Source organism: Acinonyx jubatus, chromosome B2, assembly GCF_027475565.1.
Source record: "Acinonyx jubatus isolate Ajub_Pintada_27869175 chromosome B2, VMU_Ajub_asm_v1.0, whole genome shotgun sequence".
NCBI classification, from domain to species: Eukaryota; Metazoa; Chordata; class Mammalia; order Carnivora; family Felidae; genus Acinonyx; species Acinonyx jubatus.
This window is the reverse complement of record NC_069385.1, coordinates 30,617,513-30,689,601: the sequence shown is the minus strand read 5'-3', so window position 1 is coordinate 30,689,601 and position 72,089 is coordinate 30,617,513. Positions and strand designations below refer to the sequence as shown.

At 42.5% G+C, this 72,089-nt stretch overlaps 1 protein-coding gene and 1 long non-coding RNA gene across 4 annotated transcripts; one reads left to right on the top strand and one right to left on the bottom strand.

Annotated features, from left to right (window-relative positions):
* Positions 1-38,711: 38,711 nt before the first annotated feature.
* SGK1 (serum/glucocorticoid regulated kinase 1) lies at positions 38,712-47,121 on the bottom strand. 3 transcript variants are annotated; one of them, XM_015074327.3, is made up of 12 exons: positions 46,933-47,121; positions 44,020-44,095; positions 43,503-43,578; positions 43,039-43,143; positions 42,849-42,932; positions 42,603-42,734; positions 42,225-42,337; positions 41,753-41,876; positions 41,201-41,296; positions 40,580-40,735; positions 40,385-40,474; positions 38,712-39,966 (listed from the first exon to the last, which is right to left on the bottom strand). In XM_015074327.3, exons 1-12 carry the CDS (start codon positions 46,964-46,966, stop codon positions 39,799-39,801), a joined length of 1,254 nt encoding a protein of 417 aa, XP_014929813.1. In that variant the 5' UTR covers positions 46,967-47,121; the 3' UTR covers positions 38,712-39,798. The 3 variants fall into 3 exon arrangements, with proteins under 3 accessions (XP_014929813.1, XP_026912631.1, XP_014929812.1); XM_027056830.2 differs by lacking the exon at positions 46,933-47,121 and adding an exon at positions 45,119-45,378; XM_015074326.3 differs by lacking the exon at positions 46,933-47,121 and adding an exon at positions 44,233-44,423.
* A 14-nt stretch (positions 47,122-47,135) lies between these two features.
* On the top strand, positions 47,136-54,307 carry LOC128315518 (uncharacterized). Its single transcript, XR_008298329.1, has 3 exons — positions 47,136-47,669; positions 48,764-48,818; positions 52,463-54,307. It is a non-coding gene; the product is annotated as an uncharacterized LOC128315518 (long non-coding RNA).
* The last annotated feature ends 17,782 nt before the right edge of the window (positions 54,308-72,089 follow it).

Below are 72,089 nucleotides of genomic sequence, written 5' to 3'. Positions count from 1 at the left end.
TTGGATGGACATTCATGGGATGTTGTAGACATGATGTCATTTTTGATAAATTTTCATTTTGAGGAGCCACATTCTCCACTGGTGACAGATTTTGGCAAAGTTACATATATTCTGTAATAGTAAAAGAAAGTTTTCAGAAATGCATCCAGGAAATTATCTCTCAAAGTTTTGCTGTATTAGGCAATATAAATGTATCAAATCAATATGTTGTATGCCTTAAACTTATATAATGTTTTATGCCAAAGATAACTCAATTAAATCATTTTTGCTGAATTACAGTAGGACTTAAAATGCATTTTGGGAAAAGACTTGTATACTAGACTAATTAAAGATAACCTACTCAGATTGAGATTTTTGAAGATATTGCTGGATTATGGTGATATAATGAGGTGGGAACCAAGCGTGAGAACTCCTTGTTCCATCTATAAATGAGAAACAACAAACATTACATTTAACATTGATGGCTTTACTTTTAGAAGTCAAGAGGTAATTGTGATGCGCCCTGGGTGTTATATGTAAGTGATGAATCCCTAAATTCGACTCCCGAAACCAGTATTACACTGTAAATTAATGAACTAGAATGTAAATAAAATTTTGAAAAAAAATCAAGAGGCAAACTCAAATCTGAATTATGCTCTCTAGATTATTACAATGCCCTTGGCCCATCGCCTATTTGGAGTCGGGACCATGAAACACACGGCCTATTTTACAGCTTGCTGGGGAAACAGGGTCCCACCTCTTAAGCACCACCCACGCAGAAACCTCACCTATGCTATTCTAGACTACATTCTCAGAACCTAGAACAGTGTTTCGTTCATATTAATACTCAAAAAGTAGTTTTATGACAAGCCAAAAAAAAATACAGAAGTAAATAACCACAGAAAACAGATTGGTGGCTGTAAAGTGGGGGGGGGGAGGCAGGTAGGAGATGGGTGAAATATGCGAGGGGGGTTAAAAGCTACAGACTTCAGTTCTAAAGTAAATAAGTCACAGAGATGAAAAGCACAGCACAGGGAATACGGTCAAGACATTGTACGAAGGTTTTTGTGACAGGTGGTGACTATCCTTATTGTCATGAGCAGTGAGTAATGTGCAGAATTGTTCGATCATTACACTGTCCACCTGAAACGAATACAACACCGTATGTTAATTTTACTTCAATAAATAAATAAACATAAACAAATAAATACATAAATAGGTAAGTAAATAAATAAGTAAAACATTTTGATGAGTAAGGAAACGCGACTTTCCAGTTAATGTAATTCTATATAATCGCCACACCTCATTACCTCCTACTTGGTTGTAAAAGAAGTCACCTGTATTTCAAACACCAGATGTACCACCCACAGACACACCGTAGATTCTCTTACTGTCACGTGATGCACCACATGATCCCACATAGACCAGAGGAATTTCGTCCCCTGACCCGATGATGGCCACTGGTTCTACATCTCAGTCTTTCACAGGTCACAGAGGTGCCCTCAACTTTGGCCTCAGCATTAGTTGGCTAGAACTGCCATAAGAAAGGACCACAACCTGGGTGGCTTAGAACAACAGAAAGTTACTGTGTCCCGTTCTGGAGGTCAGAAGTCTAACTTCGAGGTGTTGGCAGGGCCGTGCTCCCTCTGAAGGTCCTAAGACTCTGTTCCAGGCCTGATAGTTGTTTGGCCTGTGACTGCATTACTCTAATCTTCACACGCAAGTCTCCCTATGTGTATGCACTTCTAGATTTCTTCATTCTGTATGACACCAGTCACGTTGGATTAGAGGCCCACCCTATTCCAGGGTGACCTCATCTTAACTAATCGCCTCTGCAATGGCCTATTTCCAAATAAGGTTGCATTCTGAGATACTGGGGGTTGGGACCGCAACATATAAAATGTTGCCGGGGGACACAATTCAATTTATCACAGACCCTGAGGACAACTATTGGTTCATAACCACTGGTTCAGCCATTATTCCCAAAGCATTCTTAAGTTCAGAGGGCCTTCCAAAGCTTAGCCACTAACCTCCAGATTCTACTGTTGAGCCCGGGTCAAGATTTGTTCCCACTGGGGCCCATGGTGACCTTTCTGTGCACAGGCCATCTGCCTACCCTGAGAGAAAACCTGAACTTCGTATTCCGAGAGGGGAGTACCGTATTCTTCCCCTCCTTTCAGAAATTCTCTGGTTTCCTTTTTCATACTGTTCCACCTTTTAGAAAAATATTATGTATTTGTTTTGAGAGGACAGGATCCCACAAACGAGCAGGGGAGGGGCAGAGAGAAAGTGGGAGGGGGGAGAGGGAGAGAGAGAGAGAGAGAGAGAGAGAGAGAGAATCCCAAACAGGTTCAGACCTGAGCCCTACTCGGGGCTCGAACTCACAAACGCAGGGTTGGAACTCAGGAATTGTGAGATCATGACGTGAGCTGAAATCAAGAGCCAGAGGCTTAAGCGACTGAGCCACCCAGGCGCCCCTTACATTGCTCCCCTTTTAAACACACTGCAAACCATGTCGAGAGGCAGAGTGGTGCCAGTTTAAGCCTGTCAAAATATCCCAGCCCTCTGACAATTTGTTCATTGATACGCAGGTGATACCAACCAGTCAGGACTTGAATTTTGGAGACGTTCTCTCCCTTCTTTGAACCTGGAGCTCAGAGCATTTAAACCTAGATCCCCATCACACATGGAGATACTTTGTGAAAGAGTAACGCCCTCACAGCCAGGAGCAGAGCCCCAGTGTTAGAGAGAGTTCTTAGGACATTCTTTAAGTTTCTCATTCAAGCTCTATCTGATGACCTTTTTAGTTACACGAGTCATGAAACTCTCTGTTCTTTTTTCCTCAAGTCAGTTTGAGTTAGGTTTCTAAAGACATTCGAAAGACTGAGAACACAATGAATACCTGTCAACTGGGAGAGCCCCCTTTTTACCTTAAACCTTCCCTATATCCTACCTCAGCAACTCTCGAAAGGATGATAAAATGTGGTGTCAGGGTGACCTTTCTGTGGCCAAACTAGCCTCTTATTACCTCTCAACCAGGCCTGGTCACGTAGTAATCACAGCCAGAACTACAGGGACTTGAAAGATATCCAGAAGTTCCGAAGATTCTTCCGGTCCTGCAGATACTAAGAGGAGAGGGAAAGCCTTAGGAGAATTTGGAGCCAGAAAGGATTCTGTACGTGCCACCTGCAAGATTCAAACAGAATTGTTCCCTGGAAGCATTCACCCAGCTGTACCTATAGGCTTAAGAGGAAGTAGGCAAAGACTGAGTTAGACGAAGAGAGAAAATGGATAGTGAATGAATATTTTTGCACAGAAACTGAATTGAAAAATAAAAGCAAAACACCAAAAAATATATACTATTATTTCACTGAGTCAGGGTCTCAGAAGCTTTCTAGATAATTATAGCATTGCATATGTTCTGATACGATACTCCAAAATGGGGGAAGAAAACAGATCTCAGGAAAAGATAGAGATAAAAGGAAAGGTAAGTAAGTGAGGCCAGACTAAGACATTTAGAAGCCACCATGGGTAAAGAAGAAATTGCATGCGCTTTGGAATCAGAATTGAGTTGAAATCCTAGTAAATAACTGTAAACAAGTCATTAACTCTCTTTAAGACTCACTTCCTTCACCTGCAAAACGAAGTTAATTGTATCTACCTTGTATTTAGGTTGTAACCATTAAATGAGAGATGAATACACATAAAATGTGTGCTATCATAGGAACCGAACTATGATTGTCTCTGTTCTTGTTTTTATGAAGAGTGTTCATTCTCAGAGATGACACATTCGAACATATTAGGTGCTATGAATTGTGTGGCGAGTATGAAATTGCTCAGACCTAATACTATCAAATCCCTACAAGGGATTTAATTACTTTAAATGAGATCAAGCAATGCAACTAACGTCTTAAAGGAAAATGAATGTATACAGTGCAAAATGACACGGTTTAGGGATCTGCCCAACGGGACCACCCTTAGGGCAAAGGGCTGACAGTCGCTTCACACACAAGTAGGATCTCTTGTCAGTGTCAGCATCTGACCTAAACAGCTATCTGTCATCAGAAAATGGTTGGCACCAGAGCTGTGCCCAGGAGGGGGTGTTCCCACCATAGATGGTGACACTCTCCGCCAAGCAGAGCCCCTCCTTCGAGGCCCTCAATGGGCGACATTCAGTCATGGACACAGTAAGTGACACACAAGAGAAGCGCACAAAGAAACCGGGCCGGAGTGGAACGCATGAATAAACAAGACGTGCCTGTGGCTGAGAACTAAGCATAGGCGTCTAACCACGGGAGCAGGACAAGCGACCAGAGGAGGAGCTGCTGAAGCTGAACACTGCGGCTGGAAGCAGCTGACACCTGCTTCTGAGGGGCATTACCCGGGGCAGCAACCGGGTTCCGGGGTGCGGGTGCGGGGGAGGGGGGTGCGGGGGGGTTGGGGGGGCAGGGGGCTGGCGCAGCACTGGAGTCCTGGGTGTGGTCGCGGGCCTCCTCTCTCAGACTGAGCTGTGCAGCCTCTCACCGGGGTTCCTGTCTCCCCCAGAGCGCCCTTGAGGTAGCCCCCCACGCCCCACAAACTGAGATACCCAGAATGTGCTTCTGTCTCTTGCAAGTTGTGAGTGTAATTAACACCGTCCCTGGCTTGCACCTCGGACAACTTTGGCTTGAGTGATGCAGGGAAGCTCCCTCCTATCCCCCCGCAGACAGGCTGAACCTGCCTCACCTGAACAGCCACCCAAGAACCCAAATCGGCTGCCTTTGTGAACTTTGTGTTGCCTCTGCTCTCCCTCTGCACCATCGCTGCGTTCGCCTAACCCTTTGTAGTTTTCAAATACTCTGACACTCATTATCTCACTTAGTTCTTGTGATTTTTTTTTTTTTTTTTTTTTGGGCAGCAGCACATTAACAGACTGGCCTTCTTCAGTTGACCTGGAGATGGGCACAAGGTCAAGTGGCTAGCTTCAGATTTTCCAAGCTCAGAAGGCTGTTACAGCAAACCTTCAAAGACAGAGGAAAGCAGTGAGAACTCCAGACCAGACTGTTTGGAAGGAGAGACAAAACAAGGGAGGATAGGATGTGCACAAGGCACCTTACGGTGGATGTATCCGGAGGAGTCCCAGGGGGATCCACTCATGATAATGGCCTACTCACAATTATGATGAGCACACATCCCAACTGTCCACAGGTCTGAGGACACCCATTGTCCGTCCAATCCAGCATTTGTCCCATCTCCTTTCACTCTCAAATGTGTCCCAATGTAAACAATAGGTTATATGGTCCACTCTATTATGAACCTGAGATATGGCTAGTTAATAAATTGAGGAAAGATAAAAGTATAATCTTCTTTATAACCAGGACAGAAAAGCATATTGAGAAAGAGTATCCCTTGGAAAATTATCAATGACCTAAGTTTCAAAATTATGAACTTTAATCGTTTCTTAAGCAGACTATTGCATCAATGAGAACAATTACACTCTTTGAGCATTTCCATCCATGTTTCTGCAGACCGAGTAGATGTCTTGATTGCATTTTTTTGTCTGGGGGTCAAGACTCTGTTCCGACCCTGTCTTCCACATGAGACTGGAACCACACACAGCTGTTTCTTGTTGCGTGTAAAATATTTAATTGCCACATCTTGAACTCATTCCCAATTCAGAGTGACAATTTTCCAATAGGTGCAGATAAAAGCGCTTAAATGTGAGGTTTCGTAACAGTCTAAGTTATACATAAAGGAGTGATGGAGATTGCCTGATTGTGGGCGCACATACTCGTTATGGGTACACATCTTCACCCGTCCATTTTTATGGAAACATATTTTCTTTGTCTGTCATGAAATAGAAGTCTGGTAGAATCCCTTTTGCCAGGTTGACTGTTGAGTACCTACTTGGACTGACTACAAGTCAGTCCGGTACTTTATCATCCTAGCTGTTAATTCTCATAGCATCCAATTATCCCCTGTCCATCCTCCGACCAATCCATCGTATACCGCGCCAGAGGGCTATGTTTCCTGGAATACTACTTTATCATCACTTCTTTGCTCCAGACATCCAGAGCTCCCCCTGCCTTGTGATGTGTGCCTTTTAATTTCATTAAAAGAATTTCTGGACTCACCCCTTTGAATGACGTTCCAAGTGCTCATTACGTGGTCTCATCCTCTGTCTCCCACCACGGCTCTGTTATTGGTCTTCATTTTAGCATTTGATAACATACCAACCACGTATTTAATTTAATTTAGTTTTTCTTGGCAATAGATGTCATTTTCTGAACAGAATTTAAAGGTCCTTGGGGACAACATCCTTTTTTTTTTTTTTTTTTTTGCCTTCTCAGGCACAGGAGGTTTACAGATGAGCTGCTAGGCTCTAAGATTTTTGAGCATTCCCATGCTCAAAATCACCTTGCACAGAATCTAGCAAAGCATATGATGCCAAATTTAGGCTCAGTAAATTACTGAATTGAAAGCAGTAGGATAGGCGCTTGGTATATGACTTGAAGAATTCCCCTTTCTTCCAGCAGATGGCGCTAAATGTAAGGCGTTTAAGCCTTAGTTCCGCTTATTAAACTGATATTCCACTGTAAATTTCTGGAATTTCTTTTTCACTGCTTTTAGGAGTAATTCTTTGGTTAATCCCATATTGTGCATTCTTTTCTCATTTTTTTGAGACAGGTTTATTTTACTGCATTTATAGACAATAACAATGGCTGGCATTTCTTGGCTTCATTCCATGCACAGGGCTGGGCACTACAAGGGCAGTACCTTATTTAAGAGTCATGACACCTTTACGACGTAGGAGCTGTTGGTGTTCCCACTTCCCTAATGAGGAAACCGAGGGAGGTTAAGCACCTTAGTCAAATATCACATCACTGTAAAGCGACAGAAGCAGAATCCAAACCCACGTAGGCAGACGGTTTTAGTATGATGTCATCCAACCTTTTTTCTGTGTCACTAATATGGTTTTTGTAAACATAATTTTACTAAATTTTCAACCTGAATGCCAATTTGTTGTTTACCAAAAATAATATATGTTTTGCAGACGGGCTGGGTTCACACCCTTCTCTGACTTTGCTGACAAGCATCTCCTATGCCTGGTAGATGGCTACCTTTTTTTTTTTTTAACTAGAAAAAAGGGTGACTCAGCTTTACAGCTTTACACGCCAAGCTTCTCTCTCAGTTCCAAACTGTCTCAAAATCCTTGATGAAATTTTTTTCCATCAAAGAGATATCTTTAAAAGGAGCTCCTGGGAAGCACTTAGCACTGCCCTGCACAGAAAAGTGCTCTGTATTAGTTATGATAACTAATGCCACTGTGTATAGAGAAGTAAACCGAAGGATCAGAAAGAAATGTACCAAAAGGATAAGAGATTGTTAGGGCTATGGGGGGGATCTATTATTTTATCTGCCCAGCTTTTCTGCCTCTCCTTCTCTGGGACCAGCATCCTCTTTTCTTTTGAGACCTTTTCCCAAATACTCATTCCATGTGACTCAGGGCAGTTGTTAGTCAAGGTACATGCAGGCACATGGCCCCAGCCAGGCGGGCCGAGTGCTTCCCTGGAATTTATTGATCCCGTGGTGGAAGAGGAAAGTTCCTCCTTCTTCTGAGGAAAATGAAGCAAAATGAAATTAAATACATTGTCTAAAATCTCATTTGCCCATTCATTTGAATAAAAATTCAGTTAGATGTCTAACTTACACTATGCACAAAAATAAATTCCACATAAATCGAAAACTTAAAACCTACAAAAGTATTAAAAGAAAAAAGGGAAAATATAATTCAGTCAAGGGAAGGCCTTCTTAAACATTATAAAAGATGCAAAATCCATAAAGAAAGTGTATGGATATATTTAATCTTACCAAAATTTCACAAAGAACTCATAATCCGTAAGAAAAAGACAAACGGGCTCTTGGGTGGCTCAGTTGGTTAAGCGTCTGACTTCGACTCAGGTCATGATCTCAGGCTCATGCGTTTGAGCCCCGAATTGGGCTCTGTACTGACAGCTCGGAGACTGGAGCCTGCTTTGGATTCTGTATCCCCCTCTCTCTCCTCCCCTCCTCCACTCATGCTCTCTCTCTCTCTCTCTCAAATATAAATAAAGAAACATTAAAAAAATTTTAAGAAAAAGGCAAACAATATGAACAGGCAATTCACAGAGGAGGTAAATACAAATTAGCAGTAAACATAGAAAGAGGCTCAGTTGTACCATGTACAATTGTTTACTATGCTAAAACACAAACTTTCATGAAATACCTTTCTTCACCCATCACATTGCAAAAGATATTAAAATTTGATTTTTAATTTAATTGTTAGCAAGTGTATGGGTAAAGGGACTTTCTCATGTGCTGTAGGTGGGAGTAAAAAATTCCATAATATTATAGAGGACAATTTTAATACTTAGCATAATTTAGTGTAATTTTAAAATTAAAGTAAAACATTTTATGATCCAGAAATTTAAATTTTTGGTGTTCATTCTGGATAAACACGTGCATGTGTGCACAAGGAAGCGTATTTAAGGCTGTTTATTAAAGCATTGTTTGTAACAGGAAAAACTTGTAAGCAGCTTAAATGCCTAACAGAGTTTAAAAAAAAAAGCGTATCTACCTATTATAACTATGAAGCAGTTTAAGGAAGGTTATGGGGTTTTTGTCATTATTGTTGTTTTTGTTTTGTTTTAGAGAGAGAGCGTGCAAGTGGGAGAAAGGCAGAGGGAGAGAGAGGGAGAGAGAAAGAGACAGAGAATCTCAAGCAGGCTGCACACTCAGCACAGAGACCAATGTAAGCTCTAACCCGTGACCTTGGGATCATGACCTGAGCTGAAATCAACAGTTGGCCGCTCAACTGGCTGAACCACCCTGGCTCGCTTTGAAAGAGAATCTCGTATTTCACTCATGTGACCAACCTTATCCAAATCTGGATACAGCACAGCTCCTTCCTGTTTCCCCTTACTTGCTGTCTTTCTCAAGGAACCCTCCTGTTGACATCTGGTCACCCCAGGTTCTTCGCTCTGCCTCTAATTGTCCAGTCTTCTGTGCTTCATTGATGCTTACCCATCCTTTGACCCATTCTTTCCAGTGGTTACCTGACTACTATGATAGACTAATTTCCTATAGGGAAACTCGAGTTAGCAGCTTACTGTATTATCTCTCAAGGATGAATTGTGTAACTTAACAGGGATTTTTGGTGCATTATCTTAAAGAATGGATGAATGGCGATAATTTTAGGAAAGTCGATGTGAAAGACATTTGGGAGAAAAAAGAATCCCCTTCATCAAAATATAAAGTCTGCCTTCCATTCGTATAAATGACTCTCATTTTATTGACTATCAAGTTTGTTTAAAACTGATTCATACAGGGAACCATAAATGTGCAAAAATATTCTTGCATTACCTATGAACACTATAAGTAGGAAATAAGATAAAATTTATTTTGCAAAGTATGTATATTAGCTTTTTCAGTCTTCCAAATACGGACGGTTTTAATAAGCTATACAATTTATACTTATGCATTCAGTGTGGATAAGTTTTCCCTAGAGGTTCTTTCAAGAGACATAAAGCAGTATCGTTTTATAATAAATATAGCTGATATTTACTCCTTTTTTTAAATGCTTGGTATGTACCTTCTGACATGCTAAAACATCAGCATGCTTTAGAAAAATTTGGAAAGCCTTGAAGTAAGCTTATATTTTGAAGAAATTGTTTGTTAGGCCATTAGATACAGTGGTTGCTTATATATATATGTGTATATACACATATATAATTAATATATTATATATATAAATTAATTAATTTTCTCAAACGCAATACTTAGTGTAAATAATTCAAATGCAGCAGTAAAACACAAAGGAAAAGAAGTAAATATCTTCAAAATCTGATAATCCAGAATCTATCATAGAGTAAGGAAAAAGAAATCAATCATTTTTACCCTGAAGAGAAGCAGGGTAAATGTTTTATCGTAATATTAAGTTAAATTGAATTACGTGAATTTGGGGGATTAACCCAGCCTGGATGACCTGTGACAGCGTCACAGAGGACACTGAGGTTCCTAAAGCAATAGGATGTTTTGGCCGGGCAGGAGCCTAGGGCTCAGATAACTTTACAAGTGGAGTTATGAATTATCCCGAAATCCTTAACAGCAACTTCTCCAGCTGTCAGCGTTACCATTCTCTTGAATGTCCACATGGCAATGACTCAGATCGACCATGTAAGTGACGGCAGAGAGTGCAGTTTCTGAGTTGCCCTTCCCAAGTTATCTCTAAGAGTCTCTAGAGGTGCCTCCATCCAATCAATGGATTGCGCTTGTTCCTTGCTATCTGCCCCCTGGGGCTGTTCTCCCTACCCCGCAGGGATACACCTCTCTTCTCTCCCTCCCAACTTAGCAGGTGTGGACCCAGGCATGATCTAAGTCCCTACAGCGCAGTCGCCATCACCCTCTGATGTTTAACAACACGTTGCTCGAGGCTTGGAAGTCACAGCAGACAATGACAGCGGAGAGAAAGAAAGACCATGTAAAGCCAGCTGAGCCTGCTCCCAAAGTCTGTAGGTCAGGCTTCCCCCCATGAAGGGGGCTTTTTAGTTCCCATCTGGGTGCCCTGTTGTAAGGGCTACTCTATCCTCCTCTCCTCCCCCCACCCTGGGAGAGTTACAAAACAAGCCTTTTTTACCAAGGAAAAGTAAAAAGCATATTCACCAAAGGGAATGACCTCTACGAAGGAGCCAAGGTACCCAAGGTATGGAAGGAACAGCTTGGACATCGATATAATGAATGGTTCAGATCCTCATTTCTCTAAATTTTGGTTTTGGAAGCAAACATTTTCCTTGCATTTGCATAACCAAGGACTCTTCTTAAGTTCTTTTCGAAATTAATTAATTAATTAATTAAATGATAAAGGGGGGAAAAACACAGAGCAGGATATTCAAGCTTCCGTGCATAGATAAACAGGAAAACCAGCAGCAGGTTTGAAATGATGTTTCCTTCGGCTTACAAGGTATCAAAAGTTGTCAGTGTCCAGTCTCAGAAAGACGCTCCTGGGTCTTGGTTGTTGTTGGCAGGTTGACAGACTGAGATTGTCTCACCTTCCAACCATCTACTAGGATCTACAACTTTATATAAGAGTCTCTTCCTGAAAAAGAGATGGGCACTTTCACTCTCTTTGAGGGTTAGGTATAACGTACATGATTTACAGACTGGGGTGGCCCCTGATTACAGCAAAGGGCCACAGAACTCCTAAAGGGACCATTTTCGAAGGGAGGAAGGACCCTGAGCCAAAAAAATCGGACCCAGAACCAAGGCTAGCTGTTGGAACAAGGATAGTGTTGCAGGTACAGCATGGGGTTGAGATTCAAATCCAGCACGGCTCTGTCCCACTAGAAGGAAATAGTTAGGTATGTGTGAATTCGAAGAACCCAAGTCCGCAGGATCGGGCGGCTTTGCCACAGGCCCCCTTGGCTGGTCATAACACAAGGACGGTGCATCCTTCTCCTTCCTTTGAAAGGGATAATTTGAATATCTAGCATCTAGAGTGGCTGTGGTGTCAGATCCGCTGTGCAACTAGGGTCGCAGTAAGGACGCGTGTGCAAACCGTGCAACTGCTTTAGTAGTTGGCAGTATTTCCCCAAATGGAACAAATATGAACCTGATGCTTCAGCAATCAATTGATCGACCAACCAATATTTATATGTATAATTATATGTAAATATGTGTATGCATTCCCAATACATGCAGTGATTTCGCGGTTAAAGTGACTTCGCGGTTAAGTACATAACCGAGAAAAATGAATGCATGTGTACTGAGTGTGGAGTTGTGGGAAAAAGCACGCATAAGAATATTCGAAGAAGCTTTACTTTTAACCTGGTGTAGTACAACGGAATGGAATGCTATTCAGCAATTAAAGAAAGAATAAAATCAGATGATGTGCAACACTGATGACCCTCACAGAAATAATATCGAGTGAAAGAAGCCAGACAGAAGAGACTACCTCCTGCATGGGTCCCTATATTTGGAGACCAGATGCAGTCCAAAACAAATCTATAGTGATAGAAAGACATTTTTGCAGCGGTTATCTTTGATGGATTGAATGAGAGAAGCTCAGGGAGGCTTTAGGAACACTGAAAACATGGCATACCATGGCAACCATTGGTTGTGGTTTTGTGTGTGTGTGTGTGTGTGTGTGTGTGTGTGTGTTTACCAATCTGTACAGTTATGATTTGTGCAATTTATTGCATGTGCACTTTGAATTATTTTTTTAATGTTTATTTATTTTTGAGAGAATGAGAGACAGAGCATGAGCGGGGGTGTGGGGGGGGGGGTGGTGGTGCAGAGAGAGAGGGAGACACAGAATCCAAAGCAGGCTCCAGGCTCCTAGCTGTCAGCACCGCGCCCGACGCGGGGCTCGAACTCACGGACCGCGAGATCGTGACCTGAGCTGAAGTCGAGTGCTTCACCCCCTGAGCCACCCAGGTGCCCCCAAAAACTTTTAATAAACTGAGGACAATGGGAAATTTTCCACAGCTCGCATCTTGCCTTAAGGAGACTGACCTTAAGAGTAAATTGTGATTGTCCTTTTCCCCAACAGGTGGTAAAGGAAACCGATTCACAGACACGTAAAACTCAGGGACTCTTCAAAATGTTTGGGGAGGTGAAGCCTAAGAAAAGACTAGATTTCTAATTACTCAAGCCGATGGAGACTTCGAGTATTAAGAATTCACTAAATTTTCATGATCGCATTGTAACAAGGGGCCAAAGAGAACCTCTCTGAGTCAGCTATGCATGAGATCCATGTTTGACCGTATCTAGTTTGGCTGTAAAGCTAGCTCAGCTCATTTCTGATTTTAAAAGGCCTTACCGACTCATTCCTCAGCCAAATGCTTTCACAAGAATGAACAACGGATGAAGAGAAATGGCTTGGGTAGCTTGTGCTTCTCTGTTTACAGGTTTCCAAAATAGCCCTTTCTGCCAAATAGTTCGCTTCTCTCTCTGATTTTTCTCCTTCACGTGTACTTCATGCGGCTGTAGTGGCTCGCAACTCATTAAAAGGGGATCGGGTTTGAAGGCAACGAAGCCAGTCAAAAGTATATCACAAAGGCCTACGTGGCTACCCTTTGCTGTAAGTTTTCTGCCTTCTCCAATAACTTCTGCTTCTGTTTAGAGCTGCCAGGGATTTTTTTTTCAACGTTTATTTATTTATTTTTGGGGGGGGGGGGGACAGAGAGAGACAGAGCATGAACGGGGGAGGGGCAGAGAGAGAGGGAGACACAGAATCGGAGACAGGCTCCAGGCTCCGAACCATCAGCCCAGAGCCCGACGCGGGGCTCGAACTCCGGGACCGCGAGATCGTGACCTGGCTGAAGTCGGACGCTTAACCGACTGCGCCACCCAGGCGCCCCATCCAGGGATTTTTTAATGCATAGAGAGACAGAGCACCTGGTCTACCCCAAGTTCCTCGTGTAGTTATGCAAATGACAACAACGATGACCACAAGAACACAATAGCAGCTTGTTGTTAGCAGCAAACTCAGTAATAGTATTATCGTTTAAGGGGAGCAGAGTTGCTTTGGAGAGTCTTGTTTCTGCCCTGAAGGGACGCAATTTCTCAATATAAATATTTCTGAGTTCCAGTCCTGGATCAGCCATCCATTTATTAGTTATACGGCCTTGGGCAAGTTATTTAACTTCACTGAGCCGAAGGTTTTTTCATCAAAAAAAAAAATGGGAAAACAATATCCCACCAGGTTTTATGAGTTGGAAATGTCTTAACACTGTAGGAGTGTCTCTCGGGGGCAGTCATCAAGGAGACACGACTGCCTGTTGACCCGTGAGACAGACTCTGGCAATTGGAGACTTCTCACCCCCTCCCTTGTCCTTGGAATGTGTGTTCCGCTTGCCTTCCCTGTTCCCAGAATCCTCCCCAAGGATACAGCCGTGAGATAGAACATGTGGTGTGGAGAGTATCTAGATGGTATATGTGATTAAATCTAATTAAGGGCTTTTTAGGCAAACTTTTACGATTTGATGGCTGGGTGTGGAAATCTCTCATCTTGTGCCCATGACAAGCTTTGTAAGTCACTTCCCTTGCTTATTCCTAAAGCTTCCATCCACCTGTCTAGAGTGGTTTTCCTCTTTCTTTGGTCTCTCCCTGCCCTCTGTGTACGGGGGCGGGCTTCAGAATATACGCAGAAGTCTCCCAAGGAGGTTACAAGCAGTGTCTCGTGGTAAAAGGCAACAAATGTGCTTTCTTTCCTTTGTCCCAGCTGTATCCTGACACCTTTTTCTGTAAAGGCAACATCCAACTCTTCCCCAATGCGCACATCAGTCGTGCTGCTTTTAGACTGTTGTAGCCTTAGCTGAGGAACAAACGTTTTGCCTTCTTGCATGAGGTCACTACCTGACAGTCAAGGGGTAGGTGTGGACTCCTCGTAATGTGTGTGTGCAGCAGGGGTGGACGAAAACGTTCGAAAATAGGGGCACCCGGGTGGCTCGGTTGGTTGAGCACCCGCCTCTTGATTTCAGCTCAGGTCATGATCTCACGGTTTGAAAGATCAAGCCGTGGGTCAGGCTCTGCGTGGACAGTGCGGAGCCTGCTTGGGAATCTCTCTCTCCCTCTCCTTTTGCCCTTCCCCCACTCATGCCCTCTCTCTTTCTCGCTCTCTCTCAAAATAAATAAATAAAAACTAAAAAAAGAAAATGTTTGAAAATATTTTACTGTATCAGAGCTTCTTATTTTATAAACTAATGATGAAATGAAAATATGAAAGATGAGAAGCTGGCTTATAAACAAGAGTGGATAGGTCTTATAAACAATACATTTGGAACAAAGGCATAAATCGTTAATCACGCCAAAGCTGGGAATCTAGGTTTTTGTTTTTTTTTTTGAGAGAGAGAGAGAGAGAGACAGAACGTGAGTGGGGGAGGGGGAGAGAGAGACGGAGACAAAGAACCCGGAGCAGGCTCCAGGCTCTGAGCTGTCAGCAGAGAGCCTGATGCAGGGCTCGAACCCACGAACCGCGAGATCATGATCTGAGCTGAAGCCGGACACTTAACTGACTGAGCCACCCAGTCGCCCCAGGAATCTCTAGTTTTGATCATATTCATTGGCCTACGGCAGTTCATTCAAAAGAATGAACAGAACATTCAAAGTGAAAGAACGTTTGTGATACGTTGGAGCTGCATCATTGTGTCTAAAGGCAAGGTATGAGTCAGATTTCTACAAAGTTTTTAGGTTTTAGGGAACAGCCTTGTCCTTGAAATTAAAGGACTGGCTATAATGATTTCATTCACCACATATTTAATTATGGGGTCAAGGATTCCTCACTTTTACCTTAGGTCCACTTGAAAGATTGGATCCCTCAATAAATAAATTAACAACTTATACTGAGGGCTTCTTATGTTCAAAATACTCAGCAATGTTACTCAAAAGGAAGCAAGAACCATTTTGGGAGCCATCTTGGTAGCAGGATATTGGGCTCCAATCTCTTGCTACTCCTCTCCAGCAGGCAGAGGCCTGTCCTTTCCTGTTCTACCAGCAGCAGTAATGGCCTAAAAGGGAAATCTAAGAGGATTTGCATGAATCATGTGGACTTCTCAAAATACAAGCAACTAAATCCTCTTAGAACACTTGCCGCCTCATGGGAAATTTGTTGCCCACTCTGTTACTGCAGGAATGCTGAAAACTTACTGGAGAAAATGAAGAAAAGTTCTCAGAAGCTGCCAGTTGGGGAAGAATCATGCAAAGGCACTGGCCTGTTACAGAAGGAAGCCCTGGAAACATTAGGCATCCTCTGGGGAACGGGGACTCAGGAAGCACTGGAAGCACTGAATTTAATTGAACTCCACTTGAGGTGAAGAGGCCAATTTAAGTAAGAGTAGTAATTTTAGCTCCAAGGCCCTGTGACCATTCTCATGTGGTGGCACAACATTATCCTCAGCATCTCCTGAGGGCCAGGCATTTTTCTCGCCTCATGGAGACATTTCCTTTATCCTTTCTTGGTCCGATTGGGTCTCTCTTCTTTTCATTCTTCCTTCTTTTCCCCTGCAAACACAGAAATGCACCCCCAGTCCCATTCCCTTATAGAAAAAGTGATTGCCAATCTAAAAAAAAAAAAATGTTTCCAAAGTATATGTTCTATGGAAGGTCTTTCTCCTCTTCATTCTCCCGAACAACCCAGTACTCCCAGTTACCATCTTCCAGCCTTATCTACTGGTCCCCCAGAGCGACTTTGTGCCAGAACTGCACACATTCCTCCTGCTTGGATGTGATGTGCTCACAGTTTTTCTATGTGCCTGTTATTTTCATTTGAATTATTCGCCTTCCGAGCACTTTACATTTAAAGAAAACTTAGCAAGCTACTTCAAAATATTTGTGACTCTGACCTAGCTAGTGTTCCCTGCAGAGAAAAGTTTCCCCATTATGGAAGAAAAACATGTTAATTCTGTATTTTTTGCAGCAGAAACCGGCCTTGAGAGTATTAACCTAAGAGTTCACAAGTGATTATCGGCATAACTCAAAATAACACCAAATCCTTCCAAGGGGAACATTCAGTTACTGGAGACTGGTGATCATAATTCTGTCCTAATTGCTTTTCATAGTTATGGCACAGATGAAAATCATTGGCTATCCTTTTTTTTTTTTTTTTTACTTTAATTTCTTTAATGTTTATTTAGTTTTGAGACAGAGAGAGAGACAGAGTGTGAGCGGGCAAGAGGCAGAGAGAGAGGGAAACACAGAATCTGAAGCAGGCTCCAGACTCCGAGCCATCAGCACAGAGCCCCACGTGGGGCTCGGACCCACGAACCGTGAGATCATGACCTGAGCGGAAGTTAAATGCTTAACCGACTGAGCCACCCAGGCTCCCCAAATCATTGGCTGTTCTTGATTGGGATTTCTTTTTTTGCCATTGGGAGACCATGAGGAGATTATGTTGGCAATGGGGAGCTTTTGGGCCACACTGTCTTCTGAGATGTATACACCACTCCAGACAGGCCAGGAAATGTGGGCATATACCAGTTTGAGCTAATAAAACGGCCTGTCTGGGAGAAGCACAAGGGCAACCAGTGTGGACTAGACTGTCTCTCTAGCTTATAAACAGAGAATAAGTGACTCCCCAGTGACTCATGGAATGGAGTGACCTACTTTTCTCAGACACTCCATAAACTATTGACACTGTATCCTCTGAAATACACGGCGTCACAAAAACATTTCTGCAGTGGGACGCAAAAGCAGACTTTCGGAAAAGAAGCTGCAGTGGTACTTAGAAATACTTGGACAAGAATGTACTCTGGGAAAAACTGGGAACACAGAAGTGTGAAAGATAAAGTTACCTCCACGGGAAAACTGAAATGTTTGTGATAAAGACATCAGGAAGCAAGAGCCTCAAAAACTCACACTGAGGGATGCCTGGGTGGCTCAGTCGGTTAAGCGACCGACTTCAGCTCAGGTCATGATCTGGCGGTTCGTGGGTTCGAGCCCCGCGTCGGGCTCTGTGCTGATGGCTCGAAGCCCGGAGCCTGCTTCAGATTCTGTGTCTCCCTCTCTCTCTGCCCCTCCCCCGCTCATGCTCTGTCTCTCTCTGTCTCTCAGAAGTAAATAAACGTTAAAAAAATTAAGACAAAACAAAACAAAACAAAACAAAAACCTCAAGTAGACTGAATTCTGGATTGCTTGGGCAGCCTGGGACTATTGTTTATTGTTACTGTTAGTATTTCAGAAAGTCCAGGTGTCCCAAAAGGATGATAGAATTAATATAATTAAGTTAATTCTAAATGTCCAAGATCATTTGTAGCTGTAGATAACTTCAACGCAACTTTTCGCACACAACCATAAAAGGAAAACTCGAATGAAAATAGGCAAACTAAAAGTTATTCTTAAAATGGCACTCCACTCTTCCCCTTCTCCATCCGAACAATTTGGTCCAAAACCAGAGGCTGAGGTCGAGCCGGTTGGTGTCCATACAGGTTGAGGTGGGGAGCACAGTGGGACATCAGAGTCTGACCATGTGTGCAAGCTGTCCACAGGAGGGAGTGGCAGCTTGGTGTGAGCTCTGGAGCCAACAGGAGCTTAGAGGGTGTCCCTATAGGAGGGGGACGTGACTTGGGGGGGGGGGTCAGAGCCCGAGGAAGGGGAGGAGGGCCCCCACGAAGGGGAGGGGCACCAAAAGCAAGACGACATAGGTTATGTACCGAGAATTGATCCAATAAATAAATATTTAAGGTAAAGTGAGGAGGTTTCTCAACTGTTGGCGTAAGGAGGCACACTTATGACCGGGAGACAATAAGAATCTACTGAATTGGATACAGGGATGTCAATGTAAATTTGTTTTTTAATCTAGATAAATGAGAGAGAGAGAGAGAAGTCTCTGTCTCCATCCACTAAGAGGTCTTGGGGGCAGTGACAAAACCCAGCAAAGCAGTACAATGCATCACCCACCATCCAACCTTTCTCTTTACGTACCATCGTCCACTAAAAGGAACCAGGGCTTTCTGGATACATGGCTGAGTCCAGCGCTAGGTTCAAAGATGCTCAGAGAACATAGGACCGTGTTTAAAAGCGCGTAGAAATCTGATGAAAGGGGCTCTCACATACCAAATTGGGGACAATTAGAGCACCAGAATAGATAATAATAGTAACATTAGAACTTCTTAATGGATGTGTACTGAAATAAATGAATGAACAAATAAATTGAACATTTAATGAGAAATGGTATATTCACGCAGCCTCCTCTGCCACCCCCATACAACAAATACTTATCAATGATAGGGAATAAAGAGTAATTTTACAGTGGAGAAGGCTGACAGAACCATCTTAACAAGTGATGGAAGTTAACATTGTTAGTAATAGGACAATCTGAAATTCTGTGTCATCTAATTAGAGGGTAATGAGAACATATCATTTCTGTGATATTCCTGCCAAAGATGTGTAATCTGCCTGGACCCATGAGGAAATATTAGACAAACTGACATTGAGGGACAGTCCACAAAACAACTGGCCTGAAACCTAACACGTCAAGGTCATGACAATCAAGGAAAATACAAGGAACTTTCCAGATTGAAGGATACTACAGAGATGTGTCAACTACATGCAGGACGTGATTCTGAACGGATCTTTTTGCTATAAAGGACTTTCGAATAAATGGTAAGACTTGAGTGAGGTCCAAGGATTAGACAGTACAAGTGTGTCAGTGTTAATGTCCTGATTTTGATGGTTGATTGTGGTTATGTAGGAGAATAGCTTTGTTTATAGGAGTACTAAGTGCTAAAATATTTGGGGGTGATGGGGCAACGTCATCAGTCATTTACTCTGACCTTGAAGCTTTTCATTAAGTTTGAGATTGTTTCCCAAATGTGAAACAAAATAAGGTAGAATGATGCATATGACAGCAGTACAAAGAAGGTTCTTCCAGTCTTTTAGTTTCTCAAAGACTGCCCAGAGGATAAGCAGGAAAGCTTGATTGAAATGAATTTGAGCTCCGGGGCACCCGGGTGGCTCAGTCAGTTAAGCACTTTGGAAGTTTGTGAGTTCAAGCTCCGCCTCAGGCTGTCTGCTCTCACTCAGCACAGAGCCTGCTTCAGATCCTCTGTCGCCCCCTCTCTCTCTGCCCTCCCCTGCTTGCGTGCAGTCTCTCTCTCTCTCTCAAAAATAAATAAACATTTAAAAAAAAGAAATGGGTTTGAGCAGATCTTACAAATTAAGCACCTGGTTTGAAAGACTGGAGACCAAGTTCTACCATGAGGACAGATTTTGCTCCTGATCTGATTTGCTTTGGGTGCCCCTCTCTGCAAAGAGATATCCCTAAAGTCTCTTCATCTTCTCATGCCATTTCCTCACACGGGTGAAAGCGAAACATCTCTTTCTTTCGTCTTGCCAAGCTATGAGGCCTCCTTTGCCAAGGCTACTATGTTATCAGCCATCATTATGAAGATAACTTTTCAATCTGAAAAAAAAAATCTCTACTTACATTTTATTGTGTTGTATTGTATTGTATTGTATTGTATTGTATTCTACTTACATTTTAATAAGATTGGTAAAGCCAATCAAAGTAAGTAGATTTCCACTTTTTAACTGGCAAACACAAAGGAGCTGGAAAAGAATAAAGACCATGCTGTAAATAGTAGAGTGTCTTGAATAAGAAAAAGTCTGGAAGGAGAACCCCCAGGCCCCGATCCTGACCCTGTCACCTCCTAGCTTTGTGCCTGGTGGCCAGTTTCTCATTCTTGCCATGTCTCAGTAGTCTCGTTTTTAAAAAGGGTTAAGATTAATAGTCTCCTAATAGAATTTGTAAATGTAAAGCACTTAGAATAGCAAGTAGGAGATAGTAATTCTTCAACAAGAATTAAGTATTAGTAGTATTATCTGTCAACAATTTTAGGGATGCCTGGGTGGCTCAGTTGGTTAAGCATCTGACTGTTGATTTCAACTCAGGTCTTGATCCATGGTCATGAGATCGAGTGCCGAGTAGGGCTCTGTGCTGAGTATGGAGCCTGCTTGGGATTCTGTCTCCCTCTCTCTCTCTCTCTCTCTCTCTGTCTCTGCACCTCCCCCACTTGTGTGCGTGCATACTCTCTCTCAAAATAAATACAATTTAAAAAGAAAGAATTTTCTTTAAAAGTTTTTAAAAATATTTATACCTTATGATTTTTTGATTTTCCTTTTAGGCTTCACCTCAGAGAAATACCCATGCACAAGGGTGTCCCCTGCAACAATGTTTGCATATAGAAAAATTTTACAACTTAAATATTCACATGCCTACACAATTTTTTGTGCTGAAAGTGAGTCATTTTCATGTCATATTGTGAAATGAAAAGGCAAGCTGGTACACCCGTTATGGTATTTATGTGCTAAATAATGCTATACATCTGTGCGGGTCTACCTGTATGTAATGTTTAGCAAGATATCTGGAAGGATATGGGGCACCTGGGTGGCTCAGTCGGTTAAGCGTCTGACTTCAGCCAGGTCACGATCTCGCGGTCCGTGAGTTCGAGCCCCGCGTCGGGCTCTGGGCTGATGGCTCAGAGCCTGGAGCTTGCTTCCGATTCTGTGTCTCCCTCTCTCTCTGCCCCTCCCCTGTTCATGCTGTGTCTCTCTCTGTCTCAAAAATAAATAAACGTTAAAAAAAAAATTAAAAAAAAAAAGATATCTGGAAGGATATCTAAAAAATTGTTAACCATTTGTTACCTTTTGGGGAAAAATTTTGATTTAAGCTATAATCAAAGGGAGTTTAGTTTCTCTTGTAAATCCTAATCTTCTAGACGGAGAATATATTTGTATATTATCTATATAATTAAAGATTGGTGATAAAAATCAGTTACATTGTTATCCATGCTATTGACATAAATCTTCTAAGCACGTGATTGATTATTGATCAGCATCATAAAAGAAAGGGAGCAACCTTCTTCAGTCTGAAATGTTGAGTTGGAGAAAACACTTAACATGTTTTACTCTGGGACCTAATACATGCTATTTGCTCGTTTGCTTTTGCTCCAGCCAATTTCCAGCTCTGTGTCTGACAGAGGCTAAGAAAAAAAGTTGTCCATGTCCTGACCTTAGGCTAACGGGTGATCTCTAGCCCAGCTGGGAAGAACGCGGGTCAAGAGAATGTAACATGTGCTGTAGATCACCCTAAGCTTTAGCTAAAAGGTGACGATTTCTTTCTTTGCTTTTTGTTGCTGCTGCTGTAATGTGAAGCACTGGACTAGTACAGATTTTGTGTTCCAAAGGTGGTTGTGTTGAATGGCCCTTGGAATTCCAGTGACGAGAATGACCTTGGAAGTGAACAGGTTTGGTTTGCTCAGGGGTTTTCCCTCCCCTGTGCTCTTTGTCATGGTGAGTACATGTTTCAGAATGGGGAGCCGGGGCGCCAGGGTGGCTCAAGTGGCTACACATCCGACTTGGTCATGATCTCCTGGTTTGTGAGTTTGAGCCCCACATCAGGCTCTGTGCTGACAGTGCAGAGCCGCCTTCGGATCCTCTGACTCCCTCTCTCTCTGCCCCTCCCCTGCTTGTGCTCTCTCCCTCTCTCTCTCTCTCTGTCGAAACTAAATAAAAACATTTAAAAAAAAATAGAATGGGGACCAAACTTGTGGTCATGCAGTATTACAGCTCAGACCTTGTCATGTTTGTTGGGTGCCCCTTTGGCAGATTTTGCACCACTAGAAGGAGTTGATTTGTAGCACAGAAAGGGGGATGACCTTGTTGGTAAATGGTGATGGGAAACCAACAGCAATGGCCTCAATTCCTGGCTTGGGAGATTACTTGTGCTTTTAGCTCTGGGACATTTAACCTCTCACTTTTCCCACTTGTAAAATAGGAATGATAATAGCACCAATAAATGTAACCCGATGCTGCATCTATACAGCACTTACAACTCTTGGATAAAAAATAGCTTAGAAAATGTCTCTGCGTTACTCATTGGGATAATGGACCAGGAATATGCTTCCTCTGAAAATGTTAAACTAATAACACTTTTACTGGTTATTTGATCTCAACATTTGTGCCAAATGCAATGGAGATAATACAATTTCTTATCCTGCTTACATTTTTATTACTAAGCCGTAGAAAGTTCAAGTCAAACCTCTACCTATTTTTGGAGATGGAGAAAAGCAAAATGAAGCAATTGTCCATATATCCATGATAAAATTAAAAGCTTTGACTTCAAAGAAAATACAATACTTATATCCATTTAGTCAAATGCCTTAAAATAAGACTGATTTAAGGGACGTGAAGTTAAGGAGTTGGCAAAAATTAGAGGCAAGTGGCATGCCAGATTTCTTGATGGGGTTCAGGGAGAAAATGGGATGGAAAAAGCCAGAGAAACCCAAAGCTTAAGGGTGAAGCAGAAATCATTCATCCACAGTCGGTCTCAGAAAAGCTGAGTTTGAGGGACAATGTCAGTGTCTTCAGTAGGTTTGACACTTACACTATGTCCAGGATCTTCTAGCTCTGCTCCTTGTCAACTTTAAGGAATTATTCTAGATTCCTGGGCATTTTCTCATGGAAAATTACCTTCAGGTTTGGATTTGGAAGTTGGTTCTCCTCCGCTAAAGTTTACTAACAACTTATTTTATTTTTCTACCTAGAATTTGGATAGAACTCAGTGCAATTAGTCTGTACTTTCAGACAAGTGCAAGGACTGGCATATTGTCTCTAGAGAAAATGTTATGAACTGGCCATGTGCTTATATGCTAGCAACTGGGGAGGATTTGCTCTCCTCCTGAGCCCAGTAACTATACCACATCGGCATCAACACAGATTTGCATCCACAGTAACTTATTTTGATCCTGGTGATCCTAGGTTTGGGTAACTTCTACCCGAGCAACCGCTATGTAAGTACCGGTAGTAGGTGTTTGTGGAGGGTTTTGGATGACACGGAAGTTATCCTGCCCTCAATGACTGCTTCAGATTGCCCCTGACAAATGAGAATCTATCCTACTTATTTTTATTGTCACTTCTAAGGAAGGATGTTATGTTTAGCCATTCCCCAGAATGCATTCCAGAGTTGACTGAGCCACAACCCACACTGTTGGAAAATCCTTCTGTGTAAAGAGACACCTGGCCTCTCACAAGTGAATTTGGGTGGGGTTGGGGGACATGGGGTGAGGAAGGCCAGGGGAATGTCTATTTCCAGAATGTGGCCCAGGCCCATGTGACACGTGCTGTAATATTGGTTTAAAATAAATGCTGTGGGGCTCTTTCCAGAGAATTCCTTCATCCCAGTTTCCCTGATGATTCTGCTGTGAAACATCAGTGACTGAAGTCAATAGAGCTCTTATCAAGCCTCTAAGAGAATGGGGTTTGGTCTCCTTGTCTCCCCTGGAAGTAGCCTTTCCAAGCAAGTGAACTACAAACATGGAATTTCTCTATCACAATTACTTAAAATAGTCAACTGAATGACTCTTCCATTTTCTTGTTATAATTGTATTTTGCAATTCTCAGTTATTTCAAAGAACCCCAATAAACTTGTGTTTAATAATGTTTGGGCAGAAAATTTTAATGGTAGATTAAAACAATAGGTTATGTATTTTATATACTTCTAAATTTTTTTTTTTTTTTTTTTTAATTCTCAACATCCCTGAGACACCATTGGAAGTGTAAAATGTTTAGAGCTGGAAGAAAATGTGGGGGTTACCTGCCCTGGTTCCTTCCTGATCCAATACCGCTTGCCCCCAGAGTAGTTACAGAGTGTGATGGGTAATTTTATGTGTCAACTTGACTGGGCCAAGGGATGTCCAGATAGCTGGCAATATATTATTTCTAGGTGTGTTTGTGAGGGTGTTTGTGGAAGAGATTAGCATTTGGATAGTTAGACTGCGTAAAAAAGATAGTCCCTACCAATGCAGGTGAACATAATCCAATCTACTGAGCACATAATAGAACACAAAGACAGAAGGAGGGTGAATTTTCTTTCTTTGCTTAACCTGGGACATCCATCTTCCCTTGCCCTGTGACACGGCCACTCCTAGTTCTCGAACCTTCGGACTCAGACTGAAGCCATTGCTGGTTTTCCTGGGTCTCAGCTCGCAGAGGGCAGGTTGGGGGACTTCTCAGTGACTGGAATCACATGAGCAAATTCCTATGATAAATGTCCTCTTCTGTTATGGATACATATCCTATCGGTTCTGTGTCTCTGGGGCATTCCGGCTAACACACAAAGCCACAAGATGGTCATGTCAACTTTGAAGATCTCATCACCTCCTCAGATGTCTTGGAAGCTGACCTCCCTATGGTTTCCACCTGTCTTGCTGCACAGCGCTGCAAGATAAAGTCAATTCTCCTTCCGCACAAAATATTTATGCACAGCTATCAAGCTCCCTGTCTGCGCACCCCCTTCGCTGCCCCCCTTGGGCTAAATGCCACCTCCAAACTTCTCCTTTCCCGGCTAGCCATTCCGTTTTTCCTTATGAAATCTGGTTTCGGTATCTTTCGCACACTGCTCACTTCATCGGGGTGGTTTCCTTGAAATATACTGCCAGAGGGGCGCCTGGGTGGCGCAGTCAGTTAAGCGTCCGACTTCAGCCAGGTCACGATCTCGCGGTCCGTGAGTTCGAGCCCCGCGTCAGGCTCTGGGCTGATGGCTCGGAGCCTGGAGCCTGTTTCGGATTCTGTGTCTCCCTCTCTCTCTGCCCCTCCCCCGTTCATGCTCTGTCTCTCTCTGTCCCAAAAATAAATAAAAACGTTGAAAAAAAAATTTAAAAAGAAATATACTGCCAGAAACAAAACCTTCTTCTACTGGTACCATTTCATCAGTAATAACTTTTCTTTCGGATGCAGTATTTCTGGTAATCAGTCTAAGAGTGCACTTGGTTTTGGGAAGCTTAATTTGCACTCGACTAATACTAACACTGGGATTGAAATCTATTAAATTGTCTAATTTCCGCAAGTACTGTCAAACCCGACCTTTTCACTTTTATAGTCGTAAAATTGATTCTTTGGACTCTTATCTGAAACTTCATATTTCCTTTTTTTTTTTTAACCAATTCTCATTTTGCTTAATGCTTTCAGTAACCTTCTTGAATTCTGACTCTGTCATACATCATGTTATAGTTCCTTTTTTTAGCCTCAAGTTTTAATGTCAGGCTATTGACTTGTTGGTTTGTTTTGATTAATTGGCCAGTTGTCGCGAATCCGAGTTTTATCATTTCTGCTTTTCTAGCAAAGAGATTTTTTTAAATGTCTGTGAAATATTACACAAGTGAATCACTCATTCGTTCGTCCAACAAGCATGTATCGAGCACTTGCTATATGCTAGGCATATGGGTACTAGGGTTTTAATAGATATCAGAAGATAAAGTCTCTGCCCTCAGGGAGCTTATATTCTAAGAAGAGACACAAGTACATAAATAGTCGCCCAGTGTGGGGTGATAAAGGAAATAAACGTGCTAGGGAGACAGAATATAGAGGAGATGCTTTAGATAAGATGGAGTAATAGGTAAAACAGCCTTTCGGAAAAAGAAAAGTACGAACAGAAAGCCTGGAGACAGGCAAGAGCCGGACCACTACGTCTAGGTCCTGAGATACATGATCTGGTTCGGTGTCTGTCTCTCTGGTCCCAACTATAACCTTGGCCCCCAGGACGGGACTTCTTGGGTCTGCTCCTGGCTTCACATTTCAGAGCACGGTGAAGACGTCTTTCCCCAGAGCACAGCCCTGAGCACAGAAGGCGGGCTGACTGCTCAGCCCGACCCTTGGCCCTCACCTGGCAAACTCAGGACTCCTCTCTCATGGGGGATTTTCATTTGAAAGAGCACATGGAATCGCAAATTCCAGGCTGAGCAGCCACAGAAACAGTGCGAAGTATCCCTTTTGAAAGGTCCCAGCTGGTGTCAGAACTCAGTCCGGGTATGCGTATGCGTATGTGGGCTAGCACCTGTGTCCTATTCCTGCTTTACAGCATACAGTGCACGGTGGCAGGCATAGGCCTTCCATTAACCTTATTACCTATTTTCAGTCTTCTAATGCCGCAGAGTAATGCCAACTCAGCTGCAAAGTCATCTGGAAAATTAATATCAAGGTCTAGTGACACCAGTCTCTTGCCCAGATTAGCTTTGACTTCCAATTTTCCTCTCCCTTCCATATCATATTAAATAATAAGCCCATGAGCCAAGGAGGGACCATCCAGCGGGCCCTTCTCAGAAGTCTAGGATACAGAGAAAAATTACAAAAATGTGGTCAGAACTTGAGAAGAAAGAAATATTAATAAAAACTTAGTAAGCATGTATGTCCCCAAGTAGACAATATAAAGTGATTTTATATTATTTTATTTTATTTTAACTGAGTTGTTCTGATTCTAGTAATGTTCACAGAAGGATCTGAACCTCCCCAACTTTCCCTATAAAAATGAAGAAGAGGTTGACATTGTCAGTCTTCAATTTCCTGATGTCACATAATGTGAGTGCCAATTGGCGGGATATCATACACAGTGAAATATGTTCAAGGTCATAGAGGAGCATTTTTCATTGGTCACTCTTCTGACTGGGAAGTGATCGAAATATGAGGGCCTCTGGGGTCAGCAGGACCTGCCTTGAATTCTTTCTTTGCCATTCCCAACTCCAAGGAAAAGTTATTTATTCTTACTATTTTCAGCGTCTCCTCTATAACTCAGGGACAACATACTTACCTGATAATAAGATAATGCATCTAACATACATGTAGGTTTCAACAAATGTTAGCACTTGAATCTTTCCCTCCTTTCTGAAATATTCCGAGTTGTATATACGAATGTGTGTGTGTTCTTATAACTGGAACAACACGTGATACATTTCCTTTGCTCATATGTAAAATAAGGGAATTATTTGGAAGTCTGTCTGCACGGCAAGACTTATAACAATTTTGAGAAGTCTTTTCTGTTAATATTGTTTAGCTATTCCGCAGTATCCATTCTTTTCAATGGGATCTAAAGAGATGCAACCCAGAGAGTGAGAGTCATAGATTTTAGTTCCATTTCACCTTTTAACTAGTGGTGAGACCCAAGCTAGCCAAATACTCATTGCTTCCTCCTTCAACTGACCAGTTGGATTTATAACATCTGTTTTACCCCAACTCTTGGGGCGAATAAACGAGAATTTAGATGTAGTCACTGGATACCTTTGAAAAATAAGTGGCACATATTTGCATTTCCACATCATCATGCCATACACGAACGTCTCAAAATTACTCGCTTTCTCTTATTTTTAAAAATTGACTTTAAAAGTTTTTCTCATTGCTTTAAACTTTATGTTCCATTTTAGGGGTCAGTAAATATGAGTGGTGCAATAAAAGTCATATAACTTTTGATCACATGATGCTTTAGGCAAAAAAAAAAAAAAATTAAGTAGGCTCCCCGTTAAACATGGGGCTTGAACTCACAACCCTAAGAGTCACATGCTTTACCCACATGCTTTAGCCAGCCAGGCACCTTTAGGCAAAGCATTTATTAATCGCCTATTATATACCTTGTGCTATATTAGCCATGGCCTTCCCTCTTCAAGGTAGGTGTTATTATTTCTATGTCACAGAAAGTGAAAACTGAGTGTCAAGGACTAAAATTATTTGCTGAATGTCACAAGCATAGAAAGAGATCACAGGATTTAAACCCTGGTTTCTGACTCCAAATTCTACCATTTCTCACCGTTATGCTATAACATGGAGGAAATGCCTTTCTTCTTCCCATGATTGTCAGATTTAAACAAAAGAGCTTCAAACCCTTCCATTACAAGCCCCCAGCACCCCAAACACCCAGATATACATGAGGAAAAATTAAAACTCTTGCTGTTTTGGGGGAAAAAAAGGAAGAAATAAATATTCTCATTTTCTGAGCTAAGTGAGGCAACATTTGTGTGGTTACTTAATTATCGTATGTTTTTCTCATTAGATTTCCAAGCTCCGTGAAGCCAGGGACCACATTCCTTTGCGCTCATCGTTGAATCCCTAGCACTGGGCATGATGCCTAACATCAAAAATATGCAATAGATTTTTACGAAGGCATTGATATGTGTACAAACGAGTGAACTATAACAAGAAAAATTTCAAGTGTGGACTCGGCAATTTGAACTACAACTGACGTCAGGAAGGAAACAGACCTCTCCAACAACACCCCCAGGTTGTTCCTCTTGCGTTAAATAATAGCTGGGTTTTAAGGCAAACACGTGGGTTGCAATTTTGACAAGAACAGCCACCCAGGGTGAAGCATCGCAAGTAAAATATAGGTCGTGCTCTGATCTTCGGCTCCTTTTTTTTTGGTCATGACTGACTTATGAAAAACCTCATATAAACAATTTTTATAAATCAAAAATAGGGAAGAAATATACCGACTGTGAGCCAAAGGCCTGAGTAACAGTACCTGTAATACAGGTAATGTTTACCACCTGAGAACACTTAAAAACATCAAGCATTAGTGTATCCACTGGGTGGCGCTGCAGGCTGATGTTGATGTCATTCCACAAATTGTTAAAGACAATCGGGAAATATTAATAAGACAGTAATGCCTTGTAATTAAAAACTCTTCTCATTTGAATCACACACCAGTTCTAGGAGGAACGAGGAGTATGTGTTTCTATCTCTTAAACGCAGACCTTACAAACCATGAAAACATGAGAAAACTGCCTCTCAGGAGATTGATGGAGCCAACCCCTTTAAAGCAGCCCATTTGAATTTGAGCTGCGGATTCCAAAGTTATTTACCGGTGACCTTCGGTTCCTTTTTCCATTTTCAAGTGTCCGTCTGGAAACCCAGCGATCTCTACGGAAGGGAGACCGGACCAGCTGACCTGGACATTCCAGATGGTGGCTCTTGCTCTCACCGCTCGGTAAACATGCCAGAATGCTTCACGAGAGGCTGTGAAAAGAGAAAGCCTCTAGGGTCAGAGCAGTAGGTTCAAGCGTGACTCTTTCACGTATTCCATGGGTGTCTGTTCAGGTAAACTTCTCAGAGCTTCAACTTTAGCACATGCAAAAAGGGAATAGAAATACGTTATCTTGTTTGCTTTTCCCGTCTTATCAGACAATCGCGTCAGCAGGTGACAGTGCGGTGCTTCGTGGATGTAGGTTGTTACCACGTTCTCTGGAAGCTTGGGCCATGTTCATTAAAATCCTCCCCATTCCCCTAATCCTGCAAACCCCGCGCAGAAGACTCTCTGAGCTTTGCAAATCAAAAGTTTTCTCTCAACGTGAGGTATCTGCTCATTAATTAGCTAATCGATGACTTGATAGTCTTTGATTTTTTTTCTATTAGGTTTATAGTTTTGTCTTTCAGTTTTAGGTTTTCCGTCCATCTGATGTTTATTTTTAAATGTCACGTGCAGTAGAAATCTAACTTTTTCCGCTGCATATGATGAGCTAAATTTCCTAACGTTATTTGCTAAATAACCCATCGTTTCTCCATTGATTTGTGGTGGCATTCATCTCATATTCTCTATGCCATCTATTCTGGCCCATTTGTCTGTCCATATGCCGATTGCAGGCTGCTTTAATACTGTTTTGATGTCTTTGTAATATGTTTTAAGATCTGGTAGGTCTGCTTTACTCTCTTTCCTTTCCATTTTCTGTTATCGTGGACCGACTTTCATGTAAATTTTATATGAAATATTAGTGGAAAGATGTAAGCTTTCATGTATATTTCAAAATTGATGATTCAATTCCCCCTTAAACAATCCTTTTGGAATTTTCGTTGGAAATTTACTGAAACCTGTAGATAGATTTTGGGAGAATCAATACCTTTGCAAAGTTGTGATATCCCATGCATTAACATAATACTCCCTTCATGTAATCAGTTCTTTTAATAGAGGCAATTTCCTAACCTCTGTTAGGTTACTTAATTCCTAGGTTATAATTTTTGCTATAAACATAAACAAACTATTTTTTTTCTGTTGGGTTATTACGGAGTAGAGATACATTATTGAATTGTGCAGGTGGATACTATGCGAGGCAACCTTACTGAACTCCCCAATGAAGTATTATAGTTTGTGGGTCTCCTTGGTGTTGTTGTAGAATCACATCATCTGCATCATTGACAATTTTGCCTTTTCTTTCCTGATACGTTTACCTCTTATTACTTTTTCTGGTCTTTTTATGTGGCTGGGTCCTCTAAAACTATGTTAAATATGTTGCATAGCAAAAAGGATTCATATTATCAGGATCTCTCTCTCTCCCCCCAATGTGTGATTTTCATTTAAATAAAACTGAAAGAAAAGTAAGATAATGATTTGGATGTTCTTTATTTAGTAATACCTTTTATACCTTATATTGTATTTTATTTTTTTTTAAGTTTATTTATTTATTTAGAAAGAGAGAGAGCACACACATAAGCAGGGGAGGGGCAGAGAGAGAGGGAGGGAGAGAGAGAATCCCAAGCAGGCACCATGCTGTCAGCACGGAGCCCGACACAGGGCTCGATCTCCTGAACCCTGAGATCATGAGCCGAAATCAAGAGTCCACCGCCCAGTGGACTGAGCCACCCAAGTGCCCTTATACCTTGTATTTTAAATTGGTTGTTCACATACAATATTTCATCATGTTAAGGGTTAGTAGAATGAAGAACAATTCTTCATCTCTGAATTCGGGGAATTAATTCCTTGAAAAACCTTCCTGATTTTAAATGGGAAGAATTTTCAAAGGCGATTCAAATAAGCATATGCATTAGATATGTTTAAAAACTAATTTCTACTAAGTAACAAATCTCTCAGTAGGACAACCTATGAAGAAACTCTTAACAGACTCCTAGAGGTCTGAAGTATTAAAATCGAAAGTCATGTAAACTGGTACAGTTCAAGGCAAGCTGTTTCCTGAGAAGCACCCGAAACTAACTGATCACTTCCTGGTCAGCAAAGCCCATTCTCGTACAGCGCTTGTCTTGTTAGATCTTTGCTCTGGCTTGTAAGGAAGGCACAACAGTTAGCTGTAGCCCCGTTTTATGGAAAAAGAGACTTACCAGATGACCAAGGCAGAACCCAGATCTTCTGTTTATATCCAGATATGCCCCCAACAACCCTGTGTTTCTTCCAGAGATTTGACCCTACTGATGTTAGCAATGATGAAAAAGTCAGAACAGAGTGTTTTTGTGTAACTCATTTCTTCTGTCTTTAAAGAAAAAGTTGACAGGCATAGTATCAGGCTGTTGAGGGCTATGCCACTCTTAGTTGGTGACTAATGGGACACCGTTCACCCTTATTTTATGGTGCGTGTTTAAGAAACCTAAAAGGAATTTAATTTGAAAAGTTTGAAAATCCTTTGGGACTATTAGAAACACCTTGAACTCCATATAATTGGGACATAGGATTATTTACCTAAATATTATATCGTACCCTTCACAACCTGTCTATTGCAGCTGGAAAGTAGATATGCCTGCGGGGAGGAGGGGGACAGAATCTGAGGACACTTGGTCATTTTCTGTTCTCTTAAAGATGCACGGTTGGAAGTGTTGCTTGGAAACAGTAAGTTATGAAGCATGCAGAAGGTCTGAGTGGTCCCAGTCCCTCAGCTCCCCCAATCAAGTGCCAAGAGCATTGTTCTTTACTTGTTGAATTACATTTTTCTACAGGCTGAAACATGTTAGCCCAGATCCTCTATAGTACAGAAGAAGTGCTTTTAGTTCCAATTTGGGAAAGAAGGGAGAAGGCTCAGGGAGACTAAGAAGTGGAGATAGGTGTGAAAACTCAGAGGTTTTCCTGATTTACTATGCTGCCTCCCTCAACACACACACACACACACACACACACACACACACACACACACATTTTACTTCCTGTTCATTGTAACTCAGGATAGTTTGGCCAAGCTGGTTCCTTATCCTTTTATGGCAGACAGAAAATTCTTCAGATCTATTTTCCCTTTTGAGTGAGTGGTCTGCTAAAAAGGGGGCCTCGTAAAAGCTCCTAGATCATATACTAAAGAGCCTGTCTGCTTCCTTTCCAAAACTGGTTATGGAATTCTGATGGAAGTTGGGGCCTCTAGGCATGTGAATATGATGGGGAGCTGGGGACAATCTTTATCAACCTGGAAGGATGGACTCTGTGGCATGTAATGGCAGACTCCTGTCTGGAGAAATGGGAGAAGCCCATTTCTCCCTCACTGTTGTATAGTGGAGAGAAGCAGAACTTTCAATCTCCGGTGTTTGGGGTTTTGTTTTTTTGTTGTGTTGCTCATAGATAAGGAATGGCAAGAATGCAAAAGAGAGGGTGGCTCGTTGAATTTTACATAATTGCATATGAGATTGGATGAGAAAATTTGCAAATATTTCTGCCCCTAGACTCATTTTTACTTGGCCAACACAATTTTTGCTTTTGATCTTCATTATTTTAATGTCAAGGCTTTTAAGAGAAAATGCGTTGTCAGTGGCTCTGTCTTATTCTAATATGATTCACAAGTCTGGTTCCTAAAGGCAGTGAGTGTATGACCCCTAGACCTAGTAATCTTTCCCACCCTGACATTTTTATGATTCTGTGCAATTGGAAAGCCAGGAGAGTTAATAGGGAGAATGACTTAAAGGAATGTAGGAATGGTTAGAAGGGAGAGTCTTATCCCCCAACTAGGTAACTTGTGTGAAAATATTCAAGTATGCCCTAGACATGAGACGGCTCTTTAGTGACCGGAAAATGGAGATGGTTTCCAGCTGTTTTAGAAAGAGTGTATCTACAGCCAAGTTGCTGAGCTGTTAGGTTCCAAAGACTGTGGGCAAGGCAAAAATTGTACATAGTTGCAAAGGGCAACCTTGAAAGCCAAGTCTTGTGTCTCAGTGAGGCTGTTTGTTTGTTTTTTCTGCAACATGAGACCAGATTGCTGTGTCTTCATTCAGCACCAAATGAAAAAGTCCACAGGCAGTGTTTAAGAGTTCTGTTGCACCAACGTATTTTGAAAGCACTAGAATCCCGCAAGTGAGACTTTGAACTTAGAAAATATGAACAACTAAGAGAACTTAAAAAAAGAAATCAACCAGAAATCAAGACATGCCCTCTGCTCCCTCCTTTAAAATTCTAATTCTGTGTTATTGGAAGGAAGCTTTTAGGCTTGTACATGCATACCATCTTTCTGAAAAGATACACCTGAAGGCTTACTATTTGTTATTTGCAGTGAGGGGAAATTGGGGTGGGAGTGGCTGGGAGAGGCAGTCATGAAATTATCCCTCATTTCAACCCATTGTGTTTTTATTTATTTGTTTTACTGTGAGCATGTTATCTGTCTATAAATAAAGGAAGGCATCATTTCATTCACATGCTTTCCTCTTCCCTGATTATTTCATCTTTATTTTGCTCTGCTTTTCAAAGAGTTGTCACCTATATGTTTGATTTGGCAAATTCTATTTTCTCTAAGTGTATCCCAACATGTCCATTATTATTAGGTATCATGTAATTTAATTCAAGGATCAGATCATCACTGTATGCTCCTTTTTCATGATCTTTCAGAGGAAAATATAATCACTGTTTTTTATGCGGACTCCAGATCAGTTCCATGCAACTTTAATTAATTTAATTAAGTAAAACTTTAATTTAATTGATTATTGCCAAAACAAATAGATCTATATTGCGTTTCGCTAGCAACATAGCAACACATTTCGAATCAAACAGTTTAGGTCTGGTTGGGGAAGACAATGACTTTGGCCTCTGGAATGCTACATTCAGAGTGTATGACTATCCAAAGTGGCAGTAAACTAAGACAGAGCAGAAGTGTGTTAGGATTATCTCGATATCATGAACAAATTGGCTGCCACTCATCTCTTTTATATGGGTGTATGTAAAGTGACACTATGTCTTTATGCTTATGACCCTTGATCTATTGTTCACAAGTAGTGATGGTCCGCATTGTATATTTTCTTGGAAACAATCTGTACCTTGCATATTATTGTTATAGTATCATCATCATGCTTGCTGTGATATGCTTAGGTGGAGCACAGAACAGACAACACAGAAAAGAGGAAACCAAGAACCCTATCCTTTGTAGTTCGTGGTTTCCAAGGTATCCAAATACACAAACTTATCTGTCTGAACACAACGTTGTAGGCAGACACTATATAAACATCTAGGATTACCCCTCGTCTTGGTGCCACCGTTTGTCACAGAAAAGATGCGGGAAGCAGAAAAAACATGAATAAATTAAACGTGTTCTCATATACAAGTACGTGAGGCCAAAGTGGACCGGGAAAGATCACATATATGCACAAGTAAAGTCTAAGCTATAATCATTAATTGTTGGTTTTGGTGACTGGATAACAATTTTCGTGCAGCAAGAGGAAAATATTTAATTTCCCAAATTTGGCCTCATTAATTTAGATGAGTGTATTTTTTCTTAATAGAAGTGTTATACTGATCAACACCAGGTCAAGTTTAACATCATCATGCTCCTAAAACAAAACTTGAGGCATAGGGAATAGAATTCCAAGGGCTGTTTGATGGATGAAGCAAGAAATTTCTTAACAGGATGGGGTAGGAGTGACTACAGTGTGTAACATCCTGCCTTGCTAATCATGCTGATTGATTATTGATCATTTGGTCCGTCATGCCTTGGGAATGTTGAAGAAACTGGTGGGTGGGTGGCCTTTGTCCTCGATGTTACTATTGCAGCTATGACAACCGCTTCAATAAGTTAGGTCAATTACATTAATGAAACAAACTACATTAACCGTGCCTTGCCTTGGATTCATCCTTCTTTCTTCATTCCCAGTGACTCACTAAACTCCATTGATTTGGGGTCTGGCAAACATCTCTTCTCTATCCTTCCCTCACCGTCACCAATGGCTCTCAAGAAGTCTCCCGATGGCTTCCTTTTTTTTCCTCCTCCTCCTTCTTCTTCCCCTCCCCCTCCTCCCCCTTCTTCTTCTGCTGCTGCTTCTTTTAGTTATAAAGCCCTCCCTGCACTCAGCTCTCGGCAAGAGTCACCCGAACACTCCTTTCAATCACTTCATTTTCCTCATGGAAAGCAGCGAAATGCTTCTTGTGGCTACCTTCTGAGTTCTAAACTTCTCCGTGAGACTTTCAAGAACAGCAGTGACAAGGTCGATCTCTCTATTCAAACTGACTTCTCACTGCTTTTTAATATCCTTTTCTCCCCTCATCGAGTAAAGAGGAGGGGAAATTGAGAAACGTAATGAGTTGGGAAAGAAGAAATTGATTTGCATTCTTGGCATTTCAATTCCTTCTGACCTTGTCTCACAGATCACTGTGAAGAGGCAGGTTAGAAGAGAGTTACTATGTGTCCCCAGCTAGGAAGCTGATCCGTAGGGCTGGGATTCTGATGTAGATCTGACAACTTTCCTTTTCCAATATTCCATCCGCTAGTTTATGCAAGCTGCCCCCTCTCTCCCGGACCTCTACCAGCCAGCACCTGAGAGGCTTCTCTTTCTGCCTCACTTCCACGATCCAGTTCCCAACACAGCCTATCTGAACACTCTAGATCTCCCTAAGCGTCTCTGGCCTCCACTATCTGAAAACTTAGCCCCCGCCCCCCAAATCAGGTAAGGTGCCCCTCCTCTGTGTTCCCATAATGTCCTGTTTTGATGATACTACGTAACTTTTTTCTACATATCTTAATAAACATTTTTTGAAGCATCACAGAGAAAAGGGCACCTATCATAAGCATATAACCTGATGAAATATCAAAAAGCAAAACTACTCCCTGAGACCACCAGCCAAACTGAGAAATCACCAGCACCCAGGAGGCCACCCCTTTCACGTACCCTCTTAATCATGATCTCCACCTGCGTCCTCTCCTCAGAGGTGATCTTGTCCTGACCTCTATATAGATTCGCTTTGTTTGTCTGCTTTCAAAGTTTATATGCGTTAAACCATACAGTCTGTTTGCTCTGTTTGTTTGTGGGTTTTATTCCCTGTTATTGTATGTAATGAGCATCCGTTTTCAGTGCAGTATAGCATTCCCTTGTATGAAATCATGCTAATTTATTCTACCCTTGGTGGACAGTTTGAATTGTTCCCATGTGGGGCTAAGATGAATAGTACTCCTGTGAACATTATTGCAAATTTTTTTTATTGAATACATGTACATTCTTTGGGGTATAAAGCATGGAGAGGAGCTACTAGGCCAAACGTTATATGCGTGATCATCTTTAGCAAATAGTGCCAAGCAGTTTTCCAAAATGGTGGTGCTACTTTACATGCCCACGGTAATGCGCTTTGTATTTCCAGCTGCTCTTAATCGGCACCAACAACTGATAGTGTCTACATTATGCTTGCAAATCCCAACCCCCTTTCTCTCTCTTTCCGCATAGCCTGACGCCCGCAAGATACCTCCGTAAGCGTCTGATGAAATAATAAGTTAATGGTTAACAAACGCACAGGGGTCCGCTTCTAGATCTGTTGTCACATGTCAGGCAGAATAGCATAATTGTTCCAAGCATAGTCTCTCGAGACCCCTCGTGATTTGACTTCTAACGTCACCGCTTACTAACCGGCAAGTTACCTTTCTGTACTAGTCTCTTCGCTTTTGATATCCCAGGGTCATCCTGAAATAGCCTATACTGTACTTAGACTAACTTCTTGTGTATAGTAAGAGCTCACTAGCATTAGCTGTTAGTGTTATTATCTAACCCTGAGAGCCTGCACCCAATTAGACTTCCTACAAATAGAATCGGTCAGTAAGAATCTTTGGTATCCCCTCTGTGAAGCCTGCTCCAGGCAGCTGATCCCACGGAAGCATCTGGACTTCTGAAGTTCTCTTTACCCCTCCTTTGGCACCTGCTGTGCACCATGAGTAGGTGCCCTGTCTCCCCAACTTGATGGCCAATGCCCCAAGCACAGTGACTCAGTCTTCGTGGTAGCAGTGGTTTCGGAGTCCCCTTTTAACTTGGGGGAACCGTAGCTGAGTACATTGCCCCCAAACCCACGGTTGAACAGATGCACGGTGAGAGGGCGATGGAAAAGCGTACTGTCCCTTTTTGCAACTGCCAGGCTCAAGCTGTAGTTTCCAATGCTGGCAGGGAGGTACTTTCCTCTCCCAGATAAAAGATACCTGTGCTTGTATGCTACCTTACATCACAGTACTTGGTAAATATTTGCCCTTTTAAAAAATTGACCCCCTGTTCTTTCTTAGCTTCCTTGTTCTTACCTTGTTCCCTTCCCGCCCACTTGTATTTGATCTCATCTCTCACTGTTTGCATGACAACCCTTGGGACCCCTCTGCTCTTATCATTTCCCAAGCAACAGGATCAGATCTTATACAGTGATTGACTATAACCCAATAAACCAAGTGTCTACCCTTAAAAAAGTAAAAAGCTCTGTCATCCATGACCAGCCCCTGTGACTTAACTAGGATTAGACTGGAGATTCACAAGCCTGCAAGAACTGTGTTCAGATCAAAAGCTAATTTAAGCGCCTTTGGTTCAAGAAGGAGTTTGTAACTGTTGAGAATGAGAATGAGGGGAAGCTCTGCAAAAAGCGCCCCCCCCCCCCCCGCCCCCGGTCAGAGCTGGTGTCAATCTCTATTAGGAAAATGCAGGCTTTAGAGTCTCTGTGACAATTCGGACTCAAATTTGGATGATCTCTTAGTATCTTCATATCTTTCCCTCTTCTACAGTAGATATTCCCGCGGTATGAGCCTTAGGAGTGGCCTCTACACCCCAGACCAGAGCATGGGGGTCTACACCGCAGACCCAGAGTCGGCTGGGGCCGTGCACTGCCGGGTACACACAGGCTCAAGAGGCTTCTGGCCTGTGCCAGGGACTGGCTCCTTGGGGGTCCTTCTCTGAGCTGGCACGGTACTCCATTCAGCTCTTGGTGCTCTCAGCTTCGGCCAGCTCAGCTTCTTGGGAACATAGTCGTTCAGGACAGACATCCTCACCCTCTTGAGTGGCATTCTACTTGCAGACTATTATCTTGACTTCCATTTCAACAAACTGCTTTATTGAAAAAGCGTCCTTCCTATTAGGCTCTGTAAGGGCAGAGATTTGTCTGCTTTGCCCACTGCTATATCCCCAGCACTCAGAGCAGAGCCTGGCCCAGATTATTTGTTGAAAGAATTACCTGCCAGGCAAACCAAATGTCAGGACCAACAGCCAACTTCGTAGGGTAGGCAATAAATACAGGGAACATTGCTTCATGGTTTCCTTGTGAAATGCATTTGTCTATGGAAAAGGATTTATTTGGATGGGTTTATGAACGACTGACATCATAAGACCACTCTGTAGCCCCCTGGAGTCTGAACCTGACGCTCTTGGAAGCAAACCACCGAGCTGGAAGTTACAGCAGCATTTCCCAGGTTTTAAAATTTTAAATGGACCCATTATTACTTACCCTCCCCCCGCAACCAAGATATACAGAAATAACACACGTGACACAATTTATGTAAATATTTTTCAAGGTTTTATTGCAAACCAAAGTTGGTTTATCGCACACAAAAAAAAGTTGTGTGGTGGGGGGGGGGGGAAGAATTGTACATATTATAACCATGTTAATTACAGTACATTAAAATGGTGGTTTACATTACAAATAAGCCTGTAAGTTTAAATATACTAGTGTTATAACCCAATGTACAGACTGTCTTTATACAATACATACAGTTATCAGGAATGCAAAAAAAAAAAAAAGAGGAACATAAATAATGCCCATTTTACAGGTGACATTTTAAACAATGAAAATACCAGGCTTTGACCGACAACTGGGGCATTGGTCCATAAAAACCCTTTCTAAAAATAGAAATATTTGTAGCAGCAATGCTTTCTTTAAGCATCTGGATACAAGTCATTGCAAGACCATTTTCAATAAATTTTAGTTATTAGCTGTATCTTACAGAAGAAAAAAACGGTCTACACATAAATTTATCTTCCAAATATGGAAGAAACAAACAATGTCCCACGTTGTAGTATCCTGCAAGTGTCACATTGATGCTTATAACGAAATCCATCTGTGATCAAGCATACCACATTCATACCACTGTTCACACAGTAAATCCACAAGGGGAGGGGAAAAAAAAAAAAGAAAAAGAACTGAAACACTCTGCAACAGGAAAAGCTTTGGAGCTAACACGATCTCATCAGAAAAGGCACATTTCATCAGATTCGACATCACAGCCCAGTCAGACCCTCAGAAAACCCTCCTTAGAGCTGCGTCGTCCTAATAAGACTACTGCCTCTGTCTACGGCGGCACGCGAACGCTCACTGCAGAGATAGCACCATGTTGGAAGGAAGAATAAAAATGAAAACCTCATGAGCTCACTGAGAGGAGGATGTGCTCTTCGAAAAGCTTCCGGCGAACAGTGTGCAATGAGATTGCCAAGACGTGCAAGCTTCCAGAGATGTGCAAATTCTCTTTTAAGACGTCCTGTCAGCTGGCGGCCCCGCCAGAAGGCTAACTAGAACACTTAACACACGCACACACACACACACACACACACACACGAATCCTTCACGACCATCCCTGGGACCGTTCAGAGGAAAGAGTCCACAGGGGGTGCGTAGGAAAAGCCTAGGAAGGCCTCGGCCGCTTCCTTGACGCTGGCTGTGAGCAGGATGCTGTCAGGGGACCTGCCAATGGAGCTGGGGACCGGCTCTTCGGTAAATTCGGGATCAAAGTGCCTCAGGTCACTAGGTCCACTCTGTGGCAGGAGAACAAAACAAAACAAAACACTCAGCATCAAGAATTCACGGTGGGTACAGGGCAGGGAAATCCTCATTCGGGCTTTAAACCCCGGAGCTCGACTCTTCAGGGCACTCTATGGAAACTCCCGTAACAGCCATCCGTTTCAAGCACAGAAGCCAAAGGCCACACAAAGTTTAAATAAGGCGGAGGGTGTTCGCTTTTTAGCTTTTGGTACTTGAATTGGGAGCTGTGGTGAGAAGTGATGTTAGCTTGGCTGGGACAAAAATTCCACTTTTCACCTAGGGAAGGTTGTGGTTTGTGAATAAAGGACCCGCCAAGTTGTTCCTTGAGGGCCCTCCCCTCCACCACCACAGCCTCTGACTTAAAGAAATGCCCTTTGGGACCTCCTATACTTGGCAGAAAGAGACACTCACCACATTTGGGTTAAAAGGGGGAGTAATCTTCTTATTAATGAGATCGTCCCAGTTAATTAGGGAGAAGAAGACGTGATTCTTAATCTCCATCTGTCGAGAAGAAACAGGAGGTTAAGTTAGACAGGTGGAATTCGAGAAGGGCAGTGAGGTCTAGGGTGCTTCCCAGCCCGCCCAGAACAGGGAGAAGGCACTCACAAAGTCGTCCTGGGCGCCCAGCCTCTTGGTCCTGTCCTTCTGCAGGAGGCCCTCCAGAAGGTGTCTGGCAGAATTGGTAATGTTGGGCTTCAGCTGGAGGGGCTTGTTCAGAATGTTGTCGTACATCTCAGCTGTGTTTCGGCTATAAAAAGGAGGCTGAAAGAACAGGGGAAATCAGCGCTTAATCAGGGGTTTGGTACAGCAGACATTACCAAGAGAGAAATGCACTGTGGTATGCTAGATGCGACAAAGCCCTTCCCTTAATGGGGTTTCTCTGCCCTGGATTTTTCACTGTCTGTTTCGCAATCCTCATCAGAGAGGAGACATTAATAAGCCACATTTTTCTTCATGCAGGTTAAGTGTGGTCATATCTAGAAAATGCGAGTTTACCAAAAAAAAAAAAAAAAAAAAAAAAATTCACTAAGAGCTTGCTCTAAAACACCTATAAAATAACCAATAGGCTTCTCTTATCAGCATCTGATAAGGTTATTCATAAAGGGCAAGACACAATGACCAGATGGGACTTGTGTGCCCAGACAAGTCTGGGTTTCAAGAGGACTACGTTCTGGGGAGCATTATCAAGCCAGGGCGATAGTCCATGACTCTCAACGTGCTACTCACCAGGCCATACAGCATCTCATATAAGACGGCCCCCAGGCACCACCAGTCCACGGTCCTGTCGTAAGGCTGCTTATGGAGCACCTCAGGTGCAAGATACTGAAACACAAAGCAGGACAACAGTGTTCAGGAGTCTGCGAAACCAGGAATCCCAAGACCAGGCATGCACTTTGAGAGGGCCGAGAGACCCTGGGTCCACCCGCAGGACACATGCCTTTACGTTACTTCCTGATAAAACTGCTGGGCTTGGAGGCTGACGGGCCAGTTAGGTGTACTGATGTTTAGGAAGCTGTTGGGCACCCAGCAGATTATCCTACTTGGGAACTGAAAACCTTTTATGCCATGGCTTTTGCAAACAGCTTGTCTTAATGAAAGCAACATGAGGCCTTGGGATTTCCCATGCTGCATCAAACAGCAAATGTGTTTTACTTGCGCTGAATGGGACTGAGAAATCTCTGAGAATGATCTACTCTTCCGGTAGTTTAAGTATTATTGCACTTGCCGCCCCCTGGAAGGAGGGGCACAGACCAGTCCCCAAATCAAGAGCGCTCTTACCTCGGGTGTGCCACAGAAGGTGGATGTTGTGCCATTGTGTTCGATGTTCTCCTTGCAGAGCCCAAAGTCAGTAAGGACAATGTGTCCCTGTGAATCCAGCAAAATATTCTCTGGTTTTAAGTCTCTGCAAGGAAAAAAAAAAAAAAAAAGTAGTTGTGTAAGTTAATTTCACTTCGTAAGAAATCCTCTGGGAAAATAATAGCTTGGGGTATCAGAAGCATTTTCAATTCACTGAGGCTGTACAGTGAATACAAAAAGGGAGTCCTTGTTCTGCTAATCTATTCTGGATTAGGCACAATCCTAGCTGGCCAGTTCCCTTGTGGCACGGAGTCAAGGCGGCTCACATGCTGGGGTATCCGGTTTTAGGTGACCAAGCTGTACGTAAATACAAATTATCTTCAGGCTCCGTCAAAGGCTAGGGCTATGTCTTCTTTGTACCCAGGAAGGTAACCTTGAGAGCCCTGCAGCTCACCTATAAACGATGTTCAGAGAGTGCAGGTAACCCAAGGCACTGGCTATTTCAGCAGCGTAGAAACGAGCCCGTGGTTCCAGGAAGCAACGTTCCCTCTGAAGATGGTAAAACAACTGTAGGAGACAGGACAAGGTCAGCTGGGTTGCCAAGGCTTGGTAACAATGCGTTTCATTAGACTTGACATATATAGCTAAAGAGAACAATTGCAGGAAGCGGCCCTAAATAGTCTCTTAACTATATGAAACTCTCAGGTTAAAGGAAATGCTAATTCTGGTAACTTTTCCGCCCTAAATATCATTTAAAACCTCTCCTCTCAAACTGGAAACAAGAATGCTATGCACAGACACCCAAAGGTTAGCTCCCATTCCCGCCGCTCACCTCTCCACCATTAATATAGTCGAGGACAAAGTACAATTTGTCAGCGGTCTGGAATGAGAAGTGAAGGCCCACCAGGAAAGGGTGTTTTACATTCTTCAGTAGAACATTCCGTTCCGACATAATATGCTTTTCCTAGAAAAAGGACAATTAAGATTTAGTGGCAAATTTCAACGTGGTACCAAAATTCTAAGGTAAAACCACCCAGTGAATGTCTTATCTCCAACTGCAATCCATCACATTTCATACCTCCTTCTTTTTCAGAATCGCTTTCTTCTGTAAAACTTTGACTGCATAGAATGCTTCTTCTGCTTTGTGTCTTGCTAGAAGAACCTGAAATTTCAATTCAAAAAATCATTTTGCTGTCCGCATCCACTGAGAATGTCAGACAGAGTGCATGAAAGACTATCAAAACTGAGGTCTTCAGATCTGAAATTACCTTTCCAAAACTGCCTTTGCCAATCACTTTCAAGAAGTGAAAGTCAGATGGTTTCGCATGAGGATTGGATGACGGGCCAAGGTTGATTTGCTGAGAGGGACTTGGCTGGAAAAGAAAACGTTTTCTTTTAATAGCTTTGCCTCAAAGGAAGACAACAATCACCATACATCCTAAACACAATCAAAACTACTTTTCATCCGTACACAGTAATATTTCATATGGGAGTCTGCAAATGGTACACAGTAATGTTGTAACCAGATAAAGCTTTTATGCAACATGCCTTTTAAAATACTGCACTGACTCAATACTTCAGTGCTTATGTCACTTGTTATGCCATTAACTGAGGCATTCCTACCTTGAGACTAATTTCTAGAAAATGCTATTTTAATCCATCACGGTAGGAATACTAACTGACTCATTTACAAGATGCCTCCACGGAAGCATCACAAATAGAGAATACTTACTGGAGGAGAAGGGTTGGCATTCATAAGCTCAGGCTCCTGAGGTTGGGAGATTTTCAAAATGGACTGAACTTCAGGGCTGCAGAGAAAGGAACAACTGAGAACCTCCTAGACTCGTCGCAAGGGGGCACACCGACACCAGTAGTCAAGGTTCGGGATCGACTTTTCCCGGACAGGTCCGAGTGTTTAAACTTAAAACCACCCAAATAAATGACTCAGTCACCAAAGAAAATAATAAGCCCACTTAAAATACAGCGATGAGGGCTGTTTTTCATGGAAACGGGGTGAATTAGGCAAACAGGAAAATTTTCACCTTGCAGCTCTCTCTTCCAGGCCAAATCAGCAAATTTGTTTTAATATTTAAAATGTTCTAAACTGGAATTGGAGAGAGAAAAGGGATCCCACCCTCGGGGAAGTCTTCGGCTTCCTGATCGACACCCCGACGAGAGTGTGCCTTCACTGCTGATAAACAAGCTAGGCTACTTATTTTTTATTTCCCCCAGTCCTCCCCCAAACTTACTGTTTGCATGCGTAGGAGTTATTGGCAATCTTCTGAATAAAGTCGTTCAGGCCCATCCTCCTCTGTTTCATGAAAGCTGTGAATTAAAGGAGAAATAAATAAACGTCTAGATGGCTTCGCAACGGCCGACGCCACACACACTGATTTGACGCGTGACCTTAAAAAAGTTTCCACTTCGCACATCCTAGAAGTCCCTATAATTCCTACACTCACCGATGAGAATTGCTACCATTCCCCTCATTCTGGAGTAAGTGAGGGTGCCCCTAGCAGCCTCGGTTTTCACCGTCATCTCCGCAGAGAGAGCACAGGGAGACGTTACAGAGGAGACACCGGCTCAGCCAACACTAGGCGCGCGAGGCGCAGCCGGCTTTATACGCCCCGAGCCGCCGCGGGGCGGGGCTCACGCCACAATGAGGAAGCGGCGCCGCCCGGCCCCGCCCTAGCCCCGCCCCCGGCCCCGCCCCCGGCGGCCGCGCGGCCCACCCGACCGCTGTGTGGCGGGCGGCGGCGAGCGGTTCGGTCCCGGGCGGGAGGGCAAGCCCTCCCGGCGGGGGCGGGGGGCGCGGGGACTGCCCGGGAGGCCCGGCCGCCGGGCTGTTATCTGCCTCTTTCAGCGACCCCGCGGGACAGAGGGAAACCGCAGGCGGAGGGGGCGGGGGCAGGGAGAGTCCGGGGTAATTTTCCACCCTTCTCATTTATTCCACCCGGCTGGGAAATCAGAGTCGCGGCACTGGGGCGCTTTCCGCCCGGCGCGCGGCGAGCCGGTGGCTCTGTGCCCGCTCTGGTTTGTCACACCCTCACTGGCGATCCCCTCCGGGTCCCGGAGCCGGCCGTCCCCCCCCCCCCCCCAACCCCGCCGGCCGGCGGCCGCGCACAACCCGCCCGAGGTGTCTCTGTGCCGAGGGCGGCCCCGCGCGCCCTGATCTGCCGGGTCGCCGTGGGGCCGGGACGCCCGGCGCGTCCCCCGCTCCCGCCGCCCCCTCGGCCGGCCTCGGTCCCTCCACCCTGAGGACGAGCTCCCACCCCCGGCCCCTCTCGCCCGAGCCGAGCGACTAGCGGCGGAGCGGGACGGTCCCCGCGTGGCGGCCGCGGCGCTTACCCAGGCCGGTCAGCAGGAAGGACTCGCTGCGTTTCTGCGCCTCGGCCCTCTTTTTGTGGCGGGGCCGAAGCAGGGACTCGAGCCGGGCCCTGGCCAGCGCGCCCTGCATCTCCCCCATGGGCAGCGGCGGCCGGCGCGCAGCGGGCGAGGGCGACAGGAGAACACTGACGTTTCCTTGAAGGAGCCGCCGTGACTCAGGCCGGGCAAGATTTCCTGCCCCGAGACCCAAAACAAACAAATGGCCCTTGTGCACGGCCGAGCCGCTTCCGAAAACGCCTTTTTTGTGCTTTTGGCCAAAGCCAAGCAAGGCTGCAAAATCCCAGAACTTGGAAGCGGAGGAAGGAAGGAAAGAAAGAGGGAAGGGGGAGGGAGAGGTCAGGAATGTGTAGGGGAGGGGGCGGAAATAAAATTCGTCTCTGCACTAAAGGGAAAAAAAAAAGTACAATCTGCATTTCACTTTTTTTTCCCCCTCTAATCTTTGAGAACATTCTGTCCGTTCCGCATGTAATTTTTCTTGCATCTTTAATCTCCGCCACGCCATGAACACGTGGGGTAGTGGCACGTTAGGGGAGCGGTGGCTCCGCGCAAGGCGCCGACCTGGCGTGACCCCGGGCATCGGCGACTCCCGGATTCCCTGTCCCGCTCTCCCACCTGAAAACTCCGCTAGGTCGCATTACATCGTCTTAAACACCCTTAGTCTGTCCTCGTCTTCCCTACCCCTCCTCCGGTTTATTTCAGCGCTGACCCGGGAGTCTTCTTACAGTTTAACCACCTTGCTCTTTCTCTCGAGTCCCAGGTAAACGGGGACTCGTGGACGCGTGAAAGATTAGCCGGGTGTCCGCTCTCCAGAGAGCAGTGGAGAGAGGGGAAGGCCTGCAGAGCAGCGGCGCGGTGCCTTCCAGTAACCCCGCCGCTGGGAGATGCCTGGGCGCTGCTGCAGCCCGACCGCCGGCGCGGGGACGCGGGCCAGCGCTGGCGGGGAAGCCGAGAGCACAGCGACTGGGCCGGCAGCGGGAGGCGGCTGCAGGGAACTAAGGTTTGTAGGGCCGAGTACCTGGCACTTGCTGGTGCTGGCCGCGGCTGCCCTGCCGTGACCCCTCACTGCCAAGGGCCCTGCCATTTTTGAGTTACATACTGGGTCTGACACACTCCGAAATACCAGCTGTCAAACCAAGAATAGCCTGTGAAGCGGTTTTTTTCTTTCGTCCCGGGCAGGGATTTGTTTTGCAGGCACAAGCACCTCATTTGCCCTAATATGACCTGTAGCCTCAGCTGCTGCTTGGTTTGCTCAGTGGCAACAGCCCCAAACCGGGAAGGGAACACACATTCTCTCTGCCAGAGACTGGCTGGGAAATTTTGCCTGGGACTCACTCTTTAAAACACTTCTCAATGCCTGAGATGCCTGAAATTGATGCTCCAATCTAAAGCAAGGTTTAGGAAACTCCAATTCACAGTTTAAGTGGCCCATTACTGCTTCCTCTTCCATGGATCCTTCATAGAATATGACTTTGTTACTGCCAGTGCCCCCCCACCGCGTCAGGTTCCACTCCAACTAGCCCAGCCGGGCCCTGCTCCCACACCATTCCGTCCCCTTTGAAGACAGCAAATTTGGCACAGATTGTCAGGAAACACCGACCTGTACCAAGATTTCTGCGTGTTTGTTCTTAAAGCACGGAGTTGAGAAAACTTTTATCAGAGACCCTCCCCTGCGACTCCACACCCCATGCCTTCTGTAGGCCAAGTAATCTCAGATCCTCTGAAGCGTCTTCGTTTTCTCCATTCCCTCCAAATTATAGCAATAAAATCACACCAACCTTTCAAAGGGGATTTTATAGCTTCCTCTTTCATTCTTCAGGTTGCCTAGGATGTGAACGTTGGGGATTACTTTCTGGAGGCTGAAGGTAGAGCTCAGTTATGGTTGGAATAGTCTCCCTGCTTTGTGCCTGATAAGGCTGGAAGCTGAGATGATAGGGAGCAGGAGTCAGAGGCAGCTGTCCTGCTCTGTTATGCACCCCACTTTATATAAAGGCAATTTACATACAGGAAGGGAGCAAGCTGCAAAGTTCAACACTGGGCCGTTTATTCTCTCCATTGCAACATCACTCAGAAAATTACAGTCATCAGCGTCCTGAGTTTATTACACCCCCAGCAAGACACACAAGAAATGTAACTGGACTGATGATCATCACAAATCAGTCCAGAAAAAAAAATTCAAAACACATGCACGGGGATCATTTTTTTTTTTTCAAAGAAGCTCTGCCACATGCATTCCAAGAGGAACGTGGAATTCAAGTTAGAGGGCTCTAAGTGGAAGGGAGAAGAGGCACAACCATATGATTTGTGGTTGGAACAGAAAAAGGACGTCTGATGTTCTCCTTCCTCCCCCTACCCTAATGTTCGGCGCTTGGAGACGCACGGTCTGCTAAACTTATCATTTAACGTAGAGAATCAAGTTGTTGAGACTGGCTTTTCTTCCAACCGGATACCTGAAGGGTGGAGCAGGCGCCCCCTGTTCTGTCCCAGCAACCTACGAAGACTTCCGAACAGGAAGGTGACACACAGCGGCGGGTGGATGGGGTATGCGGTGGGGGGGATGGGAGGGGGAGGTAGACGAGGGAACGGTGCGTGACGCGCGCCTGTTAACTATGCACTGGCTTTAGGGTTGCCCTGTGGTCGCTATTCAAACGCTTCGTCTGTTCTTCCTTCCCGTCGCCAGCCTCTTTCTTTGGTCCCGATAGTCTTCCTACCGGGAGGAATCCGGCCCCTTTCCTCTTACTCCCCGGTGGCGGCGAAGTGGCCAGAGTTGAGTCACCAAATTCAGCTTGTAAATGCAACCCAGAGGGCGATCGCGTTCTCTGCGAGAACCGCTCTGGAGTGCATGATTTCCCCCCACTTCTCCTGAGGTTTAATCAGTTCCAGAGAGTTTCTCTGGAACACCTTGTGCAGTCACAGAAAATATAGACGGCTTGATAGGAGATAGGCTAATTACCTTCCCACTCCCCCAAGCCAGTAATCTCATTTACGCCTCGTAGTGGGGAAACTGCAATCAAAACACTCAAATGGAAATGATTCACCCAGATGTAAAGTTTGCACTGAAACAAATCATTTTCCAGTGCGTGTGTATTTTCATGCTTCAGAAAAATCATTTTAGTTCTACTTTAATTTTCCTTCATGGGGGGCTGTAAATACTAAAACCTGAAGGCTTTGCTAAGATATGACCCTTTTCATTTAATTTGAGGGTTCTGGAAGGAAATTCCTGATATTTCTCTACATAGTGAAGTAAATATTTTGAAAATATTTTTACAAGGACCTAGTTATAGCCCCTCCTGGGCTACTTCTTAAATGTCTCTGCTAGACCATAGTCTTTTCATTCCTTAGATACAGTACCTTCCACGATAATAGGGCAATACAATTGTTTTGCATTGTCCAAAGTGCCAAATATTCTAGAACAATCTTGTGCACAGTTTAGGTTCCCATACGTATTGATTTATTCATTGATCCTCATAGAATCCTTTTCCTGGAGCATCACCAACGTAATTACACGGAAACACCCAAAACCATAACTATTACTCCAGAGAGCAACTAAGTCAATCAGTTTCTGCTAAAGATCGTCACCGAGCGCATGCCTTTTTTTTTTCTTTACAGTATTCGTCAAACAGAAAAGGATAAAAAATGAGTTTATTCATAATGGCTATTATAGGTAAGTAATTAGTAGTGGTTAAATGTCTATAGATCACAGGTTCTGTAGTGATTATTATGTTCTGTATTCATAATTGTCAAAAGTGAAATGCATAAAGAAGATGAGAATGTGATCAAATAGATGATAAGAGAAGAACACAGTACTTAGAATAATAGTGTTCAGTGTTGTTAAAACCCACAAAACTACATGCTTTATTTATGCAGGGCTTAGTTCTTTTCCAAGACAGTGGTTTTGTTTGTTTTTTTTTAAAAAATTTTTTTTTAACGTTTATTTATTTTGGAGACAGAGACAGAACATGAACAGGGGAGGGTCAGAGAGAGAGGGAGACACAGAATGTGAAACAGTCTCCAGGCGGTCAGCACAGAGCCCGACGCGGGGCTCGAACTCACGGACCGCAAGATCGTGACCTGAGCCGAAGTCGGCCGCTTAACCGACTGACCCACCCAGGCGCCCCAAGACAGCGGTTTTGAATAAACAAGACTACACACTCTAAGAACCTTGAAATAGGGTTTCGCTAACTAATATACACGTAGCTGTCTAGTAGGGAGGCTTTAGGTTGTTTTCTCTAGCAGCACTTTTAAGTTATTAAGGATTAAGCAATTTTGGTTGCTTTCCTTCGGAGTTGAGCCGATGACAGGCAAACTTGTGAAGTATCAAAACTTGCTTTTGGGACCAAATGGATCTCCTTCCTATAACCCTTCTCTCTCACTGGAGTGAACTGCTGGGCCTCTCCACTTCCCACACACAGCACTGGCACACGCTGTGGTCCTGAAAACCCTGGAATATTGCCTTCTGCCCTCCTCTCCCCTAATGCCAACTGCCTCAAAGCCCTGCTCTCAGCTAATCGCCCGCAGGAGGTATTGACCTGATTCTCCTTCTCTAGCTCCCTGGCTTTCACCCTCCTTCCCTCCCTGCCTCCCTTGCTCCCTTCTTCCCCCACCTTCCATTTGTACATGCAAGCATTTAATAAGGATTTATTAAGTAAGTATAAATATTAAGATCAAGGGACACACATACGAGTAATCCAGTTATCTGAATGCATAGAAGCTGTCATTTTCGGTGGGGAGCATACGTGTGAATGATGAGGCACCAGGAGCAGTGTTACCCCATGATAAGTGTTAAAACAGAGGTTGGGACGATCTACCACAGGAGAGCGGAGAGAGGACTGTTCTACCGGGGAGCAGCAGCAACCATGTGCATATCGAGGGAAGTCGCCACAAAGAAATCAGGTTTGGGCTGATCCTGGAAGATTCAGCTGGGAACAAGAGAGGAAAGTCATGCTAGGCAGAAGAAATAGCACGAGTGACTAACTCTCAGGTGCTATTTAGCACCTCTGGAACGCTGTGGAAATATAGTCCATATTCAGACCTTACACACAAGCACAGTGTAGAGCTGCTGTTGCTGCTGCAGTGGAGAAATAGCACTTTCAAGGGAGATAAAGATTCCAGAGGCACAAATCTGTCTCTCCCTTTCTCTGCCTCCCCCTCTCCAACCCTGATATACACGGAATTGATAATGTCTTAAAAATGCATTCATTTAAAGGACTGCCAAGCATTAGCCTGCATAGGTATCTTTGTGTCTAGTATAGCTCTAGATACCGCTGGAGCTCCTTGGTCCTGATCAACAGATTCTTCTAGAACTCTGCTTCAGACACCGCTAGACGCAGGAGGTACAGTGATGAACATGAGCTCACATGGGGAGGGCTGGGTGGGAAGTTCCCCACGAAGGTAGGTTGAGCCAGACTGAGAAGGGATTCAAAGCCACAAGGAAAATTATTCCACCAAAGCTTTTAGCGAGACATATTCCGATGTGTTTTGGAAAGTTCATTCAAACCAACACATGATTCATAACTCAACTCTTAATCCTTCAAAGGATACTTGCTTTTTTTTAAGTACCCCTAGCTCATTAAAAATGAACAAATTTGCACGCACAAACATGTAAGGGAGCATTGGAGACTGGAATGGGAGATTTATGTAGTTGGAAGATGTATGAACATTTAGGCAAGCATAGGTGTAATCTAACACGGGGATTGGCAATCTTTCAGAGACAGTAAATGACTCCAATGTTCTAGAACCATCTGCCCAACAATAAAGTTGGTGGGAGGATGGGGGCATGGTTTTGTAGTGAATTTTTTACTTCAGTCAGGAGACAAATCAAAGAAAGGAAGCCGGTGGTCGCTCTTGACACGGTAGGAATGGCAATCTAGCCAAAGGGTCTATGACAGGCTGAAAACTCACCGTATCCCCATCTTTGGGATGCTGTAAATGTCTGCTATAGTATGATTGAATGAGCAATAAATAAAAAAAAAAATAACTATTGGGGCGCAGGCTGCCTGGGTGGCTCAGTTGGCAAGCTTCTGACTCCAAGATTTGGCTCGGGTCATGATGTCATGGTTTGTGAGTTAGAGTCCCATATTGGGCTCCATGCTGACAGTGAGGAGCGTGCCTGGGATTCTCTCTTTCCCTCTGTCCCTGCCCTTCCCCCGCCCACTGTCTGTCTCTCTCTCTCAAAAATAAATAAATAAACTTTAAAAAAAATTAAAAAAAAAAAAAAAGAACAACTATCAGAGCACCTGGGTAACTCAGGTTACCTTGGTTGTCTGGCTCTTGATCTCAGCTCAGATCACGATCTCACGGTTTGTGAGATCAAGTCCCGCATTGGACTCTGTGCTGACAGCATGGAAACTACTTGGAATTCCCTCTCACCCTCTCTCTCTACCCCTCCCCCACTCGCTCTCATTCTCTCTCTCTCTCTTTCTCAAAATAAATAAACATTAAAAAAATAATTTTCAACCAGAGAATTAAGAAATGATAAATGTAATGATAAAATGCCAGATATTGAGGCAAGGAAAGCCAGAGAGCTTTGACCTTCAGACCTCCTTCCTTGGCTCTATCCATGGGAAGTCCACACCTGCACTTACTCTCCCTCTCAAATCTCACAGCCCAGCCTGGCATTCAGGCAGCACAGGGCTTGAAATTTCCTTGCAGGCTGAACCCTTCTTGGGGCACACATATTAAGGTTGTGACCTACATGCAGACCAGATAATGGGCAATCTTTCACCCCCCTCCTCTATAAACGCCAAGAACAAATAAGGAGCCTGGATTTCTGGCAGACATCTTTTGCCAAACTTAAGTGAAACCTGAAAGCTTCAATTTGCTCAGTATGAATGTCTCCCCAAATCTCTCCCATTTCTGACCCTATAATTAATCTAGGAAGAAACAACAGAAGCTCCCCCCATCAAGGATTGTTTCCAGTGAAACTTGTCTACAAATTGCAGTAACAAAATAACATTAATGTAACAGTAACCAACATGGGAAAACCAGGAGCACGATGGTTGGCGGAAGGTTGATTGGCATAATTTTAATGTAAAGTAGTTTAGTGAGCTTCTTTTTCTTTTAACTTTTTTTTTAATGTTTATTTTTGAGAGAGAGAGAGAGAGAGAGAGAGAGGGAAAGAGAGAGAGAGAGAATCCAAAGCAGGATCCCAGCTCGGAGCCCCACGCAGGGCTCGAACCGTGAGGTCATGATCTCAGCCCAAGTCGGACACTTAACAGACTGAGCCACCCAGGCGCCCCAAGTGAACTTCCTTTTGATTTCAACCCTGAATGTAAGCTGCATAAACATTTATGTCACCTTCCTCAACAGGCTCTGAAGTTTCAGTAACATGCTGAAGGTGGGGCTCTCTGTGGTCCACGTTAATCCACTACAGCTGAGGCTCATTACCTGTGACGCCTTAGACAAGGTATTGTCTTAACCTTGAAAATCTGTATAATGGGGATACTAAAACTTGATATAAATTGCAAAAAAAAAATAATTGAAATAGAGAATTTAGTAAGTTGGAATCTCACATGGAAAATAGGACACATCTGTGTTCCTTACCCCTACCCTACACATGTCACAACTAGAAACAGAACATATCATACAACTCAAATGGCTCCCACAAATCACGACAACTATGGTTATGTACTGTGCTTAAAGCACATGAAGAATATGAGCCACTTAATCTGCTGGGCCAAGGACAGGCCCATGCGATGGCAATTCCACCAAGGGCCTGAAAAGATGATCCATTTAGTTCTTCAGACTTCTCCCTCCTCTCTTGGTCTCCCCATGGACAATGCTCCAGAATGGGTTGGATCAGGGAACTAGATGCCCTGATAACCGAATAAACACTTGTTTATCAAACAAAGGCTAAAGTTTAAATCGAAAAAGCAGACAGTAAGCCAAAAGCTAACCCAGAGGAGTTTTTAGTTGCTCAGGGTGGATGGAAAACAATAGAATGTATGTTTGGGCCTATTGAGAGGGTGGCGTCATTGGAAGCAGGTCCTACAAGGCTAGTCAACACAGAAGATGCTTTCCCTGGGTCGTTCCACCTGTCCTCAGGGAAAGAAGAGAAAACTCCAATGGCCTGTGTGTGGCCTATTATGTTTAGTCCTTCAGACCTCCATGGGGCACTGCTTTTGTGCCAGGCAGTGTGTTGAGTCCTGGATCTAACAAAGATATCCAAGGTGGACAGCATTGCCACACTCAAGGAGGGCATGGTCCATCTTTTTTTAGTTGAATTGAATAGCTTCCCAAAAGCAAAGATAAGCTTACAGATATTTCTACTTTTTCTAAGACCCAGCTATGCCATTAAGAGACAGCCTTGGGCAGGTGTAACCATTTAGAATACCCACTTTTTCGAGTGAGGAATGAGCTGGAAGCCCTCTTGTAGCTGTAATATTGTGCGGTGCTGTGATATCTGGGAAAAGATGAATCTGAAAGGAACTTCTGGATGCCCAGAACCACCTCCTATAATAGTGCCCGGCTACTCCTTTGGAGCCCTTCCCTTCTGCCCCTCATTGTAGCCTTTAGTCAAGGATTTTGTGGCTTAGTTATTTACATCTCAAGTGTCTCTCTGGACTGTTGAGTTCTTTGAAGATTAGACCACATGAGTGAGATTGATGTTTCTTGCCTACCTAACATTCTTTAATCAGGCCCTTCTCCAGCTCCCTCTTCCCACTCTCTTTTGTTCTCCAGGCTGACGCCATCTTGGCTCTGTTCCTTTTACAAAGCCAGTCTTGTGTCTGCCTTTGGGACTTTGTCTATGCCACGGTCTCCACCTGGGATGATTTCCTCCTGGTGCTCACATGGCTGGATCCTTCTTGCCATTCGGATCTTAGAGTAAACATCATTTACACAATGGACCTAAACCACCCAGCTGGCCATCCTTTGCCACTCACCCTATTTCAATGATCTGCATATTAGTTTTATTATCTGACATTTTTCTTGGGTTCATTATCTCCTTGCACTAGAAAGTAGCCTCTGTAAGACAGGGATGATATTTGTTTGATTCTTCATAGTATCCCTGATGCCCGGAAGAGTGTCTGGCCTAAAGGAAGTGCTTAATAAATGAAACAACTTAATAATATACCCCTTATATATTGCTGAGTACATAATTGTTTCTCAATAAATTATGGTTTTCCTCCCTTCATCTCATAATCAAGGGTACGTTTTCTTAGCAATCCCTTTACACCTCACTATAAAAAGCAAGACAAAATCAAACCAAACAAAAAGGAAAACTCTTGAATTTAGGTATTTTATTATATATTACATATTATGCTACTCAATTCCTTCAGAAAACCAAAGCACTAAATTTTATAAATGATGTACAAGGAAGATTTTGAAATCAAGGCTGTTCTTTTAGTCCAAGGAGGTCATTAAACAATCATAGTGAATAACCATTTTCCAAGAAAACTGAAGTAGATACTCTTTTTTACAGACCACATTCAATGGATACTTTGTCAAGTTCAGAGACTCCTACCATCGGGAGGGGGGCCATCTAAGGCTTTCATCTGTCCATCTTGGTAAAATGCCAGTGTTGCCTCTTATTCCAAGGACCACAGATAATCTTCCAATGAGTCAGAAAAATGTATCCTCTCTTCTCTCTCCTTTTAAACTTGCTCCCTAAATTCTCCTTTGTCCCCTAATTCTTTGCCATCTATTAAAATAGAATTTTAAAATGAGAATCCATTAGGCCCCATGATTCTTTGCTTCTGCTTTGGGTGAAGGCCTATTCCCTTCATGAACCTCCCCGGTTTTGCAGGTGCGGACTGATCATACTCATGAGACGTTGGCCGTTAACTAAGGAGAACTCCCCTTTGTTCAGAGGTTAAAGAAATGGCAAGCTAACTTTCCCAGAGTAGCACAGCTCAGACACAGAGACAGCCTAGTGCTCTCCAGGTCTCTTCCCAGCATTCTGTGATTGTCCTGCAGAATCTTTAAAAGTAGATGTATCCTCAGTAGATGTTGGTAGCAAGATGTCAACCTGTATTTGTAGATACGTAGGAATAAAGGGAGGGAACACTCTCTTCATTAATGACACCATATGAATTTGGTTTATAGGAAAGAATGCTGTCATACAACCGACTTTCCCCAAGAGCTTCAGAACCTCCCATCCAGCCTGAGGACACACAGGATAATCTGGCCACCTCACGGAGGGCTTTCTATCTTGTAATCACAAAGTCTTTCATAACCTTCATATTGCCAGAAAGCCGAATGAACATTTATTACAAAACACTTCTACTTTCTTTTCTTTTTTTTTTTAATATGTATTTATTTTGAGAAAGAGAGAGAGTGTGTGTGTACATGAGCAGGGGAGGGGCAGAGAGAGAGGGAAAGGGAATCCCAAGCAGGCTCCACGCTCAGTGCAGAGCCCGACACAGGGCTCCATCTCAAGACCACGAGATCATGACCTGAGCTGAAGTCAGGAGTCAGACACTTAACCTACTGAGCCCCCAGGTGCCCCTACGTTATTTTCTTTTAAAATATCCTTCTCAGGGGCTCCTGGGTGGCTCAGTCGGTTGAGTGTCCGACTCCGGCTCAGGTCATGATCTCACAGTCTGTGAGTTTGAGCCCTGCATCGGGCTCTGTGCTGACGGCTCGGAGCCTGGAGCCTGCTTCCGATTCTGCGTCTCCCTCTCTCTCTGCCCCTTCCCTGCTCATGCTCTGTCTCTCTCTGTCTCAAAAATAAATAAAAACATTAAGAAAAAAACATTTAAATATCCTTCTCTACGCAATGGTAAGGCCTCGATGAAGGGGTCCCTATTGTGCAGTGCCTAGCGTGTAGTTCTGCAGCCATGGCAGAATGACCGTTGGGTTGTCAGAGTGGCGAGGCACATTCACAAGTACCAAGTTGGTAAGTAATTGTATTTTCGTATCTCTGTGTATGCATGTTTACATATATGTGTCTACGTGTGTGTGTATATACAGAGAGAGAAAGAAAGAGAGAGAAAGGAGAGGGAGAGAGTTTATTTTTAAAAAACTGGCTCATGTGACTGTGGAGGCTGTGAAGTTCAAAACCTATAGGGTGGGGGGCAGGCTACAGACCCAGGAGAGAACTAATGTTGCGGCTAAAGTCTGAAGGCCATCTGCCGGTAGAATTCCTTCTTGCTCAAGGGAGGTCAGTTTTTTTGTTCTTTTAAGACTGTTCACTATTCAACTGTTCACCTGTTTGGTTAAAGATCACCCATACCATGTAGGACAATCTGCTTCACTCAATGTGAATTAAATGTTAATCTCATACAATAAATACTGTCTTGAAACATCTGAGATAATGTTTCGCCAAGTAGCTAAGCATTGTGGTCCAGCTAAGCTGATACATAAAATTAACTATCACAAGTCCACCTCTTGTGAATTTGGCAGCCACATGCATCTTATTGTGTTTAATCTCCACATAAAGACAATAATAAGGTCAATGCTGCCACCTAACACGATGCAACTATCCTGCATAGAACTGAAAACCTACTAACTTTTCCCCCGGAAGATGTAAAGTCTTTGTGGGATGTTTATTCTTCTTCGTATCCTATAATGTAAATACTGTGAATGTAAAGTTCACAATTATTAACTACTGTGGGTATACAGTCACCACATCTTATGTTACAGGACAAGGAGACAAGAGAGGGAAGAAAACGAAGAGATTGATACACACGTACAGAAACACAAGCATATTCATAACAAATAAAGAAAGAATACTCATGACAGTCATAGTCCTTGTTTCTGTAACTGGTCGCGTAGTCACGGCTGGTATTTATAACTATTTTATGTCACTACCTATTTGTTTTCAGGAAGCAACTCAACTGGTCACGGTGCTTTACCTAATAGGGTGACGCAAACCTTTCTCCCCAACAGGGGAGTAGTGGTCCTGTCTGGGCCATTAGTTGTCCTGTCTGGATTGGGTTGTTGTCTTTTTCCACTGACTTTAATCACAGGGCCCGGTCATACTAAGAGACTCCCTGAGGGGTCGCCTATATTCCAGACAGACTCTTCCTTACCTCCACTGTGGAGTAGCAGTTGAATTTCTCCTTGGTCGTCAGGACCAGTCATCCCAGCCAGCATAGTCCCTCCCTTCTTTGCCTGTTGATTTCGGGGCACAAAGAGCCCAAGGAAGCTGAATGGCAGTCTTAACTTCCAGTTCAATGAAATCGTCGTTGGGTCTTCCAGTGGAAGCATTCCTCCCTTCGGAACCAAGGTTTTAGGCCAGCAAGGCATCAAGTTGGGAAGACAGGAAGCAAAAATGTTGCTTGTAGGTCACTAGGGCAAACAGGGAGTGGCACCAGCACCAATTCTACTCCTTGATTTCGGAACCTGTGAATCCCAGCTATGGGAGAAGCAGCACCATATACTGGATGCTGATTCAGAGCATATATAGTCTCCTGGAAAACCTTGCCCCAGCCCTGCAAAGTATTGCCATCTAGCTGGCACTGTAACTGCATCTTCAAAAGGCCATTCTACTATTCTGTCAAACCAGTTGCCTCAGGTTATTAGGGAATACGGTTAAGACCAGTCAATTCCCTGAACATGGGGCCCAGTGGCATACTTCGTTTGCTATAAAGCTAGTTCCTTGATCAGAAGCAGTGCTGCATGGAATACCCTGATGGTGGATGAGGCATTCTGTGAGTCCACAGATGATTGTGTGGGGAGAAGCATTGCATACAGGAAGGGCAAATCTGTATCCAGAGTAACAAGAGTCTGCCCCTTCCATGATGGGGGGGTTGGATGTAATCTACCTGCCAGATGGTTGGCTGATCACCCTGGGGAATGGTGTGACATCAGAGGCTCCGGATTGGTCTCTGCTACTAACAGATTACGCACTTAGCTATGGCTGTGGTTAGGTTGGCCTTGGTGAATGAAGTCCATGTTGCTGAGCCCATGTATAACTTCCATTTTTGCCACCATGGCTATTCAGTTCACTAGCCCTTTGACGACAGGGTGACTGGGAAAGAGGCTGACTGATATCCACAAAATGAGTCATATTATCCACTTGATTATTAAAATCCTCCTCTCCTGAGATCACCCTTTGGAAATTACTCACATGGCACACAAATATCTTCACATTTTTTGACTATGCAGGGAAGTTTATCCATATTACTCTTCCCCAGACTTTCTTGTCACCCATTTTTAAATCATGCTCCTTCTACTTACAATTGCTTGACCATCCTGCCAAATCATTAGCTGCCCTCCCATGAATGGGTATAGAGTCCCATGTCTGTCCAGTTCTCCTTCCAAGCAAAATGAGCAACCAGGTGAATTGCTCTTAACTTCTGCCCACTGAGAGGATTTCCTTCACCACTATCCTCCAGCAATGTGCCAGAAAGGGACGATAGCATTGCAGCTATCGACTTCCGTGATTGTGTTTATATGTGCCAGTATCTCAGTGGTGTCATTCATAACACAAGGGTATCACACACAAGCGTCATCTCACACAGAAATATGAAAATGCACTAACCCACTGACTTGGTTCTAAGCATTTGGATTGGTATTTCCTGAGGATTCAACATCATTTGCTGCTTTCTTAGTGCTTAGTAGACTTGAGTATATTCCACTATTTTTAAAACATTCCTGGCTAGCTTTGATATTTGGATTTTGTTGCTTTTCTTGTATGCCCACTCTCGTTTTAGCTAATAATTTACAATACTTGTACATTATCCGTAACCTTGTGAAAATTGGGCACTGCCTCAATTTACCAGGCAAAATTCAAAGAAATACTAGTGATGCCCTAACTATATTACTACTTGACCATCCGTGTAATATATTTGAGTAAATGTATGGAAGGCATTGTTTGGGCACTGGATAATTTTTTGTAGAAAATTCAGAGGGTCACCTACGGCACATTTTATGTTTTATTCAGTAGGACCACCACTTGGCAATTTGAATACTCCATGTGCCAGGGTGTGGCACCTTAGTTCTTCTGATGCCTAAAAAAGCCCCAAGAAAATGTGACTACTTGATACCTGTTACTTTTGGGAGGTGTCCATTGTGATTCCATAATCGGCTACTCCTAGAATTTCAGGAGATGTAGCAGGAACTTCATTTTCCATACAGCTTATTCTGAAGTTTTGAAGCTCTTCCCCAGCCCCTGAAGACCCCCAAGAGGCTCATGGTCTCATCCCTGCTAGTAATGACCCCTCAGCTAAGCAGGGATTTTAGGAATCTGTGCACATGTTTACGCTTTTCTAGTAATTTGAGACGCCAAAAAAGCAGGATTATTTGGTACCCTTGTCTTTCCTTACTTCCTAACATATGCATCGCACATTAAATGTTCAGTCAATTTTGGACATATTTAATGAATAAATCTCTCTGCTGGGCCCACCATAAATTTTCCAGCGTATCTATTCGTCAGCTTTAAAACCCTAAGATAAACATTAAAAGCCACGATCCTTTGCTCAGGTGACACATTATAGTGGGAGATGTTCATTCTAGTCTAGTTAGTGGGAGGAAATTTATTTTTGTTTTTTATTGTTATATCCTGGATCAGAACAATGTTTAGCTGTCACAGCCAAATTTTCTAACAGCATATGGTCTTATTGTCAGACACTTTTGACAGTACTATCTGTTTTTGAGTTGTGATTACCGAATCTTTTTAACAAATAAGATTGGTTGTCCCCCTGGGGCGCCTGGGTGGCTCAGTCGGTTAAGTGGCCGACTTCGGCTCAGGTCATGATCTCGCGGTCCGTGAGTTCGAGCCCGCGTCGGGCTCTGTGCTGACAGCTCGGAGCCTGGAGCCTGTTTCAGATTCTGTGTCTCCCTGTCTCTGACCCACCCCCGTTCATGCTCTGTCTCTCTCTGTCTCAAAAATAAATAAAAACGTTAAAAAAAAAAAAGATTGGTTGTCCCCAAAAAACTATTTGATGGTTTGGCTAAGAGTTTCAGATGTATTAACTACTTCTGGGGTGTGTGTGTGTGTGTGTGTGTGTGTCTGTCTGTCTGACTACAGCAACCTTGTTTCCTAATCACCCCTTCACAACAGATATAAATAAAATCTAAAAACAAAAATGAAAATAGGCTTTGTACAAAACCACAGGAAAATCGCAGACAAGAAATTAAACAGATGTAAGCAAAAGGTAGGAATCATGAATAATGCTTCACTTTCTAAGCTAAGTAAATACGGTCACTTGAAAAAGTTGCTGTGTTTTTTGCTTATAAAACTCTTATGTTTAAAATTCCACTAGAGTTGATCCTCATTTAAATCAAATGGTATTCCAGAGAGACAAGACTATTACTGCCAGTATCTACAATGGTTCTATTTCACAATAAGTAAGATATTGCTTAAAAATCTAGAACAAGAGCATAGATCATCATGATAGACCTGTTTGCAATTCATTCTCCAAATCATGTTGTTTATGTACCTTTTTATATGCCAACATAAATCTAGCTTGGCACGTGCTGTTTAATAAACCTTGAATTTACCTTTTAAGAGCAAAAGCATTTCCCCCTCTTTACTGCGTTGTAAATACTGTAACTTTACATCTACAGGCTGCTCTCGTCGGAAGCCTCACTGATGGCCCACTGCCTTCTGGTTTTTCCTTTCACAATGGGAACAAATAGCCAAAGGGCAGAAAGGAGCCCAACGTCTGTTTTTGTCTGAGCCCCACTTACCACTCTTCTCTGCCTCCTTCTTATTTCTTCCCACTTCCTGTTTACTTTTCTTAGGATTTTCATTTTCTTTAGGATTATCGGTTTCTTTAAAGTTAACGGGGACCTTGTAAGGTCCTTCAGAACTGCCATTTTTTCCCATATCTTTCCTTAAAACAGTTTTAGAGGATTAGAATTAATATTACACACAATATATCGTGTATGTATATGTTATATGTGACATACATTGTCTATTACATTAATGCTATTAAAATATTAAATTGTTAATAGTTTGAGAATATTTGAAAGCACATTTCCATAAAGATATCAGAGAACAAAGACAGTAGACCTAGCTAGATTACTTCCGGGAAAACAGTGAAAGTATCTCACCGAAATGAACATGTTCCTCCCTGTAACTTCTACTGTGCATCTATTACAATAGTTAACATCGAATGATTAGCACTATGCTAGGCACTATGTAGGCACTATGCCTCAGTGTTTTTTTTAATGCAATTTCTCAGTTAATCCTCATAATAATCATGAAAACCTTACTTATATGTTCTTAAGATCTGAGGCTTAAAGAGGTAAACATTAGTTGTGTGAGGCAACACAGCTAGAAGTAGCAAAACCAGGCTTCTCTGACGCCAAAACTTCTGCTTTTAACTGGTGAAATGATCTGCCTCTCCATCTGTTCCAAATGACAGTCCTTCACATATCCGTAGGCAGCTGTACTTAGTCTAACTTGGCTTTACACGATTTTGTCTGTCCAATTTATCTACTTGAACTTTCAAGGGGACACTGTTGCCCCTTTCCCTAGAAGCCAGCAGAGTGCTGGACAGGAAGGGATATAATATAGCTCCTTCGTTGAAAACAAACCCTGCATTTACCTTACTTTCTCCCTTTTGCCAGCTCCCCCTGCCCCGTGGCAAGGCTACATCTCATCCTTGACTTTCTGCTCTTTCCTCAAACATTTGCGTCCACATTCAAGCGACTTTCATTGCAAAGCTCCCCTCTTACCTCCGTGAAGCTATAGCAAGAGAACTGGAGGAATTTCCAGGTCACTTCCGTATTTTAGTATCGATGACTCAATATCTCGTTTTTGGGCAAAGCACTTCACTTCTTCAAGTAGCCTCTGGGTTAACACCCATTTTGCCAATCCCACAGGGCAATTGGTAAAAGGTGAAAGATTTATGCGATCTGAAGAGAAATCAGAGCATTCCCACAGGGCAACTGGAAAGATCAGCTGAGGGGAGGTGTGGGAGGACAATTTGAAAACTCAAGTTTTCAAACTCAATACCTACAAGAACAGTGCAGCTGAACTCTTAATATTAAATTGTCCTCTCGGAGCCAAAATTGTAATCAGTGGAAGAGGTGATGGCCACGTATTTGTGAGGAGGCAATGGTGGGCTCCCAGAGCTACACTGCTCATCAAAGTCCATTGCCAAGGTCCCTAGCCCACAAGGAGCCATTTTTTTTCTTTTCTAAATCCATTTCCATTTGCTTTTCGCTGTCCACTTGCATTTTTGTCGAATGAGTTTCTGTTAGAGTTGATTTACTTCCATTACCTCTCATTTTACAAATGAGCTTTGCCGAAGGCTCCCGTCTTGAGTTCCATTTCTAGTCTCATTTCTGAGCATCCTGCGTATAAAACCTTCTCCATATCTTCATGCTCCTCCTACCCCCATGCATCCACCCTTTATGCCCAATACCTCCCTCTCTATCCTGCACTTGTCCCTTTCCATGGAATATTTCATCCCCGAGGTAGCCTGTTTTCATTTATTAGTCACTGACCTATTCTCTTTATAACGTACAATTTGAAAATTGAAAAATTATTTTTCTTAAAATATTTTTATAAACTATATAAACTATAAACTATATTTATAAACATATATATTTGTATATAATATATATATAATATATATAAATATATATATGTTTATAAAATATTTATAAACATATATGTTTATAAATATTTTATAAACTATATAAACTATATTTATATTTGGCTAAACAAAATGCTTCTGTTATTAAGACAATAATCCCCAACCCCCTTTTCATTTATTTTTCCTGTTACGGACATGTAACCTCCCGAAATAATTGTCTCGTGTATTACGTATGATGTATTATAGGACACTCTTCTTGGGGGAAAAAAAAAGCCGTCAGAGGCAGAATATCTCAGCATGTTGAAAATAATAAAATACACAAGGACATTTTAACATCAGCTGCAGCCAAAATCCACTACATTTAAAAAATCTGCTATTAGGGGCACCCGGGTGGCTCAGTTGGTTAAGTGTCCAACTTCAGCTCAGGTCATGATCTCACGGTTTGTGAGTTCGAGCCCCACATCGGGCTCTGTGCTGATAGCTCAGAGCCTGGAGCATGCTTCAGATTCTGTGTCTCCCTCTCTCTCTGCCTGTCCCCCACTTGTGCTCTGTCTCTCAAAAATAAATAAATGTAAAAAAATCTGTTAGATTAGTCTGATGCAAACTAATAAAATATTCATCAAAGTGTAAGAAAAATAACTTTGCCAAAATTATGAAGTTGAATTTAATCTACTTTCCTTTCCTTTTTTTCAGTGAGAAAATTTTCTGGTTTAATTTTAGCCATAATAAAATGCCCTTCAATGCTAGGAAAATCAAAGATTTTAGACATGAAATGAATGATCTGGATAAAATGGGCACAAGGAAACACTGTGTGAAAACATTTAAAAAGAGCCCTGGGAATCAGAAAAATCAGCTACTGTGAAATACTGTTAGTTTAGCCTTGGGTAAAACAGCAGAAGTAACAAGTAATTTGGGTCATAACAAAGAGGAAGAGAACATTTTGAGTTCAACAAGGGCAGAAACAGATTTTGTTCCAACTGCAAAGCTTCAGAAAGCTAACCTCTTAATTTACACCTTCCGAGGCAAAGAGACGGGGAGCTTCTCTGTGCTGAGCTAACCTGAGCCTTGCAGTCACATATTCACACACTTGGTAACAGGACAATCAGAAGGATCGGATTTGATAAACTTTAGCTGTCAAACCTAAATGCTAGATGATCATGACTCTATCTTTATTTATTTATTTTTTTAAAACATTTATTTATTTTTGAGAGACAGAGCGAGACAGAGTATGAGCAAGGGCGGGGCAGAGAGAGAGGGAGAACAGAATTCGAAACAGGCTCCAGGTTCTGAGCTGTCAGCACAGAGCCCAATGGGGGCTTGAACTCACAAACCGTGAGATCATGACCGGAGTCGGAGTCAGACACTTAAGCCACTGAGCCACCCAGGTGCCCCTAGCATGACTCTATCTTTGAACAGAGGAGTTTTGAAATGATATTTTGCTACTCACTGGAAAAAATAACCTGTCCTTGAACTAGGAACCCTCTAAAACATTGTAAAAGGTTAAAGTCAGGTATAAACAAAGTGTCTTTTGCTTCACAGATCCTCATGGAAGGTGATATTTTATCTAAATGACTAGGCCACGTCCAAGGTTCTCCCCAGCTTGAGGATTTTATGTCCAGCCATATGTCTATTTTCAGGAAGCTTATCAGTCTTATGTCTGGGGAGCCAGATAGCAGTCAACAGCGAATAATGAGCTTCGGGGTTCAGGGAGAAAAAAAAAACAAGCTTCAGGTCCAGTAAAGTAGGAGATAGTAACAGCAGTGACAAAATAAAATGTATTCTTCTTTCGACCCATGGTTTGTAAACCCTAAATAGAGCAGGGGCCTCTGTGTTCAGGTTTCTATAAATGACACATTTCTGTCTACAAGTAAGAAGAGCTAACATAAATTGGCCATGAGCTATATGTTGGACATCGTTTTGACAACTTTGACCTGCATTATTTCCTTTAACCCTCCCCAAACTCTGTGGTCCGCATAAATATTCCATTTTTGCAGGCGAAAGAAAAGGAAGTACAGAAGGGTGAAAATGTTTGTCCAGGTCACACGGGTAATAAGCCTTGAAGGTGGTGGCCAACTCAGGAGCCCACAGCACTGACCACAGCGCGGGGGTAAACCTCGAGCGCGCGCGTGCGTGCGTGCGTGTGTGTGTGTGTGTGTGTGTGTGTAGGGGGAGGGGCGTTCCTGCTGCTCTACGCATGCTCACTGGCAAGCATGGCCAAATGGCTTGCTGGCCGGCTCTGACGTGAGTGAGTCCAGTGGGCTGGAAGAGATGTGGTTTAGAAACCGAGGATGATTGTGGCTCCCGGATCTATGACGGAGGGGAATTAATACCCAGTTTGGTGTTGAAACAAGTTTGAGTTAGAGAAACAGGGGCAGTCAAAAGTGCATCGAGCGCAGAGTCCTTACGACTGTGTCCCTCCCTGGTCCTTCCAAAGCCTTAGTTCCACTGCTGCTGCCTTTGGTGGCATTACGTGAACTCCGGGATTCCTCACTCTGGTAACATGACCTTTATTACTGGGACAGCTACCGTTTTGTAGTTCCGACCTGAATAAATGAGGTGAGTCCACTTAAAAGATCTTCACGTATCCATAGATTTTTACTAAATGGTTTATCTTTAATCGCAAGAGGCAAAGTCTACACCCAGTTGACTGGTGTCAGATGGCGAGTTCCTGTGTAAGCAGATCATGTCGAACTTGTATCACATTTTTCTTTTTTGTTAGATAATGCCATACTTTGAGGGATGAAACAACTGTTTTCTAGATGGAAACATGAGAGTATTTTGCTTTTTAAGAAAAAAAATCTAGAAATTAGGTTTCTTCGCTTTTTAAAATCTACATAATGAAGTCCTCCCTCTCTTTATATTAAATCACTGATCTAATTTTACATATTCTCTGGAAGACTGAAATAGTTCTGCAGTCCATATGTTTTTAAACTATGAATCATTTTGTTTCTACATTTGGTACATAAGCTATTACGGCTGCTCAATAAATACAAATATACCACTTTAGAGTGATTTCTGCATCCCCAGAAATTTGGGCTGAATTTTAAAATGTGATGACTCATTAGAAATTGTAAAGAAACAATGCATGATCCTGAAAAACGTAAGAGAAAATTCATTTTTATTCCTCTGGGAAAAATGTGCACAGTACTGATTCTTGCTCTTCAATTTTTGCTTGAGAGAAGTGTAGACATTTTGAAAATCTCAAAGGTAGAATGCCATTTTCTTGTGAAAACATGACTTAAAATAAAAGCCCAGGAAGACCATCAAGGGGTTACATTTTCCTACCTGGCAAATCAAGTGTCCAGTTAAAATCCTGGCCTTTGCAAAGGAAACCTTTTTGTTTAATCACTTTATTATCTGACTTCCTCTAAGCAAAGAGCATTATCTGTGTTATCAGTAACAGTACTGGGAAAAACACATATTTTGAAAGTGTGGAGAAACTCATCCTACCTTGAGATTCTAATTTAAGAGAATGTCACAGGCCTCAGCAGGACCAGCAATTGAAAACCAAAGGTGTGCAAAAACAAACCACTCAGGTTTCAAAGCCTAAAAACAAAGAAAATAGGACAGAGCCTAAACTTGTGAAGCCTGTTTGCTCATTGTCAGAACAAATGCTGAGAATGCTGGAGGGTCCAGTCCAACGAAAACAAGTGTGGGTGGTAGGATTATGGGTGATTAATTTTCTTCCTTTCTCTATTTTCCATTTCTCTCCTATGATGAAATGCTACTTCTATATTATGGTATTTTCAAAAGCTTTTGAAAATTACTTTTGTTTCTCTAACTACCGTATCTGCACATGGTAACTGAGCAAGCCAGTTCTGTCCTCCGACAGTCATGCAAAAAGGCAGGGAGTATGATGGGCCCCTGGGTGGCTTAGTCCGTTGGGCGACTGACTCTTGATTTTGGCTCAGGTCATGGTCTCTTGGTTCATGAGTTCAAGCCCCGCATCCGGCTTTGTGCTGACAGTGCGGAGCCTGCTTGGGATTCTCTGTCTCCTCTCTTTCTCACCCTCCCCTTCTCTCATGCTCTCTCTTTCAAAATAAATAATTAAATATAAAAAAAAAGACAGTATGAAAATCTAGACACTCTCATCTGATTTCAAGGTGCATGAACCCTCAATAATTCTTTACTTCAAAACAAACTAGTTTTAAAATTTAACATTTATTTCTATCAAACTGTGTGGCCTAGTTACACCTAATATTTAACTCTACTTAAACTGTGTTTCAAGAGTCTATACATTATGTTGAGTAAGTAAAATCCTCTGATGACGGCTGGCTTCGAATGAAAATAGGCAATTTGCTGAAATGTATTTTCCGTAGGAAATGATGGAATAATCTTATCACAATTATTTCAGGACTCGGTAAAAGTCCACATCATAAAATTCATACTGTGACTGGAATATTACCTTTGTGAAGAAGCCACCTAAAGGCTCATACCTTTGTGTGTTGCAAAAGGATGGCTATAAAGTTGCTTCAGCTTTACAGAATTACCCTTTACAGAATTGAAGGCATTTAGGAAAAGTTTTGGTTAGAGTGGTGATATGCTGAGGAAGGACAACATTGCTGCAGTGCAGAAACCACAGCAGAAATAATTGCATCCTGGGGCGCCTGGGTGGCTCAGTCAAGCGTCCGACTTCAACTCAGGTCGTGATCTCACAGAGCCCGCTTCAGATCCTCTGTTCCCCCCTCTCTCTGCCTCTCCCCCACTGGTTCTTTCTCTCCCAAAAAAATAAACATTAAATAAATAAACAAACATTAAGTAAATAAATAAACATTAAATAAATAATAACTGCCTCCCTCAGGTTCAATTTCGAAGCAAGTTACTAATAGATTAGAAGGATGTTTAACTTCTTCAACCTGAGGGGTCTACATCTTAAAGAACATAGATTCTAGTTAAGACACATCATAGTCAAACTGACAAAAGCCAAAGATTAAAAAAAAAAAATCAAAGCAGCCAGTGAAGGACAACACGTTATATTAATATATTTTGTGCTTATGGATCGGACAAATTAATATTGTCAAAATGTCCATACCGTGCAAAGCAATCTATAGATGCAATGCAGTCCCTAATAAAATACCAGTAGTATGTTTCACAGAACTAGAATAAATAATCCTAAAATTTGTATGGCACCACAAAAGACCTGAATAGCGAATGCAATTTTGAGAAAAAAATAACAAAGGTAGAGGTATCACCAGGCACCCTTATATTTACTACAGCATCATTTACAATAGACAAACTATGGAAGCAGCCCAAGTGTCCACTGACAGATGAATGGATAAAGAATAAGGGGTATTAGGGGGTGTATATATATAATATATTATATTATATATTATATAATATATAATATATATAATAATTATATATTAATATATATCAATTATATAATATATAATATATAAATATATATTATATATTATATAATTAATATATAATATTAATTATATATATTATTATATAATATATATAAATTATATATAAATATATGTTATACATTATATACAAATTATATATGTATAAAATATATTTATATTTATTAAATATATTTATATTTATTAAATATATATTTATTAAATATATTATATATTTTATAATTATATATTATACATATATAATATAATATTATATATGTATATAATGGCATACTATTGAGCCATAAAAAGAATGAAATCTTGCTATTTGCAATGACATGGGTGGAACTAGAAAGTATAATGCTAAGCGAAAGAATTCAGTCAGAAGAAGACAAAAGCCATATGATTTCACTCATATACGGAATTTAAGAAATAAAACAGATGAGCAAAGGAAAGAGAGGAAGAGAGAGACATACCAATAAACAGACATTAACTACAGGGGAGCAAACTGATGGTTACTAGAGAGGAGGCGGGTAGAGGTTTGGGTGACATAGGTGATGGCGATTACAAAGTGCACTTGTCGTGATGAGCACTAAATGATGTATGGAAGTGTTGAATCACTATATTGTATACCTGAAACTAATATAATACTATATGTTAACTATACTAAAATTAAAATGAAAACAATAATAAACAAAGATGGAGATATCACAATCTCACATTTCAAGATATACTGTAAAGCTGTAACAATCCAAACAGTATAGTGTACTAGCACAAAAACAGACATACAGATCAATAGAGCAGAACCCAGAAATAAACCCACAATCATATGGCCAATGAATCTACAACAAAGGAGGCAAGAACATACAATAGGGGAAGGACAATCTCTTCAATAAATGGTGCTGGGAAAACTGGACAGCTACATACGAAAGAATGAAACTAGACCGTTATACACACTATACAAAACATAAAGTGAATTGAAGACCTAAATGTGGGACTTGAAACCATAAAACTCCTTAAAGAGAACATTGGCAGTAATCTCTTGGATGTCAGCCTTAACAACATTTTCTAGCTAGATGAATCCTGAGGCAAGGGAAACAAAAGCAAAAATAAACTATTGGGACTACACCAGAATAAAAAGCTTTTGCACAGCATAGGAAACCATCAACAAAACAAAAAAAAAACAGCCTACTAGTTGGGAGAAGATATCTACAAATGATATATATATTTTGGTTAATGCCCAAATATATAGAGAACTTACACAACTCAACACCAAAATAGTAATAATAATAATAATAATCTGATTAAAAAATGGGCAGAGGACCTGAACAGCCATTTTTCCAAAGAAGACATACAGATGGCCGACAGACACTTGAAAAGATGCTCAACATTACGAATCATCATGGGAGAATGAAAATCAAAACCACAATCATCTTACACCTGTCAGAGTGGTTAAAATCAAAAACACAAGAAATAACAAGTGTTGGTGAGGATGTCAAGGGAATTCTCATGCACTGTTGGTGGGAATGTAGATTGGTGCAGCCAATGCGGGAAATAGTATGGGGGTTCCTCAAACAATTAAAAATAAAAATATCATTTGATCTAGTAATTTCACTACTATTTACCCAAAGAAAATAAAAACACTAATTTGAAATGATATATGCACCCTTATGTTTATTGCAGCATTATTTACAATAACCAACATACGGAAGCGATCTAAGGGTCCATTCATAGATAAATGGATAGAAAAGATGTGGTCTATACATTCCTTTTTATGGCTTAATAATGTTCTATGATATATCTATATGTAGATATAGATATAAACATTCTGAATAACAACAACCACAACAACAAAGATTGCCAGATTGGATTTAGAAGGAAAACCCAACTAGAAGAGACGCACTTTAACTGTAAGACACAGATAAGTTGAAAGCAAATGGATAGAAAAGATACACCATGTGAAGCGTAGACATGAGAAGGCTGGCTTGGCTATATTAATGTCAGAAAAAAACAGACTTCAGACAAAGCCTTTTACCAGAGATAAAGTGGGACATGATCAATTCATCAGGAAATCGTAACCATTGTAAGAATCTATGTGCTTAATATTAGAGCTTTGAAATACATGAAACAAAAATCGACTGAAGTGAAAGAAGCCAATGATAATTCTACCACCATAGATACAGATTTTAATACCCCTATCAGGAATTGACTGAACGATGAGCCCAGCCCCTCTCCTTTGCTCCCAAAATCACTAGACATAGACCCTAGTGTAGGAATTGGTTACTGGGGAAGATCCTCATTAGAGAAGCTGCTGCAGAAGGGATGCGGTGTCTTTATAACCCCATTGATGACACAAAAACAATAAAATAAAAGTTTTTTAAATGAACGGATCTGAAGTATTTCTATTACTATTTCTTTGCATGTTCTGCATCAGTTTTTGTCGCAACATAATTTTCCCAGCCCCCCAAAGTGCACGAACGCTGTTTTCTAGACCTGTCTTGGACAGATTCCCTCCCCATTCCAGTCTCTACATAATTTTAAGAACATTTATTTTTTAATTGTGATGTTTCGTTCTACGTAGCTTCCTCACGCCGCATGTGCTGCAGGTCTGAGTAGGGGTATTAGCCAGAGGCTGCCTTGTTTATTTTGTGGTGGGACTATACTGGCCCAAGATGATGGCATAAATAGGCCAATCCATTTTCATGTTTTTCATCTCTGTTCAAAAGGCAGAAAACAAGACAGAACAATTTTTTTTTTTTTCCACTGACGATATTGATAGGAAGTTTAGACTATGAGCCTGGTCTTTGGAAAAAAGGCATCAGAGAGTTTTATACTCCCGTCCTGCTTCTGCTAATAGGCATAGTCCCTCACTCCCTTTTATAAAGAAAAGATTAAAGCGGGGGTTTAACCCACGTTGTTTCTCACAAGACAGTTTCTTCTTCTGAGGAAGCGTGTTATAGAATTGGGCCAGCAGGCTCTCAGACCTACTCCCAGCCCTGGTATTTTCTGGCGGTGAGCTTTGGATACGTCGGCTAACCTCTTTCAAGATCTGATTTTATCTCTCACCCAGGGACAGTGAGGATAGGCCACCCCTCCTATTTCACAGGGCTGCCGCACACACGTTATTAGATTTTTGTGAACGCACTTCCTTCATAAAGCCGTGAGGCCTAATGCAAATATTAGGTATCGTCTCTACTACTCTCCTCCTGCTCTCTATTTAATTAGATCCTGTTTAATTAGAAAAGGTGAAAGCTCTAGTAACACTCTCTTAAGTATTTTAGCTCCTTTGGCTTAACTTTCTTCTGTTATTTCTAGTGGGTCTTTGCCTCATGCAATTAGGCCTCGTGTCTCCATGGTGAATAAAAATAAGGAAAAAAAAAGTGTCTTCTATTTCCCGTAAGAACGGCCCATACTCTTTGAGGGTAATTTTAAATTACACAACCTGAAGCATATTCTCTGATCTCAGAAAGTGGCATGCCTCTGATTCTGAGTAGATTTAGACTCCTGGATTGATAGGATAAGTCATGCCCGCCCTCCATTAAGTAGTCTCAAGTGTGGCTCACCATGGGTTTTTTAACCCTCTTCTTCCTCTGGAAGAGAAACTTGGGCCAGTGTACTTGCCCACCTTGTCCTTCACCTCTGTCCTCTACTCCAGGAAAGAGACTCATTCCTAAGTTGCCCCCAACACTTGAAGGTATTTCACGCTCCATAAAGCTACACCTGATCGTATAGGTGCTTTAGACACTAACCAAGAAGATAAATTAAAGGGACTTGTAACACATACATACATGTAAAATTGATCGTGAAGTATAGTCAAGTGTTAGACTAGGTATAAACAAATAAATAAATAAGCAAACAAACAAGCAAAACACAATTTCCCCCCCAAACCTTGCCTTTGGGTAGGGCTTTACTACAGAATGCTTCCTGTACATCGCGGGGCCTGAGTGTATTTTGCCAATAATACCTGAATCATCAGTCCAGAAGGCTCTTGGGTCAGGCTTGGTCAGGATGCTGGCATGATTACATGGCTCTTTCGCCTTGAAAACATAAGGAGAAAAGAAGTGATGTGAAAATGGATTCACCGTTTTCGCTGTTTCAGACCTACAATTCTATAGGCAGGATTCCAAGGCTGAAGTTAGCACATATGGAACA

Coding starts and splice junctions, on each gene's coding strand:
- SGK1 (XM_027056830.2), bottom strand. CDS start 45,236: ATGGGGGAGATGCAGGGCGCGCTGGCCAGGGCCCGGCTCGAGTCCCTG. Junction 43,579..44,019: donor AACTCCTACGCATGCAAACA/GTAAGTTTGGGG, acceptor CTTTCTCTGCAG/CCCTGAAGTTCAGTCCATTT. Junction 39,967..40,384: donor CCCCTTTTAACCCAAATGTG/GTGAGTGTCTCT, acceptor CTCCTGCCACAG/AGTGGACCTAGTGACCTGAG.